This window comes from Hippoglossus hippoglossus, chromosome 9 (assembly GCF_009819705.1).
Source record: "Hippoglossus hippoglossus isolate fHipHip1 chromosome 9, fHipHip1.pri, whole genome shotgun sequence".
Taxonomy (NCBI): domain Eukaryota; kingdom Metazoa; phylum Chordata; class Actinopteri; order Pleuronectiformes; family Pleuronectidae; genus Hippoglossus; species Hippoglossus hippoglossus.
In genome coordinates, this window is record NC_047159.1 from 20,883,637 (window position 1) to 20,942,115 (window position 58,479).

Sequence of the window (58,479 nt, forward strand, 5' to 3'; positions counted from 1 at the left end):
GCAGACTGAGAGACAGACAGACGGACAAACAGACAGGCAGACTGAGAGACAGACAGACGGACAAACAGACAGGCAGACTGAGAGACAGACAGACGGATAAACAGACAGGCAGACTGAGAGACAGACAGACGGACAAACAGACAGGCAGACTGAGAGACAGACAGACGGACAAACAGGCAGACAGACTGAGAGACAGACAGACGGACAACAGGCAGACAGACTGAGAGACAGACATACGAATAGACAGACAGACAGACAGAAATAGACTAACTTGCCCCCATGGCCGAGTTTTCAAGTTTGCCTCTGCAGTTTGGGGTACACACATATTCCCGGGCTGTGCAGTGGGACGTGCACGTAGCTATGTGCACGTGCAGTCTGGAGGAGCTCTCAGTGTAAACAAACCACAGAGAGGCCGGTGCAGGCAAGGAGGTTGTTTTAAGCTGATGGGCACGTCACTGTGGTTTCACACACACAACGCTCTTCCTCACACTCGCAGCCATGAATCTTCTCCCTCTCGCAGATAGGTGACCATTCTCCGGTTTGCTCTTCACATAAACACTGGCCACTTGTTCGGTGGACTCACATGACCCGCACACCTCTGCTCTGTTCCCTCTGGCCTGCTGGAAAAGGAGTCATGAATATGCTTTGACTGGATGATGGATGAGCCTGGCAGATTCTAAATATGCCATCCAGAATTCAAAGTTCAATCCATAACGCACCTCATTTCTCTGGAGCCTGGATGCATCTGGTTTTAATGTGTAGAGAGCCCTGCCAGGATAAAGAAGACAGTTCTCACCCTGCAACTCCCTCTCTATCACCACTCAGCGTCTTCTCCCCCATTCCTCTCTAATCTGTCTCTCTCTATAGAGATAGATGGTCCAACGCTGCCACCAGTCACATCAGCAGACTCTGAAAAGCAGTTCTTAATGGCTGCCTCTGAAATGGCTCACTGGGTCAAAGTATCTTTTTTCATTTTTACCTCCTCACTTGGGATTGAGCCCAAAGTTGCTTTAAGTGGCGTGTAAAAATTTGGAGAAGTGATCTGCAGCATTCCGTTTCAAAAATGTCCACCTGGTGAACAATCAGGAAACCAGGAAGTATTCTCTGGCACATATATGGGGAAACTAAAAGGAAGAAGTTCAAGTTACAAAGGACCACATGTGAGGAAAGTATTTGGCAACACCAGCTAACTAACCAGGAGAATTGTCTTTATATGACCAAAATATTCACAATATAAATTACACTCCCATCAACCTTGGCTTTGTTTTTATAGCTAATTATCAGCAGTAATGTAACATTCTAACACCTAAACTAAAGACGTTTTCAGACGTGAGGAACTAAAAAAGAAAAATGAACTGTCCATTTCTCAACCTTCAGACACTATATGAAGAGGGACGACATTACTGGTCCTAAAAGGTGAAGCCAAAACATCTGAGTCGCCAACAGGAGGCTGGCTGATGTAAAGGTCGTAAACCTGCCTCCTCCATGTTAATTGATGTGGACATAAACCAAACTGAAAGGTCAAAGTACGCATCAAACAAATATCTCTTAAAGATGCTTTCTGTCATTTAAGGTAGTTCTTATCACACTGATGTTAAGTGTTCATCATTCAAGCAAGTTTGGCTTTAATTTGTTATTTGATTCTATAAAAACAAGGTGAAATGTCAGGATTAACTGCTGAGACTGACTAAAGCTTGGTTGAGCATGTGTTTCAACGAGACCTCGCTACTGTGGCTCCATCCCCCCGATGTCTGATGAGCAGATTGTAATTCTCCATATATGTAAGATGGCAGCGTTTGCATCAAGGACAGCTCTGGATAGTGGGAGGAGGAGGTGGAGCCTGGTCGGCCATCTTTATATACAGTCTAAGGGTTAGGCAGTGAATGAAGAATCTTGGATCTTGCAATTAAGGCTTAAAAATTCATAGAAAACCGAATAGGGGTCATATTTTAACCTCTGTCTGTTTGATAGTAACAATAACTCAAAACGTTATGAAGAGTTTTACCGACTAGGACAGAAAGGCACTATGATAAACTAATTAGAAAAACTACTTTCATGTTTGTTGTTCTCTAAATCTTTATTTTTGGGAAATAAGGCGATTAGTTTTTTATTTGAAAAAGTTGACATGACCTAAACATCCTATTCACACGGGTTGGAATACAACTAGTATAAGTGCTAAACAATAAATGAAACCTGTTAAACCTTCTTCTCCTTAAATCTTCAGCTCTGCTTATTGAAAACTTGTTTACCCCTTTGTAAACAGTTGTCACTGTGTTTAGTTTAACCTGTGCCCGTTTACATCTTCTATCAGGTATTTTTATTGGCTGTTCTGCTGCGTATAAATCAGCCCCAGCATCTTGGGGGGAAGCTGTTGTTCACATGCTCCTCTGCAATTTCAACAGACACAAATCATTGTCCTGAGCTGATCAGTGGTGTTGCTCGCTACACTCTGTGACCTCCTTGCTGAGACTTCCCTCAGGCTCCACAGCTGTTGGCCTCGCATGCTAGCAGCCCATCCAGCCTCAGCTGTAATCAGTGATTCACCTGCACGCCGCTTCCTCTGACATTTTCGCTTCCTCACAGCTTTGTGTGAACAGTCAATAGGTAAACACGAGAATGGCTTTCTGTTTAATGTGTAACAGTCCGATATGTGACTGACTGTATTTGCTGCCGTGCTCAGTGATGCAGAGTTAGCACATGGGTCGTTATCTATACATACAGGATCAATATCCAGCAAGGGTAAATATGTGGAGATAATTTGAACACGTGACATTTTTTATTGAAAGAATCGACTGTTTGCGTGGACAGTCAATAAGCTGCTGGTTTCGATATTTTGTTCAGCTGCACATGTATCACAGATGTGTCAGGTAAATACCAGGAAGCAGGAGTGTCAACAGTGTTCACCTAGAGCCAAATGAAATGTGGACAGACATACAATCTGTGCTTTGTGTCAGAGCATCGATTCTTTGTGTTATATATTGACGGAACAAGGTGCACAGTGGTCACAGCGAGAGCCAGGCTCTGCAGGGGAGCAAACACAGACATGTGAGCGGGCGGAGGAAGACGAGAACAGGTCAGTGCAGGGGCAGAGGACGGACAGATAAGAGCTGTTTATGTTTCTTGTCCCATTCATCTCCATTCAGACGCGTTGGTCTCCACACTTAGAGAGAAAAGGCCCTGCCCTTTGCCCCGTCCTCTGTGCTTAAGAAGCATAAACAAGCTCCACTCTTGGGTCCTGAAAACAGCCCTGCCTGTTTGCTCAGTGTGTTTGCTCAGGCCTGTGGTTTGGATCTGACAGTGAGCCGTGCATAGGTAGTGCTAGACACCAAATTAAATACAGCAATCTGAGACTGATGAGGACGCCGCAGCAGCTCACCGCAGTAACACAATATTTATTAACCTGCGATCAGACCAAAGCGATTGAGTCCAGGTTGTGGGAAGAACAAACAAGCGGTGACTTCCTCTGCAGTGACGGAGGTATTTATTCTCCACAATATGTTTTCACCAGAGAGCCTCCTTGCCGTTGAGTTGCCTCTGACCCGGGGATAGTTTGATCTCTGGCTGGTTGATGCACCAAACCTGCATGTCCGAGTGATTTGTGCTCAGCCTGTACGACTTGTCTCCTGCCAGACTGACAGCACCACTAGTGCTCTGCCATCAGGGAAGGTTGTGTTTCCCATGGTGCTTTGTGTTTGCCTTCTAGCCTGCAGGGATATAATGACAAGCATGGACCACCCATGTCTGCTATGGCCTGAGTGTTATTGAAGGAATTCCCCCAAGCTTCAGTGAGTGTGCATGTGTGCATGTGTGTGTAAAGCCATAAGCTTAACTTTATGTTTGCATGCTTGTGCTTAAGCCAATGTAATGGATTTGTATTTAAAAAGACTTAATGTGATTACGCTATAATAACTAATAATTAATACTTTTCTCTTTCATTGCACAAAACAAACATTTATTCAAAAGTTGATGTGAATATAATAGTGGTGCCATTTCATCAATAACCAGTTTTATAGTATTCATACACTGGCTTAAAGCAATTTTAAATGGTTTTAAGGCATTTTTTTCAATGTTAATTAACACATTCACATGTTTTCAACTGTTTTTGATTTGTTTCAAGCTCCAGACAACTATTTTTTTTAAAGCCTCGAGCGTTTCTCTAAAATTAAACATTTATGACTCGATGAGAAAGATTTGAAGTTTAAGAGGTTTGAAAGGACCACACCCACCAGCTAACATCAGATTCTCATTTAGAGGTTGAAAGTAAATTGTTGGTGATTGGAGAGACTTTCTTAACTGAGCCTTCAAACCAGTGAGAGGAGCAAACACAAGAACACTGACACGTCTGCTCTCACCGTGAGTTCAGGTACATTTTGGTGTGAGTATGATGCTGATTAAAAATTATGTGTTTCAGGATTTACATCTAATGAATAAAAATGTAAGAGATGATCGGTTATTCCCAGACCTCAAAGAGTGACCATGTTTTGCTGTTACAGCCCCAAACAGTTTATTGGGATCAGATCTTTATTGTTTTTTAAATCTCCCCTTAAAATATATTTTATGCATAGCTATTATGAATACTTAACATATACTGTGTTTTATTTTTCTTTGTATCTTTGTCAAAAATATAATGTAATATAATGTAATATAATATAATTTTCATTACCACCAACCTTACAAACAAAAGTCACAGATTTTGAGTCACTCTGTGTGATCACTCTCAGTGCTTCTCTCTGTCCTATCTTATATGAAGACTGATCTGTACACAGGAGTCCCAGTAGGTCTTAGTACAGGAGGCTGTAGTGAATTCAGGAGGAGAGCTTTTCATGAGCAGCCTCTTCTCCAGAGGTCAGAGGATCTGCTGTGCAGGACAGTTTGGTGACAAACCACATCCTGACTTGGCTGCTCTCCAGGGACACAAAGTGCTCTCCATGTGTTTCTTTCTGCTGCGTCGCCTCCTTACATGTGTTTCCAACTTGTTGAGCATCCTGGGTGAGACGTTCAGGAAGCCTATTGTGTGGGGAGGGAGGTTCTCTTTCGGTCCTGCCAAAAAGACAACAAATGCAATATATCATACACACGACAAGGATAGTAAATTATTCCCTGTGCTCTCTGCATTTGAAAGTCAATAACTTTTTGGTCAAACTTAAATATAACCACTGAGGTTTATGATTCATAGAACAAAATTTATGAGAGTTTTGTTGACGGTGCTGTGTGCAGCACGTTAGTGTGAATAAATTAAGACCAAATGAATTCAGAGACAAGACGACTAGAGTCTCCCACAGACCAAATCAGCCTGTCTGCAGAAACATGGAGCTGGAAAAGGAAGCTGATATTTACTGAGAGAACAACAGGAAGCAGCTGGGTTTATGGTGAACGCTACAAGACCATTGGTTTATTTAAAAACAAAATATGAACAATAGCTGCAGTGTCATTATGATTTATGCAGCTTAACTTTCAACTTTATACTTCATACTCATTACCATATCAGTGAAAATACACAAATACTCAAAGTACATCATAGAGTATGAAACACATAGTGAAACTTGAGTCATAAATCCTAAAACCAATGTTCAAATAAATAAAGCACACATTCAAAATACATACAACCTCAATGTAAAAAATGTATGGATTAGACACTGGCACCTGCAGGACAATAATCAGCACTAGATAAATTACACAAGTGCATAGTAAGAAAAAGACTTGCGTTACAGCCCTTTGTTGAAAAGTGGCCAGTAGTGCAGGATCTAGAGCGTTAAGGAGGTGCAGCTTTGGGATAAGCTATATCCTGGAATCTGGTTGTTGTTGTGTTTCCACTTTTTAGTCTCTCATGAGAAGGGATAAAATGAAAAGACAGTTCGCTTGGTGGGAGGGATCTTCTCAAATCTTTAGGCCTGTATAGTCTGGCCTTGTGGCTTTCTTTCACAAAAAGTAAGCAGAATTCAAATTCAAGTTTATCTTCAAGTTGAGTGTCAGGTGTAAAAGTGCCAACTCAGATTCCTTCTTCATCACAGTTTCACTCATTCAGTCACTCACTCGGTCACTTACTCATTCACTCTCTCTCTGTCTGCCTCCATGACTCCACATCTTCGTTTTTCCATCTTCAGTCTGACGGGAACCTCTTCAATGAAGTGCTGACCTTTGAACTCCCGCATGTTGACCTCTTTCCACTGAGTGACGCTTCCTTCCTCCGTGTCATGTGAGGCTGGTGAACATATCAGGAGATGCCTCTGTGTTTGCAGCACATGTCAAACATACCTGTTGGTGGGAGACTGTAGAAGGAGAGAGACCGTTTTCAGGCCCTGCATCACAGTTGCATGTTGGACAGGAGGTGTCTGGAGAAGTGCTGCCAAGTAACGACATGAAAGGAAAGCAAATTCCTCACATTTCTCACCGTAACATTTTCAGCTCAAAGATCCAAAGTGAAAAGCACTTGATCCCTTGGAAGAATTCCCTGTGCTGGTCATTTTACCGTCCCACCCAGAATCACTTCACTTCTTTCACAGGAATCTTTTGAAAAGACCCAGACAGGCTGTGAAATGATCAGAAAATTGATCAGCGCTCAAAATGCCCCGAGGTTCATGTTGATGGCAGACTTGTGAGTCAGTCTTGTCAACGGTGACACACTCTGACAGGGGCTTCGTGCTTTCAGCCGCGCTGTCTGGCCTCGGGACTTAGGGAGGATACTCTCTGCATCACACTCATTTATGCACACGCACACACTTCTCTGGGCTGTTGCTCAACACAGCTGTGGGTAAATAGGCTGTGTTTAGATGCCTGTGTCTCAACCTGTACACCCCAACACACACACACACACACACACACACACACACACACACACACACACACACACAGAAAGGCAACAAACCAGGATGCATGGAGTGGGCGTATTTGCAGTGCCACACCAAACACTCCTGCCACGACTTGTTAGCCTGAATGAAATTGCTCTCTTGCACACGTATACAACATAATAACATGCATGCACCTTTTAGTCACTGAGCTCAGAGATGTACAGTGGTGTGTAAGCATGCTAAGTAATTGCTGCCTTGCATTAGGAAAATCTGCCAAACATCATCTGGCAAGGAAATACAATAAATAATAAGTTACTGAAAGATTATTTGTGTGTTCTCGGTTACAGATGTTGCGGGATGACTCACAGTCAACTGATATCAATGTGTCAAATTGTGTCCACCGTAGAAGGAGCAACAAGCAATGATTAAATAGTACAAGGGTTAGGGCTAGGGTTAGGTATTAATTAATACCACAGTAATAATACATATATAATGTAATATCAACAACATCATTATAATAGTAGCTATAAACCAAACTATATGCTGCGCTTCTTCTATCACACACTGCCAGCACAGCCGTCAGCTCTGCATGTAAACTGACGGTTCACCTATGAAAGCATTTGTCAGTTTTGTGACAGTGGCAACAAAACTGTTCTGTTTTAGTTGTTGTTCTAAGTAACAGTGAACCTGACGAAGGCTGAAATAATAATGTAACATTTTATTTGTATAGCACCTTTCGTACAAGACGTGCAGCTCAAAGTGCTTTACATACAAATCAGAGAGTAAAACAAACACGGACATAGAGGTGGAGATCTACTTTTCTACTAATACAATTTGTTGTAGTGAAAGCAAAAATAACATAATATGTCATAGAGTATATTGCTATACAACCGCACACAATACAACACATTATTTAATAGAATATTTCGAAATTGCTTGCAAGATTAAAAACTTTTAAAAGACTAGAATACAATACAGTGATGGGCTGATTAGTTGAACCACCTCTTAACACTTGAGCCCTCACAGCAGTAACCACTGTGAGGTCACAGCAGGGATTTCACAAACCTCATGAATCCAAGATTTTTGTTGCCGAGTATTTAAATTTATATATATTGTGTCTGACAGAAGTGGAACCAAACTATAAAACACCCACTATGTGTAAGGTTTTAATTGCAGAATGTAAACTCCACCAACTCAGAAAGTCTCGGAGAAATGACTGAGGACATGACCCGACCGTTTTCTGTGGTGACGCTACGTAAAGAATATCTCAGTGGTTGAAACTGCTGTGATCTGGTGAAACACATGAGCAGTTGGTCAGAGTGGCTGCTACAGTTATTCTCTAAAAGCAAGTCAGCCTGTGGGACGACTCTGAATTTAGTTGAGTACGACCAGTGGTGGGATGTAACAAAGTACATTTACTTCAGTACTGTACTCAAGTACATTTTTAAGTATCTGTACTTTACTCAAGTAGATTAAGTTGGGTACTTTTCACTTTTACTCCACTACCTAGCAAATATCTGTACACTACATTTCCCACTGTATTGAATTACATGTTTATATTTGAGTCAATATTTACAGGTTGGGTTGATAATTTGTTTCTGAAACACTCTTTATCTTATTAGTTGGAATCCTGTCCACATCCCAAGAGCCATCAATAAATATTGATTCGGACAGTATTAATTGATTGGTTGGTGTACCTGTCTGTCATTAGGTGACCTGGCTACATGCGTGCACCCTGCCCGTGCTCTCACTGCTCACGACCGGGGTCTTCACAAGCCTGACAGACATACAAAAGCAGAGACGAGAGCCAGAAGTTAGAGAGCGACTAACTGGAAAAGTTGAGTTCTGGCAGTTGTGAGTCAGTGCCCGTTCAAGTGCTTTGGGGGTGAAGCTGTGACAGGAGGGCTGATGGGAGGGGGTGGGATGCATTGGTTGCATTTTTTCAAAGTGCAGCTTGCTCTTGCTAAATTTTCCAGGATTAACAACTCTAGATTTAAGTCGTGGAATTGGTTCATTGATCCAATCAGTCGGCAGGTAACATTAGACTCTGCCTCCTGCAGGAGCATCACCTAAAAAGGATTCGGGAGAGACTCAGCCATAAAGATATCTTGTTGCATTAGGGAATAGGCTATACTTGCAAAGTACTTTTACTTTTAATACTTTAAGTATAGTTAAGAGCAGGAACTTTTAGCCAAGTAGAAAAGCAAACGTGGTTCTTTTATCTTTACTTGAGTATATTTATTTTGTGCTTTTGCGCCAGTAAAATGTTTGAGTTCTTCCTCCACCCCTGAGTACAATATGCAGTGTGACTCACTGGGGGAAACAACCTGTTTGTTATCTTGGATCACAGTTTGTGATACCAGACAGGCTGAGTCAACCACTCAAAAACAAATTGTGAGTCACTGACAGGTCTGCCTTATTGGTTGTCAAGTATTTTCATGTGATTTGGTTTCCTTTCCAACTTTTGAGCCTGAGATATTCTGGAAACATTATTTAACCTGGTTGGAACTCGATCCTCTGGTGTCCTGTCTAGACAAACCCGCCGCAATTTGGTTTCCTACAATTCATCCTGGAGTGATTTGAGGAGTGGGAGATGCTCATTGTACCACAGGATGTGAGGGTTTTAAACTTCAGCTTCAGCCTGGTTTTGGCAGCAAATCTTCATCAGTGTGGGTCTCGACTGAGGTTAGGTCCTGCAACCGCTGTCCCACAAGTCCACGCTGGACTGATCTGTGGTCAGCAGCAGAACTTACAGCTGCCTCTGTCTCCGGGTGACAAAAGTGAGAAAGCTGTTTCCTGGTTGGACGTTCATGGGTCATTTCCCTGCACAATGGTAATATTTTCACATTGACTGGAACCATCAGCCCCTGAGCATCCAAAGAGGGAGAAGTCATAATAAGATTTGTGCATATGTAAGCTATAAAGAGCCTCGAATGTTGTGGCAAGTGCAACTCTGCCGTTAAACTGGGGGCCCTATTTGAGTTGGAGAGGAGGGATTTGGAACGGCACGTTTCTATTTGCTGCTGCGAGCTCTGAGCCAACCGGTCCATTTTCCCCCCTATCCACTTTCACAGGCCACTTTTATCCCTCACAAAGCCCAAATACCGCAAAGAAAATGGGACGGGGCGGAGTTCAAACGACAGCTCAAGTTTTATGTTCGGTGGAATTAGAAATGACTTTTTAAATGCGGCTCTGTATGCGCTGCTCTACTGTAAGAAGTCGGTTAATGAATTTAATGTGCAGCTTTTGGCGCGGCGCGTTCATTTTTCATCTTTGATTAAAAAGTTGAAGTGATTTATAGCTGCAATGGGCGTCTGGCCTGTTTTGTCATGTGGCCGTCTTATTATGATTTTAGTTGCCCTCATCTGCGTCATCACAAATTGTATATACAGTGCGGTCAAATGCATGGTGCTGCTGGGGAAACGTCGCAGCCGTGACTTAAAGATTTGTGAGCTCCGGTGCTTCAGCTGCTGTCCGACCCACAGACTGTTATCACGGCGGTTGAGTTTTATGGAGTCAGCACGTTCCCCTGCTTCATTCTTATGTGTCAACAGTTTCCTTCTATAGTAATGTTCTTTTTGTTAAAAAGTGATCTCTTTCAGTGGACCGTACGATACTGGGAGCTCCATGAAGACAGAAAAGAGAGAGAGAGATGTGACCTGAGCTATAAGTCTTCAACTCTTGCAATCTTCCTAAATCAGCAGTTTTCGTTTGAGGCAGCTGCCTGCTGATTGTACATAAGCACTTTATTTGCATCCTTTGTGTAATTGGAATTCCTTAGGAACATTTCTGTGGACAGGAGTAAGGGAAGTGGGGGCACTTATCTCCAGCGGTGGTCTCACCTCAACCCCAGAACCTCACGTGTTGTATGGATTTGTAATGGTGATACACTTAATGCACATTTATTACAATCTGACGCATACATCGTTACCTGTTTTTTGTTTCTTATTTTTAGCTTGGTGGAAGGATGTGGTATCTGTCAAGGAAGAACCCATTACATTTTAGTGTGGATTTAAATCAGGAAGCGGTTTCCCACTTTCTTTAACATTGTTTGTTAATATTTTCATTGATTTCTCTGAGAATAATCATGGATCGGCAACAAAAAAATCAGACATGTTAAGGGGAGTGATATTTATGAGTAAACAATCGGGATCTAATGAATTTGAATGTGGTTTCATGAGGGGACTGTTGGGCCTTGGCGGAGGTATGAACTCTACTGAATGCCATGCCAGTTAATTCATAGTCATTGCAATAAGCCACTTTAACAGAGCATAAAATACATAGAACTCTTCAGTCTTTTTCTTGCAATGGCTTTAAATGAAATATCCAGTTACAGTGTGTTAAAGGAATAATTTGACATTTTTGGCAACACACCCACTCACTTTCTTGCTGAGAGCCAGAGCGGGGAGAATGATACCATGAATGTGCCGTGAGATAATGTATGTTGGAATTTGGCTCTATACAAATAAAATTGAATTGAATTGAATTGCACTCACATATATGTCCACTGATGAAGCTGGATCCAGGGCTGGAAACAGTAGGAGTCAGTTATCGAGGCTCCGTCCAACAATAACAAAATCTGTCTAGCAGAACGTCTAACGATCGCTAATCAACATGTCGTATTTCGTTTTGTTTAAACCATATAAAAACTGTGAGATGTGCTGGACTGTGTCTTGGCAGGGAGCAGTGATTTTCTGAAATCTTTTTTGGATGAAACAAAGCGTCGAGTCTTTATGCTAAGCTAAACCATGTCCTGACCCCAGCCTCATATAGAATAGGCAGACAGGACACTGGTGGGGTATATGGTTTGCTCATCTAACAGCGAGAACGCACATTTCCTAGCAGTTACTAGTTACTTTTGCATTAACAGGCTTGACTCAGTAAGAATTAGCATTTTAGGAAACTCTCGTGAAAAGGTTCAGAAGAAAAAACGGTGAGTCAAGGGATTTTTGATGGACACGTTCTTGCCCCTCTGCTCTCTCAGCACCGGGAGGTCATAAACATGATGAAGATTTACTGCTGATGCTGCTGAAGGATATATTTAGAGATAACACTCTTTCACTGCCAGTCATTGTCCTCAGGGTACAGTTGAGTGAGGTGATGGCTGTATGTTGTACAGTTCATCTGAAGAGAGCTGACAAAGTGATAATTGATAAGAGCTACAGCAGAGGGATCGTTCTGTTCTTTCTGTATCACACTGTGCACAACCCGTCTGACCTCTGTACGTTAATATATACTTTACCATTAGATTTACTTCATTGGGTCACAATCATCTGAATATTATTAATCCTCCAAACGAGGTACATTCTACTTCATTATAAATTGACTTAAAATGATCATTATATTTACATTCTTCTCAATAAATGTGTATTAAGGTTTTTTCATTAATAAATCCAAAACCGTGGAGCTATTCAGTGAAGCAACAGGCGAGGGGGAAAGGACACAGCCAAATACAATTGTATTTTACAATTCAGTTGGGCAGATTAAAGAAATGCGATTAAGCAATAAAGAAATAAAGTGAGCTCATTAGTGAAATCTAGGCCTATATGATTTAGACAAAGCCAAGCAAGCTGTTACCCTGTTTCAAGTCTTATTGCTAATTCCATTCAGTTCAATTTGATTTTATATATAGCGCCAAATCATAATACACATTATCTCAAGGCACTTTAAACTTTACAATTTAAAGTCGAGATCGTGCAAAATTAAAGCGAAAGCCAACAGTTCTCACGACAAACACTTTGCTTTGCTGAGATAAGCTAAGCTAAGCTAAGCCCTCCTCCTCGTAATGTCAAGAGAGCAGATAAGTTCGTTTCCCTCCAAAAATCGACTCCTTCATGACATTGTTCCAGCCGCAGTTAGTCACATATAGTTTAACAGGAGACAACTTGTAGAGTTCACTGCACAGATTCAAAGCACTTTCACAATCAGTGTTCTGTGCAAAGAGAAAACAACCACAGGTGAATACACCCATAACTTTCTGTTACTTTTGGAGCGATATGTATTTTCTTTTGATTTGACAAGAAACGTTGCATGTTATGCAATACATCTTTGAGTGGTTGGATAATTGTTCTCTGCTACACACACATTTGATGATGGTGCGTGTGTGTGTGTGTGTGTGTGTGTGTGTGTGTGTGTGTGTGTGTGTGTGTGTGTGTGTGTGTGTGTGTGTGTGTGTGTGTGGGTGGGTGTGTGCGTGTGTGCTCTTAAACATGCTCGCACAGGCATGTAGGGAGTGTGGCTGTGACTGAGCAAGCCTAATGTTTTTTCGTTGGGTGTCTCACACACAGGCCTGTGAACTGCTGGTTCAGGTGGCCGTGTGTGCAAACGATGCAGACCGTGACTCACACCACGAACGTGACACCTGCACCGTCCAAGCTGTCACATGTCACCGAGGCACACCCTGCTTGCGCAAAACTTTGAAATGCTTCTGACGTTAATGCCCTGAATGAATCGTGCCTGTCAACCCCTGGAGGCAAAGAAAACACTTTTTAGTGATCGCATGAGTCACTACATTTCCATTGATTCATTTATCGATTTCCCCAGTCATGTGTGGGACCTAATGGGCCTGGCGTTTTCGAGGCCAAATATTTCCTCCACATGTGCAGAAGTGGACTGATAACATGTGGCTCCATTTAATGCAGACACATAAAACAACAAGCAGGAAGCATTAAAACCATGTGAGGCTGGCTTCGCTCGCTCTGTGAGGGACCCACTTCTCCATTCAGCCTGTGTACTCACTGCCCAGGACAGGGACACAAACACACACACACACACACACATGCACGCACACAATTACACACATATACCTGTTCAAGTAATTAGACGTGCCTGTTCACCATATTGGAATAATAAATACAGACTGGGGGTTTCTGCAGCACTGTTCCCAGTTAATGCTTCTCTTTCAGCCCTCTGCGCCTTATTAGAATAAACAGAAGTGGTTTGCAGGTTTCGGGAAAATTGACGAGTGGCAAACAGACCTACGACTTCAAGCAGCATTGACACACTGTGTATTACTTGTGGTCTGTCAGAGCGAACCACAGAGCCAGTTTATATAAGTTTGCCCTACCGAGCAGTGCAATCAGTGTGAGAAAGTTTGGAGAGGTATATTTAAAAAGTTAACGTGCTGTGCTCGTCTGTAATTAACCAGACTATTTTAAATGTGCTGATACAATAAACCCCTGCTCACGTGGCTCTCTGAGGGGGAGAAAACAAATGCTTGTTTTAACTACTGTTTGACCCAGCTCTGGGAGAGGATACCATTTATTTGTGACACCTAATAGTGCGCATGGCTCTGGGTGAGACTCCCTCCATGGTAAACAGTCATAAAAAGCCTAGGATTTAGTTGCACAAACACAAATAGCTGACTATTCATAGCACTAATGAGAGCTGCCAGGGACACCAGCAGACCTCGAGATGCACTGTCGCCACTCACTGAGCTCTGGCATGTTTAAGGGTAGAGAGCACAGCTGGGTGAGGGACTGGAGGTGTGCAGGCATTCTCATATAGCTTCCCCCCCTTTCCCCTGTGTTTTCTGTTTCCATCTTCTCTTTTCATTCAGCTCCTTTCTTTTCTTTGTCTTTGGCCTCTCTCCACCCTGTCACCCAGAACCCCCTCGGCTCCAAACAAGCCTTTGCTGTGTTCATGTGTGCCGCAAACTCACAAAGGAGACATTTTCATCACGACAAAGCTGTTTTCCACCAGCACATTTGTATTTCCCATCATTTCTGCCCGTGCTTCACGTACAGTGAAACGCTCTCACGTAACCTTGTCTTGCGAGCCATGCTGCAAAGTAGATTATGAAGGTGTCAGGTCTCTCCCTAATGGCCAAAAGCTATTTACTGAGTGAGACATTAACTTGCCATTACCCCCTACCAACCACAATAGGGGTGAATGTGAAATTCAACGTACTGATTGATTGGTCTGTTTATTTTTTGGTTTGGCCTGACAGAAATTTAAAACTTCAACTTTCAAATTCTTTGCAGATGGCTGGCCGCCCCTTTGAAGCCCCACTGTAATTAACCTTTGGAGGAGAATAACAAACCAGTACACAGGGGCACTGTGGCCTGGCTCAGCTGCTTTGATGTGGTTCCTGTGTTTGCTCTGCCGTGCGCTGAATGGGAGGTGAACTCTGCTGACATGTCCGGGGTTGCTGAGGGGCACGTCACACCCAGGGGGCCTGCCTGCACACACCACCACCAGCATGGAAAGAACTGTTATCGCCCCTCTGAAACACTGGAGCTTGGCTATCGGCCATGGTCTTAGTCGTACATATCATACTCTGCAGTCGACGCTCCCTGTTGCCTCAAATGAACCAGGGATCATAATAATCCTGTTGAGTTGAGATGAGCTGACTACTGGCTGAGTGATGTCCCTGACAAATAAAACACAAGCTCAGGCGCCTGCATCTCCCTCTCTATTTCCAATGACTTGTACACTGTGGGGGACAATGAGGTGAAAAATATGTAGCTGCACAACAACGTGAAAAAAATCCTAAGTCCACACATGATAGTGTGGTTAAATCTACATTTAGTGAGTTTTAAGTCACTTTAGTTTAGTGAGAGTTGTATTTCTAACTGACACACGACGTCCAGTATGTACTTTCTACAATTGTAGCTCAGTTTTGATCTCCACCAACTCCTGAGGGAAATATTTGATTCCATATAGTTGCTAAATCCACCATGTTGACCAGCTAGTTTCTATCTTTGTCCTTTAGTTAACTTGACTGTTAGCTAACATAGCCAATGCAAAGAGCTGAAATAGGCTAAACAAATCTTCTGCTAATCATCCTTTGGAAGGTGTAGCATTGCAGGCACCTTACATGAGATCTTTATCAGTCGTACAGAGTGCCCTTCACTGCCTGTATTGACAGACTGCGGCTGTGGCATAGGGCCAGTCAGTCTCAGAAAATAAGTTGGAGTTAATCCTAAACAGACCTCTGATATTTGGATTCTTTTACGGTGGGCTATTTTGCGTCTTGCACAAATTGTGTGTTGAGTTGAGTAACATGTTGATGCGTCTGAGCTGCTTCCTTTGTGCTCCTCAAGTATTTTTGATTTCCTGTTCAATCACCTTCAACTGCTGTTATCTTTTCTCTCACTTATACTCTGAGTTATTTGTTGTTTGCAATGTAATTCATTTGCTCTGCTTGTTTATCTCAAAGAGCGGTGTCCCTCTGTGTAGTTCCCTCTGATGTCATGCCTCACATATAATAGGGGAGATTTTTACTCACCCACTTGTAAAGATGCTGTGTGCCAGCAGCCTGAATTCTCACCCACAATCCTACAGTGGGTTTTTTTCTCCCCTTCAACAAAGTGCTTTTAACAGGCCTGAGGAACAATGTTGGCCTTGTGAAGGCTTTCCATGAGTTTTCTGTTAGGGACATGGCATTTCAGAGAAACAGATTCTTTTGAACGCCTCACAATGGCCAGTGGATATTTGTGTTTCAAACTGTGGGCAAAGCGGGCTCACATTCATTTCAAAACGGTGAGAAAAAACATTTAAACTAAATTAGACTGATATTGTCTCCATGTTTTTAATTTTGTACTTTGCTGCTTCCAAGTGTTGTGTTGGTGTTGTGGGACGGTTTCCACTGTCCCTGTGGTGCTGCTGGCTGGGTGGTGGTGCAGTGGCTGTGAGCTGTGGACAGATCGGTGCTCCGTCCTATCTGATCTTGTATAGCTGACATTCTGGCTCAATGGGCCATTTCAACACCTCGACACTCTATCCACATGGGACAGCAGACAGAGCCGCAGAGTTTTCTCTCTCCCTCTCTCAGTCATTTCATCTCTCTCTACCTCGTTTCTCCTGTCTAGACAGAGAAATGTGCTTCTTGTTTCCTTTTCTACACATTCTTTCATGCAGAAATTTGAAGTACAGCTGGATAATATTTGATCCTATTTGCTGAATCCCCAGTGAGAGAAGTCAGCAATCTACACTACAACTATAAATTCATCAATTTGTTTCATTAATCCATTGTGTGAAATTCTGTGTTAAGCATGGAAGCACAGTGTGTGTTTTATGTATTTTCAAAGTTTCCAGACAAAGAGAAAATGAGATGATTATGCATTATATAACTTCAGACTACAGTCGAAGTACATACAGTATAGAGAGCAGTGTTACCTTTTCTGTGACGTTCTTCAAGGACGTTTCCAAGTTCATCAACGCTTTTAACGTTAGCATGCTAACATGCTCATAATGCTTAACACTGTTCATGCAACAGTTTCACCCGCCCAAAATAAGTTCATTGAAACTAAACAAACACAAGATCTTGGTAATAGTTAACTTACATTAAACCAACACAGAGGGCAACAATGTTTACATTTAAAACTGCTTCTATCAACAGTTTACATCAACAAAGGATCAAATGTAAGGAGGGTAACTCATAATTAGATGATTACCACTCTGCTCTGTTAGCTTCACAGTGCGTTATAGCATCTTTAAGCTCTTTGTTTTGGTTTTACTGCCCTCGACTTCACTGTTCTTTTTCTCTCTCATGACTTTCATCAATGTGGTTGCAACAGACAGATGCTTTCAGCTTGAAAAACCCAGCTCCAAACAGGAAAGTTTGAGAATAGTAGCTGATTACAGTGCAGTACTTACCGTACACTTGGAAGAAAATTTCTTAGCTATGTGCTGAACATTTAGCCTGAAGGAAATGCCACTGCTGTCAATCAAAAGTACCTCTTGTTTTATTTTACATGGATACCACATTGAAGGGGTTTTCCCATGATGCCATGCAAGACAATAAGACAATACATTGATGAGGTAGCTCAGACAACCTCATATAAATATTTGTAATACATTTCATTAAATGTTTGTATCACATACAACTGACCAAACTATATGATGCTCACTAATGTAGTTAAACCAATGTATGATATAATAAAGCACATACCAATTATTGGCAGTTATTTCTGTCACACCTGGATAATAGGTGGATGGGAATAAGAGCTGATAGGAGTCAGGACACAGAGAGGTAGTGCCCCTCCACTTGCGCTCCACTCTTTTTATAACTCTGGCATTTGGTTTCCAAGAAAAATTGAATGTGTGCAAGCTTACATCAGGGGCTACTGGCTGCCACTATATGACTGAGTGCAATCTGATGTTGCGACAGCATGTGTCCCCACTACTAGCAGGCTCAGCGAGGGCACAGTATTGGGGAGCATGCATAGAGGCACTTATGTAGACTACTGAAGTAAGGATTGAGTTACTGTCAGCTCTGTACATGTATTTTGATTATTGAGTATGATTGGACTGTGAGTGAAAGTAAAGGAGCGCATGTTTGCAGTATGCCAATTATGTACTGTCAACAGTGTCCTCTAATGCACAGCACAGAAAGCTGTAAACACACTCTACTGACATAAAGTTGATAAGTCAAATGTGTTAACAAACAGCTATTTACACATCTCACAGACATGGAGCAACAATCCTTCATTTGGACACATGTTTCTGTTTCTTTGACATATGTCCAGTATTCACTCATGTTATAACTCTGTTTTGGGCTCCACCAACTCTGGAGGGAAATATCTAGATCTTAATGTTTCACGGTGTTCACTATAGGGGCTAGCTTGGTTTGTCTAAAAGATTTTGTGCCTTTCTGAAAGCACCGTTATGAAGGCAGTACGGGGGGTCTGAGCAGGGCTCAGGTTCTGTACTGCTAATGTCCTCTTGCAAAGTCAGCAAACATCACTGCACCCACAGCCCCCCCCCCCACCCTTTACACACACACACACACTTTACACACACACACACACTTTACACACCCTCCTACTGACCATCCGTCTCCTCATGTAAGGAAAAGCACCATACACTCAAATTGCTGTTGTCACTGACACCTCATCCCCTATTTCTGCCTTTTTACCTTTTCTTTTCCAGACTCACTCCTCCATTGCGACCATTCCTCTCCACTCACTCACTACCTCTCTAATTTGCCCCTGTGTGTATAACGGGAATCCACTGCAATGCTTCACTGAAACCGAATCCTCCGAATGGGAGTGGGCGAGCAAGATGACAGCTAAAGGGGAGGTCACGCAGGTTTATGGAGGGTCACCCTGGCTCCAACACCGATCAAACAGATTGAGATGGGCTTTGATCATGTGGCTTAAGGTGCTGCCCTATGCAATACCGCAAGAAACGTTCTGGAGTTACGTAAGCGTCACAAGAGTTGGAGTCATCTCCGGGTCGCAACAGCTTTGCCTTCGATCCCGACCTCCTCTGCCACCTGGGTCTTGTGACTTTGGGGCATGGGGATGGTGGTGGGCATTTGAGCCATGCCTGGAAGGTGACTCCTGGTGCCAGTGTTGGGTTTCAAACGCGACCTCAAAAGTGAGAAGCAGAGGCCATGTACCGCTGCTGTCAGGGCTGCATGTGAGACGTAGGTGCGAAAAGGAGTGAGAAAGTAAATGAGAGTAACAGAGAGAGACAGAGCGAGATGAGAAAAAGAAAGAAACAATCCCTAACCCCCCCCCCCCCCCCCCCCCCCCCCCCCCCCCCCCCCCCCCCCCGTGCTGCTGCATGCTGGGTATGAATGTGTTTTACCAGAGAGCTGGAGTCCTTACCACTACTGTCAGCCCACAAACCCAAACACTGTGGCAATGCTTCAGTTTCTTGGAACCATGATGGTTTCTGGCACTAAATTCTGAGATTTTTATTTATTTCAAATTGGTACAAAACGTGTCATTAAATATTGGCTCTGAGTAAACATTTCACCACATAAGCATGACTCAGGCTGCTGCAGGAACACAGTCTTAATGATTTGCACTTGGTTGTACAACTGGCACCTATAAAACTCTGCCACTTATGTGGAATAAAGTTATTCTACACTTTCATGACAAAAGTCTAGATAGGTGATAGACTGTGCCATAGTTTGTGGAACACCGATGAGAACTGATATTTTTCTGTCATTCTAGATTCAACGTTTACTTTAGCCGCAAGATCTGCTCTGTATCATAAAGACTAACCAAGAATAAAACTGAGTCCCAACAGGTTGATTCAAACACAATCCACTCCCACCTGCCAAGCAGGAATGATAGGAATGAATTTCTCACCCACATTCTCTGCTGTCATCCTGGGAAACTGGTGAAGGAGAGAATTGTTTGAGAAAAAGAAAAACTTGCAGAGTATTTGATTGCATATATGTTTATTTTAGCTGGTCAGTGTGTCATACTGTTTAATTCCTGGGTTGAGTTGAATTCCAAGTGTGAAAACTAATCAGAAGTCACTGAAAGAAAATGCTGGGCAGCGTTGTGCTGCATTTCCACAGAGGCTGCAGGAGTAGCAGCTACTTTGAGCTAAAGTTTAATGTTAGCATGCTAACATGCTCACATGACCAGGCTGTCCCATTTCGAACGCTCCTTCAAATGTGTCCAAAAAATGTGTTTGATTGTGTTTCAGTGACAATGGCGGCAGCAAGACCCAAATGACAGATGCTTAAATGTTAGTATCACACTTCAACTGAACCGAAAAGCTAAAGGATCACATGTTGAAGAACCAAGGGGTAATGAAATGTAATCATAAACCCTAATAGTGCACTGGACAAGTCAGGGTGTCTTTACAGATCATGACATGTGTGTACCCAATCTATCCAATGGTTGTTGTGACATTAACTTAAACCTAAATTGTCAAGGTATCACTAAGGGAAAAGTCAGGGTATCACCAAGTCATTAGGATCTGTTTAGTGACTGTGAATGTCTGTACAAAATGATGTACCAGTCCATCTTACGGTCATTGATCTATTCACTAGACTAGATAAGAAAAACCCTGGCATACCTTGTGTGTGCTTGATGGAAAGTCAGGGGGAAATCAATAGGATTCATCATCCTGGTACCATCAGTACTGAATGTTATGGTAATCTATTCGGTTGTCAAAACATGCCATAACAAACTAATGTCAACATCAGAACCCTTGTCTTTACAAACTTTCATTGCATCGCATCAGTCAAGAGTCAATAGTAATAATATTTCAGTCTGAACCAAAGTGGTGTGTTGGCAGACAGACTGACACTGCCTCTCCTGAAGCTACACCACCAGTGTGGTTAATAATGATGCAGCGCTCTAACACAGCTACCATGGCTACTATAGGTGTGCATGTATATTAGAATCTACAGTATGTACTGTATGTGCTGATGTATGCGTGTATCATCTAAACTATCTTTCATGTGCTGCATGCTCTGTTGAACACACCCTTTGAATTGCATTTGCAATGTGCTCCACTGTGTCTAGACAGAAGACAGCAGTGGATGCATTAGTCATATGCACCATTTATAAACAGCAAAGAGAAAGAGACAGGGACATGATAGCGTGATACAGCACTGTTGGGTTGACAGATTAAATGACAACACTATGTGTCTGTCTCTCACACACGCTGGCTGGCTCTGGCCCGCTGCCCCTGTCGTCCCCCTCTATATGTCCGTTGCTGGGCCTCCCCAGTAGTTGCCAGCTCGAGTGAGCTAAACTTAACTCCCAGCCTAGTATGAATTTTGGACATGTATTACCACACCCATCCCTGTCAGTGCTGCCGCCTTCTTCCCAAACACATGTGTTTTTGTGCCTGCAGCCCAACCAAAGTGGCAGCCCTGCAGAGGGGCTGTAACTGACTGCTGGTGGGGCATGGGAACTTCGGGAGAAAGGACGGAACACATGCCCATTAAATATACAACATAAACACAATACTAAAAGGGAATCCATCCAAAAATATCCTGGAACTGAACCTTCTATCTATAGGAACAGTGGCACTTTCCAAAGATACATTGTTTCGGGGGCGGGAGGCTGCCCTGTGTGGCTGAGTGTTTGGGTGGGTTCAAGTGTGGACACAGTGAATGGATTCTTCATATCTATGAAAACAAACTCAGGAGAGCGAGCTGACTTTTCCCCTGAGAGAACATGGAAATCTGCCGCTTGCAGACAAGATAAATCACCCTCGATAACATTCCCACCTTTTCCTGAAATATAAAAACACTGGGATTATACTTGTCTGTGTTTCCCAGTGCGGTGAGTGTATTTCTGAGTGAGAAAGACAAAGGCGGGAGTGGGAGTGAGGAAGTGTTTACATATCCCAGAGTTCTTATCAACAATGTCTAAACTAAGAGGGACATTTTAACTCACCTTGACCTTGAACCTGTGTGGGACTGCCCCTGCCCCCCCACACACATAAACAATGACTAGAAATTGTCAAGCAGTTTTATTGCTCCCCTAAACATTTCCCTTTCATCCGTAGTGTGTTTTTTTTTACACTAAATCTGCTTTTAACTTTTGTCTTGAATGCTGCAATGATGAATATTGTATCAGACGTACAACTGGATCTTCTCACACCTGATACAAATCACTGCATTGAAAAGATTGCTATAACCTACAGTATATATGCACATACTGCAGCCCCCTTTGGCATGGCATGGCATTTCTGGCAGCAAGAAGAAAATAAGAAGAAGAAGAATAAAGTGAAGACAACAGTGAAAAACGGGTCTACAGCCATAGCAGCTGTGTAGCTTAATTTATATTTGCTGTGGGGAACAGGAATGTGTTTGCCAAAGTTCATGAAAAATAAATAGGAATGCAAAGGAAATTAAGATAAATGAATTTACTTTACCCTAAAATGTTTGAAAAACAATGAGAGTATTGTGTCCGTATTAAACTTGGGTTATGTAATCAATCTGAAGAAAAAAACTTTGGTAATCACTGAAATAATTAGAGTTCATGCTCTGGGGGAATCCAAATATCTCTAGCAAACATAACGACAATCCATCTAATGATTTTCAAGATATTCCACCCAAAAACAAAACTGTAGAAAAATCTGAGATCACTCATCGTAAGGACTCATCCTTTGTTGATATTTCATGGTCCACATTTGCTGTAACTTGTGGTGAAGAGATTGAAACACCCAGAGAACTGCATGTGTGGCTTTAAGCCTCTGTCAAATCCATGGGCATAACAAATTCAATGAAACTCTCAGAATTCAGTTTGAATAAAATGTGTTTAGTTGCACTCTAAACCCACAATGGAAGCTCAAGCTAATAGATTAGAGGTAACATTATTTAAAAACACATTCAAATATACTTGTTGGCAGCCGATAAACAAGAGCATGTGTCACACAGCTTATAGTTTCAGAACTGGGCGGCAGTGTGTCAGCAGAGTTTTCTCAGCCTGATGTAAAGACAGATGGCCTGAGCTGGTGGGCGGTCAGAAATCAAGTGCTGCTGACACTCATGAAGTCAATCAAGACTTAGTGCCTTTCTGGGAATCTGAGCCCTTCATTAGATTCAGGGGGAAAAAAGTGAGCGTGCTCTCAGTGAAGACGTGCTCATGTTCCTCTGTCAACACCAGCATGTCCGGACCAACTGTGAGAGCGGATGTCCGGTAGGGCCGGGCAGGCCGTGGTCAAACAGGGGCTTGGTTACTCGTCTCCCACCGCCGAGCAGAAGCTGCGGTACCCGGGGGCTTCTGTTACGTTCATGCTCTCGCTGCGGGAGTCAAAGAAACGGTTTACAATAAGAAGAAAGATTAAGAACGCAGCAGCTGTTCAAACACGCAGGTCTGCAGCAAATGAGGTGTGAGCGTTCAAAGATTTGGTGGGAGATGTGAGGAAGAGAAAGAGGCTTTCTCTCTGCTACCAGACGCTCACTGCTCTCTGGGGCTTGTGTCCCTCCGGAGCACAGATACTGATTTAAAATCGACTGTGATTCGGGGGGAAAAAGAAGACTTCCTCTTGCCACGGTCTGAAAACTGGCTGATGGTTGTTGTTGTAGGAAATCAGCAGGTACTGCATGGTTTTCCATGTAGCTGAACAACACAACTGTCTCTGTTTCCACAACAGAAACATATCCACTCACACCAGTTGGGCTTGATTATTGAAATATGAAGAGGAGAGAGAAGTCTGCAGTGCATTTAGATTCATGAAAATGATCTGTCAATGTTTCTATATTAATCAGGATGATTCCAGGTGCAGGACAAAAAAAAAGTCCAAAAGAAAAGGTTCTCCCCAGCATTTTCTTCTCCTGCTGATTGCCAGAAGAACTGTGACCACCACAGTGCACATTCTCTCCTTAATCATTCCCATGCATCTCACAGGGATTGAGAAAATTGCTGTCATAAGTACACAGACGTGCGCTGTTCCCTTCCATGTTAAAGTAAACAGGGAGGAAACTCATCCTCTCTTTTGTTTACCCTGCTTTTCCAGCCACCAAACAAATACAGCGAGTTGGTTTTAATCAAAAACATCATGACAGTGCAAATGATTTTTGAACACAGCCCTCTTGTCTATCTTGAGCAGTAATCCCATTTAAAACATTTGACAGTAAGTAATGTATGCCATCTCTGTGTCCTCTAATTCCCTAAACCACACTTTTTTTTTTTGTTCCTCTACGTCCCTCTTTCTCCCTTTGCCTCTCATCTGTGCACTCTCTCATTTCCCCACGGCCACGGCCATTAATTAGCACTCCCCCGGCCTATAGGAAACAGATGACTTTTAATAAATCAGGGTCACGTTTTGAAATTGCTTTAATACTTCCATTCCAGTCCCTGGGTAGCAACATGAAAGCATTCCTCTGCCACTTCAACCCGATGGCCAAAAACTCACTGAGACTGGAGAGTGGCAGGACAGCTGCGGACCCACATACTGTCCTGAGTTATCCTCTGGGCCACCACAGATCTTCCTTTTCCCAGCCGCAGACTTTGGTGGACTGATTCATCGGACTCTAAGAGTCTACAGTGTCCCCCATCTCGGGCTGCTCTTCATAACCATCTCAGGCCCAGTATCTTAGCTTGTACCCCTGCAGCTTTCCCCCTGGGGTCAACTCCCTCCTGACTATTTGTGGTTTCATCTCAAGTTCAAGAGATTTTCCTGATGCTGAAATGGCAGCCCCCCCCCCCCCCCCCTAACCTCAGCCCCTGTACACCTAAATCCTCACATTACATCTATAGGATTTGTCATGCATGGGAATTGTAATTGATTATTCATGTCGCGTTCTACACTGGTAGCCAAGGCTAATGCCAGTTGTGTTCTTCTGAAGTGGGGTCAGGTGATTGGAGCCTGACGAATCAGTGAAGGCTACGTCGTGACCAAAAGACCCGATCAGCGAGCGGTTGTAAGTGTCTACGTCATAGTTTCCAAACATCTCAGTCTCTGCCCTTCAAGAGTAAAAATAACGTTCGCAAACTTCTCATTTATAGCAGCTCTAAAACTTTGGAGCAGTGTGGGTGCCAGGCGTATTGATGTGTTTTCAAACCAAAGTGCTGTAGTGCGGATGAGGCGGACGACAGTCAACGATCACTACTGAAGGATTTATGTGCAAAGACGTTCCCTTCAATGCCAAACAAATGAAAACAAAAACAAATGTATCCTTGTGAGTTGCTGACCTCCAAAACCCTCTCATAAATCCATATGGACTTCTACTTTCCTACATTACTCTGTTCATTGGTGACAAATCTATTACTGCAACAGCCGAGTCTTTACTCAATTTATTTTATTTGCCATACACTTAATTTTTGCAGGTAAAATTGCTGTAATAATGTCCAACTCTCTTTTTGGCTCACAACGTAACTTGTATGGCTACGGCTGGTGTTCTGCTTCAGCCTATTTTTCTAGAAGGAGAATCGACTTTCGTTTCTGAAGAGAGAAGCAGATCTCTGGGAGAGCTCGGCCCGCTCGGCTAAACTCTGCAGGTCTTAACTGTGCCCGGTCACAAACAACACCAACTGAAACACTTCTCCCAATGAGACAGATCAGTTCTTGGCTCGTGCTGAATGAGGGTACTCTTTCTCAACAGGCCACCTTTGGCTTCATGCTTTTTTGGCATTATTATAATGCCATTATAAAGCATGGGAATTAACTTTAACTTTTTAAGCCATTGACATTTGACTTGGTTTACAAAGCATTATAGACATTTCTCTGTTTCATGACTTTTCTGTACTGTGTGAAGCGACGGTCTCTGCGCTTACAAGGAGCCTGCACATGTTTCTGATTGAAGTAATTGAGGGGAAAGCAGTGTATTTAACACTAATTATAGGTTTATATTAATTATCCCACCTCTCTGCACTGCACCATCCAGAGGATATGGTTACTGCATGTGGCTACATGGCTGTTTTGGTGCTATTTTCTTTTGTTGTAGACATCGTGTTAAGAAGTTTGGTGCCACTGGTTCAGATAATATTCTACATCATTACCTTCGGAGGTTATATTTTCACCCCTGTTTGTTTGGATTGTATTTTTGTTTGTTTGTCAGCAAGATTACTCAAAAAACAACAGAACCGATTTCTATGAAACTTGTTGGAAGGATGTGGTATTGGTCAGGGAGAACCGGATCCGGATCAGAGGGCAGATCCAGGCATTTTTTTTTATCACTTTCTTAAACATTGTGAGATTCAAAAAAATGTCCAATAATATAATAATTAATTGATTCAAGGTACAGATATCTATGAGTGTGTGAAATTTGGTGCAGCTTGATTGAATTTAATGGAATTGTTGGGCCTTGGCCTTGGAGGTTTGTGCTCCACTGAGTGCCATTCTAGATTCAAATTATTTTGTTAATAATCTGCCAATTAAACTTGTTCAAGCTGGGTTATGTTTACTCTATATTCACTCTACCCTCCGTGTTGCTGGGAACAGGCACATCCACACTGCTTTTAGTTGCTCTCCATCTGAGAATTTCTTTCTTCCACTTTCCCGCAGCCTCCTGTTCCCTGCTGCTGCTGTGGAGGAGAAGAACTTGAACCGCTCAGCGTGCTATTTTACAAAGGAGGAACACACACTTTCAGTCGTTAACTTCCCCTTTTATTGCCCTGAAGCAGCGAGGAGGCTGTTTCATTGCCCTTGTCCACTGACTATTTTACACATATGGTGAAGAGGTATTGAGCTGCATAACTAAGACTTTGAGGAAATTTCACGAGGAGCTGAGGAATGCCTGCACAAAATCCTGCTTAATCAGATAATATCTAAATTAACAGGGAGTGAGAGATGGGAGAACAAGATGAGGTGCACAGGGCACAATTGGAGGAATGGGTGTAGCCCCACAACAATCATTCCACCCCAAACCACCCTCCCGATCTTCCCACCGACTGTTGGCAGCCCCCTCACCCCCACACTAAACAAATATACAACCCAGTCTGGTCCTGTTTTGCTTCCTCTCCCTCCCCTGCAACCTCCACTGGCTCCGATGCCCTTGACTTTGTACTCTTATGTCTTCGATGCTAATTCTCTCAGGTTAGGACAATAAACACCACACTGATGGGCCCAAACCCAGAGGAGGCCTCACTTCCTGTCTGCACGAGCTGGTTTCTGGGAGACAGACCAGAGAACTGACAGGAAAGAGGGTCAGGGAGACAGGAAGAGCGGGTAGACGAGTAAAAGAAAAGAGAGAAGAATATGTGTGTGTGTTTGTGTGTGTGTGTGTGTGTGTGTGTGTGTGTGTGTGTGTGTGTGTGTGTGTGTGTGTGTGTGTGTGTGTCTGTGTGTGTGTGTGTGTGTGTGTGTGTGTGTGTGTGTGTGTGTGCATGTGTGCGAGTGTGTGTGTGTGTGTGAGTGAAAAATGGGATAGAAAAGGAAAAAAATGGGAGTAAGACAGTTGCAGGAGAGAGGAATGTGATGCATGACTTGTCAGCCAGGTTAGAGAAGGGAAAAGGGTTTAGGGTTAATTTGTAGCCTGATTTATGTCTTTCAGAGCACAAATCAAATAAATTCCAGGACTGACACTTCTTTATGCTTCGTTCTGTTAAATGTTTTAGATTATGCATACAGACCTGGGTTTATTTGTGGATGGATGCAGACCACTGGTGATCAGAATGGAGGCTTTTCAGGCTTTGCAAGCCTGAGGAGAGCTCAAGCGTGCTGCAGCCTCTGTCAGTGGCTGCGAGCTGCTTCTTTCTCCCCATCTGTCTCTCTCTCTGTCTTTTGGGACATCTGGCTGCAAGCATCTTTAGGATTCCATCAATACCACAGCAAGGGGGAAAACCCCACAGCTGAAAAAAGCAGCCTCAGCAGTCTGAACGCAGGCCAACTCATATCAACTCCAGCAAGCTCTCAGTCATCTTGCAGAGCTCTCTGAGCTATAGATCTGGTCCTGCCAAGAGCCGAGGAGCCAGAGGAATGAGGGGTGAGGTGCAGAGAGGGAGCTCATTACTGTCCTAGTAAAAACCAGGGGGTCACTGGTGTGCGGGAGGCATTGTGTGTGTGTGTGTGTGTGTGTGTGTGTGTGTGTGTGTGTGTGTGTGTGTGTTTGAATGGCAGCTTGGCAGTTCCAGCTGTTGTGCTTCATCTGGGCAATTAGCTGTAATCAGGTCTCTGAGCTCTCTGGGTGTTCTAAGACACTTTCACACGCTGGCACTCCCCCGGATATCCCTCATCACCATATCACACACGTACACATGCACTACAGCACACATACTGAGTACTACCTGGAAACTGAAGTAATAGTGTGGAGGTTCAACCCCCTGTAAAAGTGGAGAATGAACAAGAACATGGGTATTAATGCACGTGTGTGTGTGTGTGTGTGTGTGTGTGTGTGTGTGTGTGTGTGTGTGTGTGTGTGTGTGTGTGTGTGTGTGTGTGTGTGTGTGTGTGTCTGTGTGTGTGAGTGATGTGTGGTGGTTGTTTGTAGCCAGGTCTCTATGGGCCTCTTAAGCCCATGGCTCTCAGTCTGTTCAAGCTTCACCATGTGTTGCACACATGTTCCCATCAGCCCTGTGAATCACTCTTTGTGCAGAGCAGCATCCTTCGCAGCCGTTACTGTATTTCCCCTTGTTACAAAGGCTGAGCTCGTCTGCCTTCTCACCTGAGTGAAAGCACTTTCACCCTGATATGCTGCACAAAGTGGTGGCATATACCCATGAGGACCCACCTATACACATTTAGAAAAAAGTCCCACCCGGATTTGTGGAGCAAGTGTGTGCACAGGCATTGACACGGACACACACAGAGCACAGGTTATCCCCTACCTTTTCAACATCTACTGTGACTGATCCCTGTTACCAAGGGGGATTACGGGATAGTCCAGTGAGTTCACTGTGCCACCTCTCATCTCCACAGTGTGTGGGCCGAGTTGGCCTGCAGAGGCACCGCAGGCAGGGATCACTGCTGCTCTGGGCAACAGCTGCTGAACAAAATAGAGCTGAAGAAATTCCACTCCCAGATCCCATAAACAGGACTGAGATACAGTATAATTTACATTTTGAGAGACAAGAAGGAAATTATGCACCTTGCTGCAGGGCAATTGTCGTACAGATATGTGCACATACTTGCAGAATACTTAAACTATTTAACGACAATTAACCCATTATGCATGCTTCAACAATCCATGTAGATGCAACTGAGGGGTAAAAATGCAAATATTGGAAAAGATGACATTCTTCCGAGTTCTCATTTGCCCCCTCTAGGGTCAGATACAGAGCAGAGAGGTGCTTAGTATTTTTCTAAAGGAGACTTTAGCAGTGTGGCTGTTAGCAGATGTGTCATGGAACAGGTCTCATTACCCTCACTGTTATATAGTGACAGTTGCTACAATGTTGTATTAAAGAGACTGTATTAGTTTCTGTTGGTCAGCGACTGTCCACTGCCTCCGTTACCTGAGCGCTTCATCTCCGTGTCCGCTCACACACATGTTGCTCACTCATCTTACACCCTTCTCACACACACACACACAGACAGATAGTGAATCCCTCCGACAGAAACACATCCGCATATATGCACACGGACACTGGACACTGGACACACGTGAACACACTTACATTCAACTGACTCAGCACATTCCTGCGGGGCATGTTGACACCCTGGCAGGAACTATGAGGAGGTTCTGGCATCGGGAGCATTTTGTTATTCCAATGGTTCTTGTGAACACTAACTCCCCCATCTCAGACCCACAGACCAAATAAGAACTCAGCCAAGTATTTCAGTCGCACCACATGCAACATTAGTTGAGTTTGGAACTCTGTGTGAATGGATGTATAGCCTATTATTACTTTTCTGGCTCAGTCGAGTTTATTTCCCGATGTATTTATATATATTTATGCCTAAAGTTATGATTTTGGTACAGATCTCTGCAGCGTGCAGACTACTATGTCTAAGATGTAGAGTTCACTGTGTGCAGTGGGAAAAGGTAAGATTCCCTGAACACTCACAAAACATAGCACATTCACACTTACGGTACATTCATACCAGTTTAAATGTATTGTTCATATATTTTTTAAATAATATCAGTCAAACTGACTGATATAGTCAGGTTGGGTTTGCCAGAGATCACTTGTCCTTTAACAGTTAAAACCTTGAAGCTGTAGGACCTGAATGTTCATTTTTTACAGTCTGGGTGCAGACTCCATATACGACTATATAGGTATTTATAGTCCTCATCATATATTATCAATGGATCACATGACTACTTAAACCTACGAAAGGGGTCGTTGGTATAAACCCACAGATAAAAGGCATCTAACTCTGCTGTTCCCCTCAGCTGCAGCGTTTTACTGTCTTTCAGCTTATTGTTTTGATTTTCTCAGCCACGGCTCTGCTGTTTAAGTTAACTGTCAACACTGCTGTGGTTTTTGGCTGCTGCAGGCGGCTGTGTGTGGAAATTCAGCAGGTAAACAGAACAGCTATTTTTTCTCAGGAGATGGTGGAGACCAAACAATACAGCTCAAAGAGAAGTGAATGTTAGACCTACATCATCAGGTGAGAAACCAGAGGTTTGGTGATTGCATTATCAATTGTATTAGGCAATGGTTCCCAAACCAGGGGTCAGGATACAGGAGAAGGGACATGAGGTGATTTCCAGAAATCAAATACAATCTAAAAACAACAAAAATATAATGTTTGAGCCATAATTGTTACGAATGAAAAACATGCCATAACATTTTCTTTGTCCCTGCATGACCCCTGAGGGGATCATGACTGAAAAGCGACAAGCAGCATTAGTTGCAGCAGGTCAATTCAGAGCACCACAGGAAACACTAATAGATGGTGATTTTCATTAACTAGCTCAATAGCTGTTGGGATGATGGTGGTCCTCAGGCTCTGGTACCATTATTTTGGGTGTCGGGGCTTTTAAGTTTAGGAAACACCTTGTTTTAACAGATTACTTTGATTAATTGAATGTACTAATACTGCATTGTATATGAATCAATTGTAGAAAATACCTCATAAACAACCCTGTCAGACTGGTCAGAATCATTCTTGTAGTTACTCACAACTCACCACATATGTATATCTATCTTACCTATTGACAAATATTGTTGAGCAGGTCATTTTATTATTTAAATATTGTAAATCCCAGTATTAGTTGTTGCAGTGAATAAATAGAATACATTAAGACAGATTAGCAAGTTAGAAGCAGATTTTGAGTTGCACAATCTCACAAACCAAAACGTCTCAGCTTCTGTGCCTGTACACTTTAAAGCCATGTTTCCAGTGGCCCAGTTTGCCACACTCCACGTTTCTCTTTCCCTACATTTCACTTCATTTTCCTCTCTGTGATGTACCTGACTAATTGGCAGGGGCTTGTTGGGACCCGGGTCTATAAATAGACTTCCTTGTGCCGTGGGCCTCTTGGCGGTCTTAGGATGTCTTTACCAATGTGGGCCACAGGACAGCTAATGTCAAACACATGTGGAGAGGAAAAGGGTTTACAGCGACGGCAAGTCGAGATGTTTCATCTTTCAAGTGATAATTACTTGATTCCTTCTCTGTCGCTCTCAGCGTTGGGCTTTGAACTCCTGCGAGTCGGCCGGCAAGAAAAGCATAAAATTACAGGAGAGCATAATGAGTTTAAAAGGCCCATACTTTGGCGTTACATGAGTGATTAGGGATTCTCTCTCCCTCTCTCGTTCCCCCCTTCATCCCTCCCTCTCTCTTTCCATCTATTTGTTCTTTGACACTTGGTGTTTCGTTCCAATTTGTTAGGGTTAGTGTGTGTGTGTGTGTGAGTGTGAGTGTGTGAGTGTGAGTGTGTGTGCGTGCAGCATACATGCCTCTTCACACATTAGCTGCTGACTGTGGCATGACTCAGATGCCAGTGGAACAGGGCGCGTCTCCCATTGCCAACTGCACATATTTCTGAAGTCAAGATTTGCAAGCGTCTTGCAGAGAGTCCCCTCACTTGTAAATAGAACAAGGGTCTGTACAAAGGAAACTGAACTTACGAGCATTGTGGAGCCATCAACAACACTGAATAGAGGATTGTACTTCATGAATATCCACTTCAGTCAAGACATGAAATGTCAGTGCAGTTCAAATGGTGTCAAAAATTCCGCCCCTAAAATGAAAAGTTCCTCTTTTATTTGCACCAGCTTTAATACTGTGTGCTGTTTGAGGGCATGTTGAAATGTACTGAATCCAAGAAACAGAGCTTAAGAGGCCATTAACTGCTGCAGGGCTCAGTCTCTGGCCTCATGCACCTCCTCCCCCTGTCCTCCCTACCTCTCTCCATCCCCTGACCACTTCCTCCTCTCTTTGAAGCCGGGCGTCTTTCTTCTGCCGCTGCCAGACAGGATACCCCACATCCTGTGAGAGACAGGAAGGAACCCTGCTCCTAGCCCCAGACACAAAATCCATGTTCCAGGCAGGAGCCTCCAGCAAACCCTTTTTACTCTGCTCACGACTTCCAACAACAGAAAAACACAGAAAATAGAAATAACAGCAAATGAATTTGTATCAGTCTCAAACAAAGCTATTTCATGTTAACAGACACTGAAACAAAGACAGATTCAAATCACTTTTTTGTAAGAGGTGCACCTCAAATCTGTGTGGATCTAGACAGCTGACACCAATTTGCTTGAGCCTCTCTTGGACGGGCTCGCCCATGCTTCAGCGAGCACAGGCCAGGCCTCCATCTGATGCAGAGAGAGAGAGAGAGCAGTGGTTTCGCTGGCTGCCCCACGATAAACCACATGCAGATCAGGAATTTCGTTACCAGTGTTTTCAGAGCTTCCTTCTGCTCCATGCAAATGCACAGTCAGGATCTGTGGAAAGATCAGCTGAGACGAGGCTGTCGCAATGCACTGATGGCCGAGGACAGTGCTCCATCCCCGCTGCTGGACAGCTTCTGTAAAATAAAACTTTGAATGTAAGAAAAATGCACTATACTGTAAGTAGCACACCTCAACAGTAGCTGGGTGTCATTTACCCATTTTACCGTCCAACACTGACCTCCCAGTCTGCTGACTCATGTTCCCCAAAATGCAACGTCTGCTGCAAGTCAGAAAAAAAAGATGTGCTGTCTCAAGCTCCAGTTTTATTTAAAGGAGACTTTATTTTTAATGTTGACATGTGCTTAGATTTTTTCTGCTAAAAATTGATATACTGCAGCCTCGCTCTCTGCCACCGCCCTGTGTCGCAGCCACTTGCCCGAGTTGTCCGTTTGGTTCCTGATGTGGAACTGTGCTTGTTTTCCCATCCGCCTGCAGTTTGAGGTCAAACTCCAGAGAGCGCCGCGAAAAACCTTCTCCAACGCTCAACTGTCACTTGTTTTAGGGCAGGCGTGTCAGTTTGTCAGAATATTGCTTTTCAGCTCCACGAAAACAGGCGCACGCCCAAAATGCTTGGCCTACTTCCAGAAAGTGAGCAAAGGGGGTGGGGGGGGGGGGGGGGGGGGGGGGGGGGACAGCGGCAGTTGTGGCTGTGAACAGAACAGAGTCCACATCTATGGACAAAGTGACTGTTCCCTGTCCAGTGGCGTCGCTTTGAATTTTGCCAGCATCAATCGGCCTCGCTGCCCCGTCAGCTCTCAGGTGTGGGATGTTTCTCTCTGCCAGGCGGCCGTCAAATGCAGCGCTGTAATTTAGAGCTTTGAGATGCAGCACAGAGGTCAGGAAGCTGGCCGGGGGACAGATTCACACACCACTCCCAGCATTTAACAGCTGAGCCCGGGGAGAGACGAGATGGCAGGGAGGTGGCCTGATGGACTGACCTGGATTCGCTCAGTGGATCAGATCAGAGGCTTTAAATGTTTTTTTTTGCAATTAATATATAGCTTCATATATTTTTGTTTTTCCTGTTTTTACTTGCCATTCGGCCATGGCAGCCAATATCAGCCGTGTGAGTGTGTCTGCCTCTGTTTGCTGCCAGATGTGGCTCTGTGTGACTGGATTTGTGCCCCGAGCCTCATAAAGTCCACCCATGGGCCCTGAAATAGTCGCCCTGCAGCAAACAGCTCGTGCTCACACTGAGATGTGGACATTAATAAACAGCAGGCCCAGAAAAATCGAGATGAACAGCCAGAAAAATATTTGGACCGTTCTATACTGGGCCTTATTCATTTATGTTCCACACTTTGGCAGTTTTTATATGACTAATACGCTCAAACCACACTTCAGTTTCTAAAGCTTCTGTGTTGAGTGAGTAGTTAAGGAAGCCAAGGTTCTTTATTTTATTCATGAATGTGAATGTCTTTAATATTAAATACTGTAAGGTTTTGTTTCATGTTTTAAGGCGTAATGCAATGTTATTTTTGTCTGTTATATTACTGAATATTTTGTATTAACCACATTGTTTCATAACCTAGTGGTTGTGCTGGTTCCACTGTCATTTTGCAATATGTGCTGTTTGTTTTGGCAGAGTGTGATTCATTTATCGTTTGCTGTGACTTGTATAACTTGTGTCTCTTTTGCTTATTTGTCACTGTGCATGGGCGACCAAACTTGTTCCCCCTGTGAGCACTGATATACCCACAGCACCATGCAGCTCTGTTTGCAGCACCAGAGGCTGCATGTGTTTGTCAGCAGTGACAGGAGACACCTGGTGGCCTGTTTGGATTTTTATACAGTGAAATTAACTGATTACAAAGTCAAACATTCATTATTTTATATCTGACAAAACATATACAGTTATAAAGACATGGGCAACTCATTCATGCAGGTCTGACCTCTAAGATTCAAAGTCCCCTCTCCTGTCATCTCTCCTCTTCCTGATGCCTATTTGAAATAAATATTGATACAGTATATCTTTTAAATAGGACGTCTACTTCACCCTTATATACACTTATGCCCTGTTAACATCATAATGTGATTTTAATGTCAACACTGCATAATGTTTATGTTTCAAATTCTCAGAATGTGTAAGTGTCTCCAGCTTCCTTGGTGTTAGTTGAGCCTGGAGCAGCGACGAGATGTTGCAGGGTGAAGAATGGGAGTCAGCGCAGGGACCACATGTGGACACGCTCGCTTGTTGAGGCTTCAGGTTTTAATATGCTTGAATTGGCACAGGAGTTAATGTCAGCTAACCCCAAAGTTCAGTTTTAATTATGCTCCTGCCAGACTTTATATATATGTAGCAAACTCTCCTCATCCCATCAGGCCCCCTCCCCCTGACGGTTGCCAGGCCGATTGTTTCTGCCACCCATTACTCTGGCCGTGTTTTGACAAACTTCTTGCCGTTAAACGGTTGGTTAAAGGTGGTGGTAGGTCAGCGGCAGAGCCAAGGTAAGAATTATAGCTGCAGGATCAAGTGCAAGCCATACATTAATGACTTAAGACACTTACAGTAAAGTATGAGTGAAAGAGTAAAAATGTCCAGTGGTACCCACTACGTATATTCAACCTATACCTGGTCGTGTTGCAACTTCAAAACTCTCATGAATAGTTAATCACAGAGCCCGAGCCGAGTCGAGGACCATTAAAAGGAGCTACGGCCTCTTCCCGGTGACAGAGGGCTGCTTGTTGCTCGGCCTCACGGTCCCTCTGCTCAGGACAGAGGCAGCGGTGCCAGCGTGCCAAGCGGTGGAAGTGGGTCAGTGCTCTGTCACACAGTGGCTGTAACGCATACATCACGCGTGCACCTGTACAAACATGCAGAGGGGGGAGGGGGGGGAGCAGGGGAGGGCTCCAATGTCGTCAGCTTCCAAACTTGAATTTAAACTTGAATAGTGGGGCCACTTTTTACGTATTTATCTGCAACCAGGGTTTTCAGTCGGCAATATATTTTACAGCTACAGCTTTATATAGTTCAAAGCCTATATCTCTCTGTGTCTCAGCAATCTGAAGACCGATGAATGCAACGTATGATGCCAGAGGCTGAGTTGCTTTGTGAGTGTATGTTCAGGCACGTCTGGAGGGAGCAGGGGCAATACTTTATGTCAGGGGCATTCACGGACGCAGAACAGTCCTCAGAGCTGGGGGCTTCTATTACAGCTAACAAGAGATGCTTAACATGCTGCTAATTCACTTGCGTTTTATTCTACAGCCAGAGAGCGTGCAGAGGAAAACGAATTACGACTGTGGAATACTAGATTGGTAAGAAGAAACATGTACGACCTACTCACTCTGAAGAAAAGCCAACATTTCAAAATCTTTACAGAGTAAGTATGGTTGAGTCGTGGCTCTATGAGGCTGTGTTTCGTACACAACTGTGGTTGTGTCCGAAATCACTCAGCCATTCACTGCTGCCGATTTCCTATAGGGAGTTAAATGTAGAGCACTATGCAGTGGCCTCAGCTGCAAAATAAATATCTCTAAAATCAGTTTTTATTGTTCCACAATAGCAATATGCCATATCACATTGGTTGGTACATTATTTACTAAGCATATTTTCCCACATTAATAGATAAAAACGTCAGATTTCGTGACTAATCAATCAATAAGAGATGAGAGGAACATCCCACATGCCTGTATAAAATCATGTTTATTGAATAATTGTCAGGACATTTTAACCACAAATTTTTTGTAGACTCGTGGTTAAAGGGAAACCAGTTGTGGGATTATCAAAGTTATTCGGATACATCATCTGGGAACCATGAATGTCTGTACTACCAATTTTAGATGTGAGGGTATTTAACTGTATAAATGAAAACTTGTTTGTACAACGTAAAATGGCACGAGAAAACATAGATGATGAACTCTTGAGGACAACTGATGAATTCCAAACGTGCAAGAGGAATCCATCACAAATGATGAGGACCGGTAAGTGTCACTGTCAAGTCTGTGAGTCTGGAGAGGCTCAAACAAGAGCGAGGCCACATTCATATCTGGGGTCAGTGAGCGGCATCGCTCAACATTGCCCTGCTTCAGCAAAACATATGTAAACAACCTGTGTGAGGCACAGACAAGCTCTAGGTTCACCTTATTTCAACGTGGACCTTATTTTACTTGGCAAATAAGCACATTGGAGATAGGGGCAACACATCTTTGCCTGTATCCTGTATTTAAAGAGCTGCATGGGAGGAAACATCGCTCCTTGTTAAGTGTACGATTTTTTGCCAGTGTCTTGATTGGCACTAGTTTGTTGGGAATTTAACAACTTTATCTCAGTCTGTAAATGTGTTTTACAAGTTTACTCACATTGTCGGAATGTTTGTGATCTCAAATATGAAAAGGTGGCTGCCCCACTGTCTCTCCCCCATGTCTGTCTTATTCTCACAGCATGGGCTGTCATGTAAGACCTCAAGTAAACAGCCCCTTCAAAGTTTGGCTCTTTTAATGTATGAATAAATTGCTGCAGGCCTGTAAACTTTAACAACTGTTTTGTTGCTCATTTGCACTTTCCTGCGTGGCTCATGTTTAGAGTGGAAAATGTCCCTGACAGCTTGCCTGTTGTGAATCTACTTGTTCCCATAAAACATGTCTTTATTTCGGCAGGGTTTTTTTCCAGTTTGGATGTATGGGACAGTCTCGACCTTTCTTCTCATTGAGAGAAACTTCTGTAAAGTGGTTCCTTAAAAGAGCTTACAACTGCAAATTGAATAAGGAGCTTTTATTTAAAAAAATACAAATAATGATATTGCATCAACAAGGCTATGGCCGGGACAGTGGAGCAAACCTGTTGACATAAGATCTCCAACCTACTTTGGAAGATAATTAGGAGTCAAAATAGAGACTGAGAACCAGAGCATTTAACTATTTCCTGCGACCACAGCAAATTGCATGACTTTCTTTATTTGAGCTGAATCACGGCTTTTAAAGGCCCATGATTCTATGAAGTTTCTTCAAATCCTCAGAATAAGCAGAAAAAGACTCAATTAGACCTTGTTCACCTGACTAAACAGCTGCTGAACAAACAGGTTTGTGTTGATTGGCTCCCCCCTCTCCAGTTTTGGAGTGAAAGGTAAATATCCCACTCCAGGATGTTGGCCGTACCTGAAACAGTCCAGAGCAGAGCTATTCACTGCAATGAGACATTTGCCACATAAATACACATATATAAATGTACAGACAGTGCCAGCTGTGCACACTTCACATTGCTGGCAAATTCACAGGATCTTCAACACGCTGTCCTGTTGAGGCATTTATGCCTTGTTTATCACATGTGTTGAAATGAGTGTGTGGTGTGTACACTGGTGGAATACTGTTGTCCCTGTTGGCAGCTGCAGCCCTTCATTTTCACTGCAGTAATAAGCGAGTTTACCTGCAGTAATCATCAGCTGTGTGTCTGCATGGCTGCAGCAGATGTGTCCTCTCCGCCCCTGGTGCACAGGAGACAGACTAACTGTGGGAAAGAGGGAAAACTGTCTGAAGAGACCTGCTTCCACTGAGTCTTTTAAACAACATGCAGTACTATGCCTGCATGGAGAAAAGTACTGTATTTATTTCATTCTTACAGATTTTCAGCATGTATTCATGTTCGTATTTACCATGTTGAAAATCATTTAAATCAATGTGCCATTAACCTCAAATTATAGAAAATTATGTTCCTCAATATACTCACACACACATTCCACACTAACATGAACTCAGATGCACAGCTATCCTCAGGTCTTTGCATTGACTTCCATTCATTGTAACTTAACCAAAAGCTAATTTCTAACATTAATCATGACGTATTCATTCCTCACAATAACCTTAACCTAACCACAACTCACATTATAAGCAAAATCTTAACCCGGACCTCAGGAATGACATTTTGCCTTATGACCACATGGGCTTTGGTCCTGACAAGGTCAGTGTTTATGTTGTAAAAGGTTCCAAAGAGGTGACAAAAATGGACGCACACACACACACACACACACACACACACACACACACACACACACACACACACACACACACACACACAGAATTTAGTCGCAGGCAGATATTACAAAATGTTCCATAATAGCCAACTACATTATAGGAGTTCTATGTGAAGCAGAATAGACCATTTACCATGCCACAGATTTCTATGTGTTTTTGATGTATGATAAGATAAAGAAATTCATTTATTTGTTTTCTATCTGAAGGTTAAATGATAAAATTAAAACCACTCCCATCTGTCTAGAACCAGCAGGAATTTAGCTTAGCCTGGCATAAAGACTGGACAAGTGGAAAACTCTTGCACCAGCAACGTTTCTAAAATACATTGATTTCCACATTAGGATCTTGCTTGATAATCTGTACATTAAGAGTTACATTCTGTACTTCTCAGCCTTCTGGCTCCAGCTCCATACGTAAAGCACAGATATGAGACTGGTTTTAATCTTTCCATCCAAACCTCAGAAAAGAAAATTCAGGAATATTTCTTGTCCAAATATTTCCCACTGTAACCTCACTTCAATGCAGAAGTATAAATTGGCCAAGTCTTCATCTAACTTAAGCAGCACACCAGAGCTGAGTCGCTCCATTGCGGTTGTGTAGTTTTCACCTTCCCCTGTCATGTCGTGGCAGGACTGTGTGGTCTCTGTTTATTTATGTATGAAGAACGCGGGACTGTGTGGGATGAATTAAAGCGACAGAGGCCCTGCAGACCCACTCTGAGCCCATCACCAGCAGAACCGAGCGGCCACAGAAACCCTCCGTGTACCGCAGCTTTATTTTTAGCCAACATTCTTCCACCAAACAAAGAGGTCATTCAAGTTAATCCAGAGGCAGATATTTCTTTGTGAGTTACAGAAATAAATCATCTCACTCATTTACATCTGTGCTAATGTAAAGTCCAACTGTCATCTGCCACCTTTGACGTATCGAGGCAGAGATAATAGAGAATCTTCTCGTGAGGTTATTGGACCACAGGCAGAAGGATTAGGAGCAGGAGGCAGATACAGCTGAAAGAAAAAAACAACTGCTCTGTTCATTGGATGTGACTGCTTCAGTATTTCTACAACGCGAGAACATTCTTCAGTGGCATTAGAAAATATTTGGAGAGGGAGGGAGAGAGAAAGAAACCCGAGACATAAACACGTAGGGCCGGGAGAACTAACAGGCACAGGAGGACAATTTGCCAGCACGAGCTGCAGCTCCCAAGAATGTGCACAAACACACACACACACACACACACACACACACACACACGTCCCCTGTGCTGCCCTCAGTGCCAGGTATCATCTGCCCCCGTTTTCTCTCTCTGCCCGGCTCACCTGCAACTCACAGCTGTCTGAAAACTGAAACTGATACTTTTGAGCTGGAAACTGATGATTACTGATATTTTGTTGTGCCAGAATTGGCCACATTTATTTTTGATGAATTCTTTGTCAAAAATATTATTTTAAAGAAATAGGTCAATATTCTTATTCTTACTGGGAGTTTGATCAGAGTAGTGAAAACGCTGTAAATGTGATTATATATTTTATATATATAAGCAAGCTGCCATTTAGCTTCAATTCGATTAAAGACTGCAATAGCTATAGCTTCACTCTGTCTGAAGGTCATTAATATCTACGGTATATTTAGTCTATTCCAGTTTTTGCTTGATGCACACTGCAGCCAAGTTCACTTCATATTTACTGCACAGACATGAGTGGTGTCGTTCCTCTCATTCCTCGAAAAAAAGTGATGAGGTGCATTTGCCAAAATGTTTAATCATTCTATTTAAAAAGCTATTTTTAAAATGCTATTTGATTTTTGGTATTTGCCTACAGGAGATGCCTTTTTAAATGTGCAAAGGAGATATGGTGGAGTTGATCATGCTTTTTTCGGGTGAGTTTTATGTCAACATGTCATCAAATTAAAATGTTTTTCTGTTACTCCAGTTTCTGGTTGAATGATCCTCAAAAATAGCCACCATGGGAGCTGACCTCGGAAATATTAACATTTACCAGTTTTACCAGTTTAGTTTACATCAAATTTACTTGTCAAAATCTTGAAATATCTTTATTTGCTCATGTTGTATTTTCTTCTTCACTTATGAATTCAGAATTCACTAAAATGACGACCTATAAATAAAAGTTTTTTTCTATTAATTGTGTTTCATTTGAGTGCATGAAGGCCAATCAATGTGATAATCAATCAAGCTCTCAATGACGATAACCTGTTTGGTTGCACCACCTAACCTTACAAATGCGTGTGTGAAATAGTAGCAAAGGCTATGGATCAATAGGACGTAATGCAACCATCAAATAAATACCATACAAAGGAAATTCTTTAAAGTTCCACCATATTGAAAATGGGCCTCTTGGTGGCCCTCTCAAATAATTATATGTAAGATTTAAAAAAAACATATAAAGGAACAAAATGTGCAAAACAAAATGTAGTCAACCTTGTTCCCCTTGTTTCTCTTACTAAGTAATTACCATTTCTGGGGCAGAAGCTGTGATGGGAGTATGTTGTTGCTCCTGCCGTGTTCACTTCACCCTGACGGCTCAGCGGCTGCTCGCTCAGCAGTGAGCCGACAGCACAGACAGCAGCTTAGTTTACACAACCTCCAATTCCAATTTTTCCTTCCACAAAGTCAGTGCAGCTTATTTCATGCATGTCATAATTCCCTTCATCACTCGCCACACCAGACGTCTGGTCAAAGATGATCACAGTTTCAGAGATTTGTGCAGTGATACACTTTGCATAGTCCATTTCCCCCCCTTGTGCTGCTTCACACTATGTAATACCTGCTGTCATTGTGGTTCGGGGTGACCTTCCTGAACTCATGCTTTACAGTACGATTCTGCACCAGTGTCAAACAGCTAAATTCTTGTGTTGCATTTATGGCACTACTGCAGGGTTTTAGAGGTGCAAGTCAGAACATTGTGTCATGTGCTGTTGCTGCTATCAAAGCCAGGAGGTTGTGATCACTGCCAAGCACTTGATTTGTGAAGCGTAAAAGTCAGAGGAGTGATTTATGTCAAGGTGTGTCTCATTGATACTGCTCCAGGAGAATATAATTACAGTCTATAAGAACCTATTCCATGTCAGAAATTACATTTAAAATCACAGTTGTTTAATTGTTAAAAATGCACAAAGAAGTCAGAATGAAATAGTTATATTATGAAAGGCATATATTTCGCCCATTCAACTTGTTGATTGTTTTCTGAGTAATATAAATAGCAAGGGTTTTTGGCAAGGTGTCATTCGTAGTAATGAATTTGAGTGAGTGGCAGATAAAGGCTCTTTTCATTGCACTCTCTGGGGCACTGGAGTAGGTCTGTCAAGTCAGAGCTGTGCCCCTGCCTGAGTGAAAATACTGCATGGAAAGAATTTCCTCAAATGAAACTCAATCGCGTTTGCCACTGAACAGCAGAGTATGCACTGGAGCAACCATCAGCAAAGTCTTGGGTTTGAATGGGTGGCTAAAGCAGTTCTTGAAAATTATAGAATCGTCCCCAAACTTTTAGAAATTAGAGTAGATGAGAGGTAAACATCTGTGGCTGGAACAATAACAACATTTTATGTGATTTCAGAAATGCACAGAATTTGGGTTTCTTGTTTACAGTAATTCAGTCTTTGCTATTGGACAAATTGAAATCTTCTGACTTTTGTTGTGGAGGTCCCTTCCTTGGAGTAGAGGTGGACTGGTAGCCAAGGACAACAGTGTACTGAAGATGGTGTGGCACTGGAGGCCGTAATCTGTGGCTTTCCTGTGTTGACTGGTCTCACAGAGCCCAGCTGGTGTTGGGTTTCCATCCAAGCAGCTGGGCGAGGGTTTTGTGTTGTCCTCTTCTGTCCTCTTTGAAAGAGGATAGTCAAATCGAGTCCCTCCATGAGGCCCTGAGGACCCTGCCACTGCAGCCACACTGAGGAGAGGCGTCCCTGTTGCAGACTTCTAAAAAGACAAGAGGCCTACAGAGAGCAGCTGGAAGACTCCGGGAGACTTTGGCAACAGGTGAACACAGCACCAATGTGAAGGAGAATATCTGGCAAGTGACTTGGAAGGTCTTGAACCAACGTGGGTAGTCAGGATGTTGTCAGTATGGGAGAGATGTGTCAAACGATGGGAAGAAATAAAAGACACTTGTTAAAAAGCAAATGCTTTCAGTTCAGGGAGGTTTCTCAGACAGGGTGGGACATGTGGAGCCTGTGAAGCAGTTCTCCTGCTGGGAGAGGTACAAGGTTTGCTGAAGCTTTTCACTTAGCCCCACAGAGGAAGTGGACAACTTTAGGAAGGGCCTTGACAGTGTGTTGATTGGGCCTTTTCATCAATCTCACTGATCTAGTGTTACTCGATGTGGGAAGGCCTCGGGGTTGAGCTGGTTTCCTTGTATTTTGCCTGGCCACACAGATGGTGGAAAATAGCTCTGTAGTGGGTTTTGCTTGGCTAAGCAGCTCTGTTTTATTTGGAGCCTGGGCTAAAGGATGAGTAGCCCAGCTTGACTGGAGCAGGCCCAAAGCCTTTGGAGATCACACAGGCACTAAAATCCATATGTGAGATATATAAACAGCAGCCAGTGTTTATTTACGGCATGTGATGCTACAGCATGCCCCCCCCGTGCGGGCCAGCTCCACTCTCTGGAAAGAGGAGCTTAAAGGGATAGTTCACTGGAAAATAAAAATTCACTCATTATCTACTGAACACTATGCCAATGGAGGGGTGGGTGAAGTGTTTGAGTCCACAAAACACTTTAGGAGTCTCAGGGGTAAACAGTGTTGCAGCCAAAGTGACCACTTCTTCAGACGTAATAAAACAACAGGAAATAAAAACACAACATGCCTCCATACTGCTCGTGTGGTGTCACCACAAACTGACCCAGTCACTGCAATGTAATTTTAGTAACGCTGAACAACAACTTTTTAACAACTTATTATTATTATGTTGAGATTGTAGCTACTAAGGAATTTAAGAGACTTTAATCAGTGCCAATGTCGATAAGATGGATAGTTTGACATTCTTGAAATAAACTTCTTTCGTACTGTCGTTTTTGCTTGGGGCTACATTAGATTTATTTAAGATTTATACAACTTTTATGTTATGTCTGTCAAATGAGTATGAATCTAGCAGAGAATGAGGTTAGTTTTAACTTAGTTTAAGACTGGAAACAAAGGGAACCAGCTGGCTGCCTCTGTCCAAGGGTAACAAAATCCACATAACCATAAAAGGACAAAATATTGTTACACTTTTAAGTTTTTTCTGTAAAGTAAACAAATGAGTTATACTACATGTTGATTAATGAGCGGGTAGGCAGATTTTGCTATCTCCAGACAGAGGGTTGTTGCTGCTTGTAGTCTCATATTTACAGAGAGTGGTGCCATAAAATGAAAACTAAAAGAATGCATGAACAGTGTTTTTTAGGTTTGTTTCTTTGGTACCAAGTAAGCATTTTGACTTCCACTTTTTCCAGTGCAAACAGTATTTAGCCATTTATTATTTGTACAATAGGGTTGGGTTAATGGGAGCTTGAGAGGTGAGTGCTCAGACCCCCTGCTGAAAAAAAACCTTGACAATTTCCAGTACTCTCTGTACCGTTCTCAAGACGCAGGGATATGCAGCACACAGCGCAGCAGGGTTTCAGGCATTACTCTGCAAAGCCACAGCACTACTTCTCACAAGGGTCACCACCACAACAGATGACACAGATCTCATGTATATGTATAGGTTCCTCTCTGCAAGGGCACAAATGGCCACAACACTAATGTTATGACAGTTTTCTGTAACCGCTTCATGAAGTGTATACACCTGAAAGTTGTGTAGTCTACATCTGCATCTTGTTACAGTGCTGGTGGCTAAAGTTTTGTGCATTATATTTCAGAAAGATGATGATCCTCAAATTTTCCTTATTACATTCTCCAGCAGCGGTTTGAGGAAGGATAAACGTGGGGACATGAAATGAAGATGTCAGCAGAAGTCTCATCCTTATCAAGGCCTGACACCAGGATTAAGCATTATATTGAAAACAGGGAAAACCTACAACTATTCTCTTATGTTTTTGGAAAATCTTAGAAATTTGGAGCAGTGATGGTGGTGGTGCAGAGTTGATGGCTGAGGTGGTTGAAATAGGAGCCCCGAGGATTTTATTCCTGCCCTGCATCCAGGACAGGCATGTCTGCTTCTACTTCTTTCTTGGTTGTCAACCAAACTGGGATAATCAGAGACGAGTGTGTCCACCACAAACAGTGGATTGCACATAACTGTACCACACAAATTAGCCTCAGATTTATTCTGTGTGTGAGGCTCTACATATATTCTATTTACCTGAACAGACACCAAAATAGCTACTTCAAATCTTATAAAATCTAAGTTTGGGAAAGGAAACATAGTTTATATAATTCATATTTTTGTTATGTGATATGAAATGTATAATTGGTGTACCACAAGGCTAAATGTTAGGCCCTCTATTATTTTGTGTGCATATTGTATTAATGACGCAACAGTTCCAAGGTAAGCAATTGCAAATATATGCCGAATAAACTCTTGTAATTGCACATGGAAAAGCAGTTACATGAATAGCTGCTTGAAAAAGGGAACACACTGTGGATTGATCAATCATGTCTATGTTTGAGTGTCTTCATTGTAAGAAGCATAACAAACGGTCCAACTAATTTGGGGGTTTATAGTATCCTGTTTGTTTAGGGATGTTTAATTAATGCAGATAAAAATAAACTAAAAGCTAACCTTGAGAGAATACTTGAGAGTATTTTGAATGCTCTCTTCCAAACAACCGAAATAAATCAATTACCAAATCACAATAATTGATGCTATTAATTGATTGTTGTATTAATTACGTTTAATTCAATTGACAGTATTTCCTCAAACACCATTTACATTAGCCTCCCAAATGAGAAACGTATCTGATGTATAGAGCAGCTTTACTTTAAATTCTCCTGAACTCTTCAAACTGTTATTTTAGTTGGCAAAAAGCAAGAGTCTCAGACAGAATACTCGTTGCTTATTCCCATAGTTGCCATCCTTTGATTTGCCATGTGTATGTTTTGTATTTCATTAGCTCATTGGACCTGAGTTATTATTCTAATCACAGCGGGTCATGTACCAGTATGTGTGAAAGGATTATACCGTGGCACACGTTTTTCCTGCTGAGGCTGGCTGCGCTGGCACTTTGAGTTACAGCCACTTCAAAGTCTGGTATTAGTGGTCCATTAACCACTAGTAATTAAAGTGCCACTGCTCTCACTGGACTGGAAAAAAATGTTTTGAAAAAAGGTTAGATAGAAATCATGGTTTCCTGCAGTCACCCTCATTACCAGAGTTTGGCGGTGGTAGTGCAATGATTCCATAGCAGGGCTTTACATGTGGGCCCTATGTAACATGTTGGCTATAATTTCCTCTCTGTGTTCACCTATGTTTTGTCAGCTAATAAATTTGTCATGAATTAATTGAAAGGTGCAAAACTGTGCCGGAGAAGTTGAGTGCAGTTGAAGTAACCTTTTCTTTGAGTGCTCATTTCACATATTCTGGCCTCTTTATTCTCAAATGGCCTCATATAAAGTCCAGATGCTACCGGCATTCATACTGTAGATACTGTGTAAAGACTTGAAAGGACAAATACTTTCCATACCACACGAGCACAGAGCAAATCAAAATAGAAAAATATCTGGGTCCATTTAGCATTGGACAGAGAGAAGATTCAAAAGCCTGTTATAGACTAGACTCAACATCTGGAGAAAATATGATGAGCTGCCCGATGAGAAGGGCTGTGCTCTGTATGTGGGATATGAGCACATGCTCGCATTTACACAATGATTTCAAGGTCTCTTATGATGCCAAATTATTAAATAAAATCAGCAGAGGTTCAAATGTTGTCCAAATGAATCTACATTATGATACTGTATATCCAGTATTAAATGCACTGTGAAGCTGAAATGAGTTAATACCATTGCACTGTCAGTCTCTTACTTTGAAGCTCTTGTTACTTAAATGACACATTTAGTTCAACAGTGAAGTGATTATGACTTTCTTTGGACGGACCAATAATACAAAAAAAAGGTCCTGGAAAATTAAATTAGGTTTTCAGAGTTGTAGAGGCATTTCGTCTTGCCAACTTCAATATAATAACTGTAAAACTATTACAACCTGAGAAGTGTTGGTATTGGCAGCCGGTCAGAGCAGCGGCAGTAAAACGGTGCCATTTGAGAAAGGCTGCCATGTGCTTACATTTCATATGTGATTCCATGAGTTTGACAAAGCTATCTGTCTGTTGTCCAGCAACTACACCTATGAGAAACATTTCAAAATGGTATAAATTAGTTATTTTTGACACTCCTCTGTGTTTGACTCATGCCCAGGAGTTGTAACAAAAGCTCAATACTTCACTCTTATTACTTTTCCAGCAGTATAACATGTGGCATTGTGGGCCCGTGTCTAGCACCCTCGCCCCTGTCTGTATGGCATCAATTGGAAGATTTCTGAGCGCATGGCTGTGTGTGAAAGAATGTATTTCCTCGCCTTCGTCATAAAAATACAGAATATCAATCTACAGACACACTCCACAGTAAATCACAGACACGTTTATGAGGCCTGCCAGACTGTGGACACCTCCGGCGGGAGAGGAGCTTTGGTCAGCTTGTATGAAGGACATTTCTCAGCTGGGTTCTACCCCGCACCGGATCACCCGTAGGCAAAGGGCAAAAAAACAAGGGCCATAAACTGGTCAGAGTCACAGAAGGAGTCCAGATTCAATCCAGCTTGTTTTATTTGGTTGGTGTCTCTCATTCAGCTACTTTACTACCTGTTATGATATATGGAGATTTCCAGTAGTGTGTAGGTAAAACAAATCAAAGGTGAGGGTCTCTGTTGGGTAATTATTTTTCACCCCACTTGTAGGGTGGGTGTAACTTACCTTCTCCTCAAGTGGTAGCTTTCTGCAGGCAGCTGGGACGTGTGCCAGAAACCTTAAAAATAAAGAAAGGAGAAAAATTCAATCCCCATCACAAACATGCCAAAGCATAGGGGAAGATTAAAAGCTGATTCAGAAAAACAACATTTCTGGAGCTGGACAATAATTCCATTTATTCCACGAAATGTTTTCTTTACACACGTGAGACTCTTACTTAGGTTGGGAGTGAAAACTGATGCTTTTGTTTTTGGTTTGTATCGTTTTACGCAGTAGCTGTGTCACAGAGGAATTTCTTTTGCCAGGAATAATTTAAGGTGATATTATGGGTGAGAGTGAAAAGGCTTCTGTGTCCCAAGTTTTCATACCTCAGGCTTGGAAACTCACAGTCAAGGATGCTGATAATCACTTAAGATTAGACCAAGTTAAATCGTTCCTGTGGAAAACTGCATGAGGAGAAATAAATACAACAATTCGTTATAACAGATCACAAATAGTTTTCAACAAAACAAATTACATAACATTATTACTTACTTAAATACTAGAATAAATGAGCAAACATATACACAGTGACATGTTTTTTTGAAAATGTAGGTTTAATGAGAACATTTTGACAGAAACATTTATCAATTGGACAACATTCACTTTTCTATACATGTTTCCATCAATAAGAATGTGACAAACGCACTTTGTTGCTGATGCAGTCCTGACAAAATAAACTGCCCGTAAAGTTTTGTTTGACAATCGTTTTAATTCATCCCCCTTTTGTTCCTCACTGACAGACCATTCTTCTCAAATCCTTTCTAAAGAAGAAGATAAACAACAAACATCTCTAAGAAATTGATGATTCGTAACATTTGACGGCTGATAATTCCAAACACAAACACTTTCTTGTGATCCGCAAACATTTCTACTTTAACAGCCTCATCGAGTGTACATGACCTAACTACATAATTATCTACCAACCCACCTTTTTATAAATCTTTTTTCTCTCCACCATTACCAAGTATGTGCTCATTGTGGGAGCAATTGGCTTTCTCTTTAATATTGTAATGTGTGATGTAAAGTACTTAAGAATAGAAAAGACAAGAACAGTGTTGCATGTAAATGTGAGAATACACAATATGATTTTTTTTTACTTAATTAACAAATTGTGCACACTACATCAGGTACAAACCAGTACACAACACAATACAAGAAATCTGATAATAACAATAACAAACTAAATACCTAATGGATGTGAATAAAGCAATGTACTGAGAAAAAAGGATATTCCAAATATGTTCAAAAATTAAAAGAATAATAATAATACAAAAGTGAAAGATCTTACTAAGCTAAATAATACAGCATATGAAGGTGTAGCTCCAGCATGTTGTTGTCTTGTCTCTTCACTGCCACTAAAGGACAACACTGCCCCCTTCTGTACACCAGCTGTACGGTGTCCAGCAGCTCTGGTCTGCTTTCATTCATTCTCTTCAGTTTGACCTGATTCGACCGGATTTGATCTGATTTGATCTGATTTGATTTGATCTGATCTGATCTGATTAAACATGGTTTGTCCTGATTTGACCTGATTTAATCTGATTTGACCTGACGTGATATGATTTAACATGATCTGACAAGATTTAACATGATCTGATCTGGTTTAACATAATGTATCCTGATCTAAGCTGATCTAACCTGATTTAACATGATTGTACATGATTTGTCCTGATTTACATGGTTTAGCATCTGACATCTGACTCCACAATAATAGCTGATTAAAGCAGACACCTGACTACAGTGTAGTCAATGTGAAGAAATGATCAGATTCTTCTTTTATTTCCTGGACTCTATTTTCTCAAGGTTTCACTAGATGGCGTAAATGGGTCGCTGCGGGTTCTGACATGTTCTGTTGCTATGGTGATGACGCTGGTCAGTGAAAAGTGAACCTGACGCTTCCTTCAACACTTCACGTCCCACAAGGTTAGAAAAGAAAAGTCCATCTACATTTGACCATTTTAATTTGAGCTGTATTCCTGGATGTTTATTAACAGGCGACGTTAAAAATAGTCGTTAATGGATGAGGCCAGAAATAATTCACCCGGGTTTCCCATGATGCATCGCTTTATTGTGTCTCGTAGCTCAGGGAGATGAGGCGAAAGTGACACAGGCGCCCTCCGCTGTCTTCTCACCCGACAGGCGAGTCCTCCTCTCAGGCAGCTCCACCGCCATGGCCCGCAGGGCGGAGCGCACTTAGCCGCTGCGGCTGCTCGGTTCATCCACACCTCCCAGCCTGCCACCAGACCCTCGACGGCGGCGTTCAGAGCCATTAGGTAAGTCTTTACCACCAGATGATGTGCGGCTGGAGCCTCGTTAGCTGTTAGCACAAATACAGCCTCACACAAACTCCCCCTTGGTGCATGAACAGGCTGCTTCATCAGAAATACTCAGCAATGATCAGTAATTCATATGATTGTACGTGTGTCTGCGGACAAGGTGAATATCGTCTTTCAAATTCGGCATCCGTCCAAACAGGTTGACTCCAATGACATTTTAACTGTTACATTAGGTTTGCTTTAAATCATTGAATAGCCTACTAGGGGATATACAGTACGCTAATATACAACTCATGATAAACACGCCAGTTTTATTGGATACAAACATCTTCATGGTGCCTTCAATGCATGCCGAATTTCCCAGAACACCTTGGCGAATAAAATAAATCATGATTTGTATTTGGCATTGCTACGTTTCATTTTCTGTACAGCGGGCGATTATTTGTGTATCGGATTGTAAAGGGAGCTTGGCGTGGCGTGGCGAATTTAGCTTGTTTGCGGTTTCCTGAAGCTCATTAGCTCTCCCCAACACAACATTAGCTGCAAGGACACGCTTTGTGATGACCGTAGCAAGCGCAGTGAAGGCATCCTCCAGCACATCAGGTCATTACATCGGAGGAAGACAAGTGAAATGCTCGTTCACAGGCGCCGCTCCGCCAGGCCCCGGGATTTACGATCATAATCGCTTGTTTTGTGTGATGAGGATGATGATGATGATGATGATGATGATGATAAAGAAGGTCGTGTCCTGGGTGATGGTGTCAGTAATGTCAGTGTGAGGTGATGAGGCTGTGGCAGCATCACAGCCAGGACCAGCAGCAGAGGTCTCTCACACGAGCCCGGGGTTCAGGGTGCTGTCCGCAATGCAGGTGCTGAAACTGAAAGTGCCGGGGGAAGCATCAGGCGTCGCTGCCGGCTAACACGTAGCCGTGTATCCCGCTGCACCTCCAGACAGGGTTAGGGATGGGTACACTTCAGCCTCGGTTGATTACACGTTTTAGATTATGTGTTGTTGTTGTTGTTGGCGAGGTGGGGCGTGGACGTTTAAGATTATTAGAACATAAGCTTTAGGGAGGAGTAGGTTGACTATTCCAGAGTGTGCTTTAAACGCATTTCAATACACAAATTCAACATTGACTTTATTGTCATTCAGATTATACACAACACAAGTGTACAGCAGAACGCTGACAAAAAGCTCACAAGTGAATCATTTACCAATTAGATACTAGCAACAAATTGAAAGAAGATATTCAAATAAAAGCCATAGTCCATACAGCTCAATCCAAAAATGCATTTTGGACATTTGTGCCCAAAGAAACTGAAGCAGTTGGCTGTTAAGCTCTTGTTTTAGCTGAGGATGGAAACTACAAGTTCCTGTATCTTGTTGCTGCAATTCATTGGTTATTTATGTTGTCTGTATGAGGAAATGCTGGTTTGTTTATTAGAGAAAGAAAGACATTGTTTGACCCTAATCTCTGTCTGATAGATTTACCCTCTGCATTGTCTCTGAACAAAGGGACGTAAACGTTGTCTCTTTGATTCCCTGATGTCACTCTAACCTCCATCATGCTATGCTGGAGTCGGCTGAGGTGATGATGTCTTTGCCACTGGAAAGCTATCTAAGCTATTCTAGGAAAGGCATGGGGATGAGAGATGCGCTTGCAACGCAGGCTTTACCGGAAGGACGCCACATTACTCATCAATAATAGATTATCTCTTCATCCTCTATGACACACTGGCTCTGCTTGTGATTACAAGTCAGTTTTTTTATTTTTTATTATCACAAGCTTCTTTTCTCCCCTGTAAAACCAATGGAGAAAAACACACATGTAGAAAACTTCTCAATCTGGGGAGTGTGTCCAGCCATGTGCCATGGGATGCATTGTATTATTCATGCAAGTAAGCTGATGATGTAAGAGTGAGAACCACTGGGATGTTTTATTCAAGCACACTTTACTGTATATGCGGGGAGAGGCTTTCTCTGCACTCAGAGGGGGGTGTTTCGCAGGGATCAATGTGCTCTTGACTCTCTCAGCCCATTATAGTCTTCTGGCTGAGGGGGGAGATGTTGGCGCTGAGTGATTGTTTCTCTCTCTCTCTCACTATCTGGCTCCTGAGACAAGGGCGTCCAGTGGAGGGGGGGATGCTGGGGCAAAGGAGAGGCATGCTAAAGACTGGCAGCATCCATGCCACACCCAGTGTCATTGTGATGTCTATCAGTGTGTGCGGCTTTGATTTTTTTTTTTTGTATTAGTGCTGGTTTGGACGCTGAAAGGGAATATTTTCCAGCAGATTAAGCGGCCATCTGTTGTATTTATCTACATGCCAAGTGTAGAAAAGCTGTGATACAATATATGTACATGATACAGTATATTTCATATTTTAGACCTTATTTCCCGCTTGAATTCCAGTGTTAGAAATAAAACTACCGTCTGTGCTGAGGAGTAATTCCATTTGATGTCCTGGTAAAATAACAGAATACAGCGTAGATTAAATTAGCATATATTAGATTAGTGTTGCTTTTTAAATGTCTGTTTTATTTTTAATCAATGGCTTAATTTCGGTGATTGGTTGCTAATCACAGCCAGCAAAAAGAGAGCTTGTCTACTTACAGTCACTTAGCCTCTCTCTGCTCGCAGCCTTTATTGTGGATTAATTATATTTGCATTATCCAATAGCTCAGTATGGCGTCCAAAGCAAACTGTGTCTGCCAGTTTGCAGACAGGGCAAAGTTGGCGCACATCCCAAACCTCTGATGTTTATGGGCGAAAGAGTGAGAATTAACAGCTTCTTTGCCAAATCTGTTTACTTTTATTTATCGTCTCCCCCCCCCCCCCCCCCCCCCTCTCTCTTTTCTCTGTCTCTCCTTGTTTTCTGTACATCTCTTTCTGGAGGTTGCGAGCCTGGTGTGTGTCTGAACGTTATCAGCCATGGCATCGACAAATGTTTCCCTGGAAAATCAGCTGCACAGCGCACAGAAGAACCTGCTGTTCCTCCAGCAGGACCATGCCAACACGTTGAAGGGGCTGCACGCAGAGGTCCGCAGATTGCAGCAGCAGTGCACAGGTGAGCACCGTCTCATGTTCCCACAATTCTTCTCTTCATGCTGCTGAGGAAAAACCAGCACATTTAAGAACGTTGCATGAGATATCTGAAAACAACAGCGAAAACAATAGATGCCATGAATGGCCCTTGTATTTGGTACCAAATTAAAGCTGATGTGCCGTGGTGCCACTATTAAACCTTTTAGAGAAAGGAAAAGGACTTATGGGAAATGCACTCAAGCCTTAGCGAGCACGCCCTGCACTGTGGTGATGCAACATGGAAAAATGTGCATCGATTGCACCACCAGTAATATATATATACACTGCCCCTAATGAAGGCAAGATGGTCACCCAGTTTAAAGAAAAAAAAGACACTGTGCATTAGTCCAGCTTTTCTGTATCCTTGGCTAACCTGTCACCAAAGCTGATGTGGATCTCTCACTAATCCTGTTAAACGAACATTCCACCATATGTAAATCCCAGACATGTTTTCCACAAACATGCATCAGCGTTAGTTAGGCTGTCTTAGGAGCATGCTGTTTGTTAACTGTCCTGTTGCGGCTTCACACGACACAGACATGTGAGTAACCCTCTCGGTTTGTTTTTTTCACAGACCTGACATATGAGCTCACTGTGAGAGGCTCTGATCCCTCAGGTAAGCAAACATCATTCTGTATAGTACACAAGCACATTCGTTTTCACCAGTGACATTTGATTTCTTGTGCCATTAGCGACAATAATCTGATAGTGTAGTTTTACTTTTACACAAGTGGAAGTGCTTCATATTGTGGAAGTGCACAGCAGCAGCAGACAAACTCTACAACAGGCCGACTTATAAATCTGGGTGTTTCTGTAGAAACAAAGCTCTGTGTCAGTGGACCGGCCCGAGAGCAGAGGGCTCTGTGTGTTTCCTGGTAACAAAGTCCCACCCTGGAAGCAGTGCATTGTGGGACTCCCCCCCCACTGTTCATTAATGCTCCCACTACTCATTGCCAACTGCCCCTCCCCCGTTGTTACCATGGCCATGACATAGAGTCACAACACTGATCTGATTCAGACCCGGCTCCACTGTCTCCTTGCTGGCTTGATGTACTGCACAGCACAGCGGAGTTCAGTCAGGGAGCCCCCCCCCCCCCTAACATGCAGTTCAGTATATGTGCAGGCTCATGTGTGTAAGTGAAGAGGAAGCATGTTGCACCTCAACGGGAGTCACAGCATTTTATGAGCTTTCGAACGTGGCCCAGATCTGAGTGATGCTGCCAGGGCCTGCAGTCCGAGGCACTATCAGGTTAGCGTGGCGCATCTCAGAGATTGGAGTGCAGGAAATGAGATTATCTGTCACTGCGCTAATGCACAGCCTGCAACCTACTTAGTGCTGCAGGGCTCAGCTGCTCCAGCTGGGGTAAAAATTGAACAGCTCCCTTTTCAAAAATGAAGGGAAAACAATAATCAGAGTAAAGCAACCCTCCCTCTGCTTGAAATAAGTTTAGGAACTGTAAACCCCACATCATATATAATTTAATTTTTGCATATATGCAGACACGGCTGTAGGCGGGTGGGGCAGGGTGGGGGCAGCAGTAATGAAGGTCAGAGCAGGGCAGTGCCGTTGTGTCTATAGAGCTGTAATGTGAGAGTTCTCTGTCCACTGCAGATGAGTCTCCATAGGATCATACTGCGTGTCAGCTGACATTCTCAGTGTCTGCACTTAATGCAGCTGTGGTTAGCTCAGTCTGAGGAGGATGTGTGTCTCTAGGTGTGTATTTCTGATGTGCACTCATTTATGTGTTTACTCCAAGTATTCATCCGTGCAAACACGTAAGAGCTGCTCTTTGATTGCCCTTTCCTGTGTGTGCAGACAGCAGCGAGGTCCGTTGCAAGGAGCTGCAAAGGAGGTGTGAGGAGCTCGAAGCTGAGCTCAAGAAGAAGGAGGAGGAGAACACGGAGCTGCTCAGGGATCTGGAGCAGAAGAATGCCATGATCTCTGTCCTTGAAAACACCATCAAGGAGAGGGAGAAAAAGTATTTGGACGAGCTTAAGATGAAGAGCCACAAGCTGGCCATCTTGTCCGGGGAGCTCGAGCAGAGAGCGAGCACCATCGCGTACCTTACCTCACAACTTCACGCCACTAAGAAGAAGCTGTTGGCCGGCAGCTCCTCAGAGGCCAGCCCCAATGTCAGTCCAGTCACATCATACAAGCCCACGCCGCCTCCAACCAAGGACAGACAGCCTGAAACCCCACGTCGCCGTATGAAGAAGAGCCTCTCGCAGCCTCTTCACCCAGAGTTGACAGAGGTGTACAAGCTCGGCCAGGATGGGAGGCGGCTAATTTTGCGGGAGGCGGTTGACGCCATGCCTGACCCCACACCCTTCCTCCAGGCTGGCAGAGAGTCTCCAGAACCTCAGGTTGTGCGTGAACGGCCTGCTGTCATCCCTCCCATTGCATCCGAGCGCTCCCCCATCCCTCCCCTGGGTGCCATGGCCAGCCCTCGTCACAGCCCCGCTCGAGACCGCCAGTACAGGGGTCACGTGGGCGTGGCACACCGCATCCCACATGGCACCCCTCCCCTGGCCCCGCCGCAGGCAGAGCTGGAGACACTGGCCGTGGACCAGGTCAATGAGGAGAAGGTTGTGCGGAAGCGTTCAGGAGCCGACAGGACAGTTTGAAACTGCAACGCTAAAATGCACATTAACATACACACATCTACTGTACATGCACTACACTGCAATAGCAGGAATGAGTCTGACCCACTGTGTAGCCTGCTTTTTACACATCATTGCAATGTAAAAGAAAATCACAAGATGATGATTTTGTTTATGGTACTCCATAAAGAGTTTTTCTTAATATATAGTAGAAAAGGACTACTTTAAAGCATGCCAAATGTTTCTTAATACAACCCATTGAGATCTTGTATTACACACAGGTTGTTTTCTTTTGCTTTCATGTGGTGCACACAACCAACTCTCGGCCAAATATCTGCATCAGTGCCTGCTTGACCGGTTCATACACGAGCTGCGTAGTGTAGTCATGGCTATAGCATATCTCTGTCCTCTACATCTTCTCAGAACCCGTCTGGGCGCATCAACAAACTATATAACAAGATGTCTGCAGCTGCGTAGGAATAGAATTGAAACGATGAAACGTAAATGCTTCCAAAACATCTTTCCTCTTCTTGTGATATCAGTATAATAATGTTACTGTAGGTACGAGCTGCATAATGTGCAATTGAAATCTGCTGGTTGTCAAGGTGAACAACTTTGGTGAAAGAGTAATTTCACCCGGCACTTGTTGACTGGTGAAAAACAGCAGCGGCGTACATGTTTGGATGCAGTATGTAACGAGATGAACAGGGAGTCTGTGTGTGTGTGTGTGTGTGTGTGTGTGTGTGTGTGTGTGTGACATTGAGAGAAAGTGAGTGTGTGTGTTTCAGAGAGAGACAATGAAGGCCAGTGTGAGAATTAAGTTTGGGCTTAAACAATATCCATTGATGTTATTTGTGATACAAGGGCAATTTTGAAAACACTGCTGTAGTAGGAATTTGTGATATTATTATTATTGATAATAATCTGTACTTTATAAACGCTGTACATTTGTAATGAATTCTTTTTTTTAATCTATTGTTTAATGGAGAACACAAAAGCACCTCAGTAGTTGCTGCACCACCAACTCGCTGGTAATTATAATCACTCAATAATCTGCTTTTCACATTAACACCACTTGTCCTTGAAGTATATGAATCAATACAATAAAGCAGTGCTTTTTTGGTTTGGTTACTTGATTTCTGTGTATAATGGGGATAAAAATATTAAGGAGAAGACAACATGAAGCTTAAAGTTTGGGGCCATTGCCACATGTCGACTGAACAACTCTTGATCCTAATGAAGAGATGAACGAAAATCTTCCGCCAGGTATTTTCTCATTTAGTGTTTTGACGATGGTTGACCCAAGAGCCTGGTGAAAGTCACCTGTAGGTGTTGACTGGTTGTGATCTGGTGATTGTAACGGCTGTAACGTGTGATTTTGATACTCATCGAATCATTCAATGCCCCCTTGTGTGCTGTAATCAATGCAGCAATTAGTTACTGATACAAGGGAGTGATCAGTGAACAGTTATAACATTATATGAGAAATCACTGAGCTGCTCCGTTGGATAATGTGAAGATGAAGAGTTTTACTATCGTGCACTTCGAAGCTGCTCATTAAGGCAATAGAGACCATCATGCACCAAAAACCTTTCAGTTAACTTTATTAATAAGATTACGGTTCCCTCTCAAAAACATAAACTTCCTGTCCTGACTCTGAAGAGTTTGTCCCTAAAAAGACAGACAAAGGTGAATTTCAGCTGTTTATACAGCTGTGTGTGTAGTTCAACCAGTTGGCCACTCGGTGTCACTCAAACAGTAAAAGCTGGGTGACAGAGGTGCATAGAAAATAGGACATATCACCAGTATCCATACAAACACTATGCAGTTTTGTTGTGTGATATGTCATTAAACGTGTAGAGTTGTTCCCCTTAACTGAAAACAAATGGCTTAAATGCTCAGACACTGTCTGATGACAAAATGTTTGGAGAACGTCGGCCTCCTCAATAAACTATGAAAAAACACACAAAGGCCTCTCCTGTTAACTGACCAGAACCAGGATATATCTGCTGATTGAAAAACTCTGAGACTCTAAACTAAGGCACAGTCTTCATTTAAATAAATCTAAATAATTTCTGAATAAACACCAAACTCATTTGATAAGAACACTTTGTAAATCTTGAAATAATAGTATAATAATAATAGTACAGAGATAAATCAGAAAGTCTCACCTTTGATTATATTATTCAGTCTTTAGTGATATGTTGCATTTAAATGTTTTCTGCCTTTCAACCCTCCAGCATAGTTGAAACCTGGTCTCTATTTCAACCTGTTCTGCCGCTGCTACAAGTCTTTTCTTGTAATATTTCCGGTAACATTTATTTTAAGACTTCAGTCTCCTGATCTTCAATTTCTCTGTAGATGCAGAGCTAGTGTAGAGTATTCATGTTTGATAGTTGATTTAAATTGAACTACGCATGTTTTGCAATAATTTGTATCAGGTCAAAGATATTGTGCACGAAGCCTGACAATTCCGTAGCAGAGCTTTCTTTACTACATGTGAATCCATTTTATAAACATTAAACATAAGAAAGAATGAATTGTTAATATTGTTATCGTTATTATTTTAAAAATTTCATAGATTTAAAAAAAGAGGTTGGGTGTTAAACTACCAGTAAAGTTATAAGAGTTCATTTTGTTTCAGTCAGAAATATCTGAATGATAGTGACCCCTGTTGGCCAAAGTATTGTAAATACTCAGACAAAAGTTGTTTTGACAAAATCCTATCTTTATAAATATGTATAAATAGTTATGTTAAAAATATTACATTCACGAATGATTGATTATTGAATAATATGTTCATATTATGATCTGAATCCATTTAGTACAATCATCTCATACAGTTGAATATGCACATTTCCTGTATCATAAGGCTGTGAAGCTCA

At 42.7% G+C, this 58,479-nt stretch overlaps 1 protein-coding gene and 1 long non-coding RNA gene across 3 annotated transcripts in view; both read left to right on the top strand.

The window, feature by feature from the left end:
• Positions 1–9,386, top strand: part of LOC117768575 — a 21,116-nt gene extending 11,730 nt beyond the window's left edge. The window contains exon 3 of the long non-coding RNA XR_004615085.1: positions 9,376–9,386. This is a non-coding gene — a long non-coding RNA (uncharacterized LOC117768575). The remainder of the gene's footprint in view (positions 1–9,375) is intronic.
• A 40,159-nt stretch (positions 9,387–49,545) lies between these two features.
• Positions 49,546–56,725, top strand: ccdc92 (coiled-coil domain containing 92). Of its 2 annotated transcripts, none has more exons than XM_034595648.1 (4): positions 49,546–49,907; positions 52,805–52,976; positions 53,568–53,609; positions 54,810–56,725. In XM_034595648.1, exons 2-4 carry the CDS (start codon positions 52,841–52,843, stop codon positions 55,616–55,618), a joined length of 987 nt encoding a protein of 328 aa, XP_034451539.1. In that variant the 5' UTR covers positions 49,546–49,907; positions 52,805–52,840; the 3' UTR covers positions 55,619–56,725. The 2 variants fall into 2 exon arrangements, with proteins under 2 accessions (XP_034451539.1, XP_034451540.1); XM_034595649.1 differs by lacking the exon at positions 49,546–49,907 and adding an exon at positions 50,392–50,779.
• Positions 56,726–58,479: the final 1,754 nt, after the last annotated feature.

Bases quoted from the DNA above. Each gene is read 5' to 3' on its own strand.
- ccdc92 (XM_034595648.1), top strand. From the start codon at position 52,841: ATGGCATCGACAAATGTTTCCCTGGAAAATCAGCTGCACAGCGCACAG. The intron at 52,977-53,567 runs GTGAGCACCGTC...TTTTTTTCACAG, and splicing joins ATTGCAGCAGCAGTGCACAG to ACCTGACATATGAGCTCACT. The intron at 53,610-54,809 runs GTAAGCAAACAT...CTGTGTGTGCAG, and splicing joins GAGAGGCTCTGATCCCTCAG to ACAGCAGCGAGGTCCGTTGC.